This window comes from Glycine soja, chromosome 14, assembly GCF_004193775.1.
Source record: "Glycine soja cultivar W05 chromosome 14, ASM419377v2, whole genome shotgun sequence".
Taxonomy (NCBI): Eukaryota; Viridiplantae; Streptophyta; class Magnoliopsida; order Fabales; family Fabaceae; genus Glycine; species Glycine soja.
The window spans coordinates 50,277,662-50,349,750 of NC_041015.1; the positions used below are offsets into that span (position 1 = coordinate 50,277,662).

Sequence of the window (72,089 nt, forward strand, 5' to 3'; positions counted from 1 at the left end):
TTAAATGGTGCAACTACAGCACATGCACATCATAAGCACATTATTTGATCTTAATTACTCGTCTGTATTTGACAGGATATGACACTTTTTGTGCGGTTAATAAGATCAAATAACATGCTAATTTCTAGAAAGCACAACACGTTACAAGGCACTTTACTATATGGTTGTGAAGAGCCATAATATGGAGGCCTAATGTGTTTCATGGACTAAATACAGCTTCTGACCATCCTTGATCATGTCCACATCAGTAACTTTACCAGCATCTTCTGATAAAATACAAGCATCGCCAGAAAATTCTATTTGTTCTGCCGCTGATTTGATTAGCTCTTGTATGGAGTGTGGAATCCATAATACAATTCCATGTCTTCTATTATCTTTCGGATCCCACGGGTGGTAAGGGAACACTGTGCACTTCTTTGGATGCATTTTGTCTGAAAATGGTAAACGAAATTAAGGTTTACAGCACTTGTTGAACTAGAGTCTAGAAAAAATAGAGATGAGCAGGCATAAAATGCATATCAAATTGGAACAAAATTATGTTTTTTTTTGTCTGCTAGCTTTTCATGGAAGGGGTAGAACTATTTGCTACTATTCATTTAATTGCTTAAACATTAAGTTTGAGAGACAATGTCTGCTTAACCTAAAACATAGGGAACTACAATAATGTTGACCCCAAAAATAAAATTTAACATGAAAATGAAGTAGTGATCTATGAGGGAAAAATAAAATAAAACATTGCTAAGATGTAAGGCTACGTAATAATACATTCTGGTGCATGCTATGAAACTCTTAGGAGTTTTGCTCTAGTATGGAGGAGTTAATCTCTCTAAATTGCTGAGTAGCCCATTCTATTACACTTCCTAGTCCCACCACCTATTACAAAAACTAGAAAGGTATCCCAATATGCCAGTACCTGTATATTCTTGGGATGGGAATTCTGACAGTTGAGCAGATTTTGCATCTTCCAGAAGCTTGATCAGGTTCTTATTTCCACACATCCGAGCTTCATCAAGCGGCGTATTTCCCCATCTGTTTGTAATGAAATGAAAATGAACGAGAAGTTTTAGTTATGCTATTTTTGGTGTAATTATGAAAAGGAAAGAAACAATAAACAGAAGTTATATTCTTAATGAATTCAGTAAGACTTTTGAAATTGGGGAAAATATACAAAAGGAAAGAGAGAAACAATATATTTGAGTGATGAATGATACCTGTCTTTGGTAAAAACACTAGCTCCTCCTTCTAATAGCAACTTTGCCATGAAATATAAACCTTCAGCTGCAGCAATGTGAAGAGGACTTCGGTAATCATAATCTTTTAAGTTAGGATCCATGCCATTGGATAAAAGTCTTTTAAGATAATCTGAATCTCCCCTTGCAACTGCAGTACACAAAAAACTACCAGCATTTTCGATCTTCATAGAGGCCCCTTCTCTAACAAGTAAAGAAGCAACCCGATCATGTCCATTCTTAACTGCTTCAAGTAAGGGTGTGTTCCCGAAGTTATCTATAAAATTACCCAAATAATGATGGTTGTGTCAGGCTGTGAGTCAAAATTTAAGTGTCTCGTAGCAATGAATATTTAGTAAGTTAGACAGTTACCTTTAATATTGACATCTACACGTTCTTGAATAAGGAAAAGTGTGATATCTTCATATCCTCTAGATGCTGCAAGATGCTATCGTTAAAAGCAAAAGGGGTTCATATCAGGCAAGTATTTTTCATAACAGAATCTATATGTTGCCAAGTTGTTTTTTTACCAGCAACATCATAGATGAAGAGAAAGCAACAGAATATTTACAAGACATCATAAGAAGATGCAAGCGCCTTACCAAAGGTGACCTTCCATCATAATCTGTCTTGTTGGGATCAGCTCCAGCGCGAATTAAACCTTTTAGCTGATACAGATCCCCATTGAAAGCTGCATTATTGACCTTCAAAGCAAGCTCAGCTTCTTGCTTTCCAATATGAAATGTGATGTCTGACTCCAACTGCTTATCTCGAAAAGATTCTTTTCCCTATATAATATGAAAAATTTATCTGTCTCGTGATCAGAAATTAATAAATTATAATCTTAAATGTGTAACTTGATACATCCATTGCTTGTTCAAGCAGAGAGTAGCATAGTGTATTTTTTATTCATGTCAGAGTCAGATACTCTACTAAAGGGAGGAGGACATGAGAAATAACATATATAACATTATTACCTCTAGAAGGTTGTTTAATACTTTCCTTCCATCATAAAAGTATATGTCTAGGATATTTGTAAATGATTGTTTATCAAGTCGCAGGAGTCTACTCAGTTCACAAACACGGACAGTATATGGTTGAGGAATGTTGCAAAGAATAGATATTTCTCCGAATGAACTGTTAGGCTGCAGAAGTGAAACAGTTTCTTCAGTCCCATCTTCAGCAGTGCCTACTTCCTCCTGAACAGAAACAGTTTTCAGTATTCAAAAAGCATAAACTGAAATCAGTCTTCTGTGGAATATTTTTGATGAATTAGTTCTAAAGTTCTACTAAAGAGGCTTCCTGTCTGATAACCTACTGTTCGTGTGCATACTTTCTCATGTGGGAAATTTATAAGATTCTCAGGCCCTTTATTCACGTAAATACTTTCTTAAGGTGATACAATACAAATAAGTAAGAAAATTCAGCATCGCTCAGCTTGTCCCATGCCTAAAAAGACATGCATAGAAAGCATGTCTATAATTCAAATAATTAAGAAGCTATAACTAAAAATATCAGAAACCTTAGCAGAAGAAAAAAATAGAAATTGAGCAATTGCAAAAGGGTTTGTGGAAATATAAAATCATACCAGTACTCCATGGCAGACAAAATATAGTTGATCCACAACATTTCCTTGTTCCATTATAACTTCCCCTGGAAGAAAGAACTCCTCATGGAGCCTAATAACCTGAAGGATCAAAAGAGCATAAATTATCATCACTTCAACATCACACATACAGAAGAGGATAATGGAAGATGAAGAAACTCTCATTAAAGGTACATTTAGACATATCCATTCAGCAGAAGAGGCCCGTGCTAGGATTTTTTTTATCAACATGAAGTTCAATCTTGAAAGTAAATGTGACTATTTCAGATTTTCAGTTTTTGTGCAGCTAGTATTCTTCATCCCATCAAGTTATTCAACGATGAAATTGTTGTTGATTACATAGATTCATAGCAAAAAGTAGCTGACATCTCCAAAAAACTTAAAACACTGATAACCATTTCCGGTTTACCAGCAGGACCAATGGCATGAAAATATTCATGTTTCAGTGTTAAAGTCTATACAGCAAAAAAATTACTTAGTTTTCGTTGTAATTTCTAGATTATAGATAAAGTACAAAAGAGAAAAGAGAGATTTGTATGACAAAAATACAGATAATCATAATGCCATTTCATATTGACATGCTTGGCAATGGAAAAATGATTACTTACAATCTGACGGATGAATTCAGAAGAGCATCCCTTAAAAAGAGAAACCTTTTCAATGTACGGCAAATATAATGTTTGGGATATCTGCAGAAATTAATTAGATCACTACATCATTCAAGACCAAAAACGATGGAAACAATAAAATATGTCCTTCTCTAAAGGCATGAATTCGAAGTATATACTGACAGCTTTATTATATTATGAGACCAAGAGTAATCTCTTTAATTCAAGTATAAGCACCTTGTTCCCCCAAAAATGAACAGAATAGAATAAAAAAGGAAATGTTCAAACTCATTCTTTAAATAAAACAGCAAAAATACCTACAAATGCAGAAAAATTCTAAACAACCCACCAACATGGAAAATATGACAAAAAAAGGTGGCCTATAAGCTAGGCTACAACTCCAGTAGAAAATTTGTGGGGGCAAGGCAGGTCAAAGGAAAAAAAACAGCAAATATGTTGCAAAAAAAAACTTAAAAGAAATGAGTAGGTGAAAAGATAGAGCAATCAGAAAAGTGAATCTGTCCAACACTATATTGGGATCCTTATTAATTTTCTGAATTTATATTAACTGAAAATGGAACTTAGAACGATCACACTTTAATCTATCATAAGTGAATAGCAGGCAATACACAATATAACATGCCAGTCCCTTGTAGCCTAAAATTGTATACTATCTATGCTGAGAAAGAGTTGTGCGTAGATGTTTCCAATATGCACCAGTATGAACTTAATGAAATAATAAATCATTTTTCACCCTAAACTGTCATTTTCAACACTAAACTGACATTTTAAATAGTATCTTTCTTTGCATATTTATTGTATACTTTTCTTACACATTACTCATACTTTTATATTAGTAAATTTATCACAATTTTGACAACAGTAATCTAAACAGACAAAAACATAAGGAGCTTCATGAATAAAACCAACAAAACTGGTTCCAGATTACAAATAGCTACAAAACAAGGCAAAAAGCATTAGAAGCAGATGGGAAACTATAATACTGTTGGGAAATTAGACAAATGGCAATAATTACAACAGAGACCATAAATGAGGTTCAAAGTCGTTTTTTCTCTTATTATTACCTTAGCTCGAATAGATATAGGGATATCCTGAATGACAGAAGCCTCAGTGTAGCTACTCTCATACTGTAACCGCACATGGCCCTTAATTTGTTCACGGATATCCCTTCCAAGCCTATTTCTGTTCATATATTTCATAAGGTCTGTCATCTTGTCCCTAAACTTTTCAGTCTTTGATCCCTTGACTATCAAAGCTGTCATGTTACCAATCAAATAGGCACCAAGAATCATATCAAATGAAACATACACCATTATGAATACCATCTCCCTCATATTTACTGCATGTATATCTCCATAGCCTGTGGAAGAAATGGTCGCAAATATGATTCATTCAGAGAAACTTTCAAGAGAGACAAGATAATATACATTTTGAAAAACCATCTAAATATATGGAGATCTAGAATGTATACATTGGCTTGGGACCGCTACGTTAATATGGGCCACATACCATGACATAGAGTTACGATAACTAATGACTAACAAAATGAAATTCATTTTTGCTTTATGAATTAAATAAAAATAAAAAAAAAACATACCAACTGTAGCCATTGTAACAATAGCGAAGTACAGAGATGTTGTATAGCGCTTCCAAAGATCAATTTCTCTGAAATGTGAATAACTAAAGTCACCTAGTTTTAAACTTCCTATCCATGTGTACCCTTCTTGGGATTCAGGTAGTGTGGTAGCCAAATAGTAGAAAATGCAGGCTGCTGTATGGGTGCAATAGAGTTCAACTACTATCAGTTTCACAATCCGGGTAATAATGTAATTGACACGTATGTCCTTCTCCAACTTGTGGAAAAAATCTGTGACTTTCCGAACCCTATATAGTCTGATCCACAAAAGGTATCTCACTTCCTCTTTTCTTCCACAAGCCTGTTCATAAAAAGTTATACTAGTTGTTAGAGTACAATCCTTGAACTGATAACAAAGAAATTGCAACAAAACCAGATGTAATAACAAAAAACTGTAAACATTGTAGCATAACATATGGCATTCATCATCTGCACAGGTAATGTCTCAAAACTACAGCCAAAATTAGTCAGATGTAATAACAAAAAGTTGTGAACATTGTAGCATAACATATGGCATTCTTCATCTGCACAGGTAATGTATCAAAACCACAGCCAAAATTAGCCTTATGTTATTGCACAGTGAGTCGCTCGAGAACAAAATTCTGACATTTAATAACAGGCTTCACTACTTCTTGTACAGTAAAGTGAGGTAAACATGACTAATTATACACTTAAGTCCCAAAACTTGTGAACTAAGGAGGCATTCTATTAATGTAATTGACTTGCATGATGGTTAGATATGAAATTGATAAACAACAACAAAAGGACAATGATACGTACACCATTGCCAAATTCCTTCTATTACGTCTCAAAAGGCATAAATGAAATGTCCTCATTCCACAAGTACCAAAGTTACATTTATCATAAAAGAAACAATAAATATGTGAGCTAAAAGAGAAAAAGGCCATTTATCTTTTCAATTCCAAGTACTGAGATGGAATGTTAGGATACTGTGGATTATGGATTTTTTTTTCCTTCTTTCTTAATAGATGGCAACTTATGTCTTTGCCCTGTTTAGCTAATAGTTGGAGTGTAAAATAAAAGTTACATGGAAAATTAAGGAAAAACTAAAATGAGGATAAGGGTTCCTTTTAACACTTGTCATTTTATTACAAACTGAAAATATGCTAGAGCACTAGAACTACCGGGAAATGTATACAGGCATTATAAAACACTAACATAAGCGATGTGATTACAGGTAACAATTTTTTGACAATTTTTAGAATTTTGGTTAGAGACTGTAAAAAATATTCAAGGTAAGCAATTAATACATATACTCAAAAAAATTGGGTTTATCTAGAAGTATAACCTTGTAGATGATGTCCCAGGGCATACATCCAAGAAGATCAAATATGAAGTTAGATTTCAGATACCTACATGAAAAGAAACATGTAAGCCATAAATCAATTTTAAAAATCACACCCTAGAAAAGGGCAATACAAATCAAATATTTGTAACCAATCAAAGACTTTCCCAAAGAGAAAAGCCAGTTATATAGGAGCATCTAAAGTTAAATAATAATAATAATAATAATAATAATAATAATAATAATAATAATAATAATAATAATAATAATAATAATAAGGGTTAAATGTATTTAAGATATTTAATAAATTATCGAGTTTTGTTCTCAATTCTTAATAAATTTTTTTGTTGTTGAGTCTATGATATATTAAAATCTTTGTTTTGAGTTCCGTTGTGATGGATTATGTTATCACTAAACTCACAACATGGATTCAATAAAAATTTTAAGATACAAAAAATTTAAAATAACAAAAAAAATATTAAAAATCCAACACAAAATTCGATCATGTAGTAGAAACTTTAATAATACTAATAATAATAATAATAATAATAATGTTAAACAAAAAATTACCGCAGAGCAATAGGGGTTCTCTTGTAGACCGTACGATAGGTCTGACTATCTCTATAAGCAACAAAAAATTGCAAGACAATATCTACAAGAAAAGCTATTTGTCCAATGATGTCCAGAATAAAGAGATTCTCAGGCAGGCCACGGAAAAACCCAAACTCCATTGGGGTGAAGAAGGATGAATACACTGCCCATAGCAATATGAATTTTGTCCATGCCCGATACCACCTACAGTTCCCATCAACATAAGAATCAAACAATTTAGTCTTCCACTATATAGTCCTTGTCTAAGTGAGAGAGAGTAAACCACAAATCCAACATAGAATAATGTTTTGAAAATATGAAGCAAGGCCATCAACTAGTTCAGCTTACTAGTATCAGCAAAACCAGTGAGGAATATTGAATACCTCATGCATTTTAATTACTTTTGTTCATTCGTGTGCTAAATTGAGCTTTCCCCATGTTCAACATAAATGATCAAAGTGACATTGTAACATCTGATTTTTTTTCACTTCAAAAGCTCCTTTTTCCCCCCTTATTATTAGCATAAAGAGAATTGATTCAGAAAGTAAATCAAATCTCATCAATGTACCTAAGTAATTATCAAATGTGATTCATTTCTGTTAAAAAGTTGTTTTTGATTAACTTTGTGGCTCAGTGCGATTATTAGATAAAAATTGGGCCTTCTTTAACTCTACTCATCGGACTCCCACCCAAAAACCCAACCACTTCGAAATTTCGAGATGAAAACGTGGAAACTTTCACAGGTATACATCATTATCAAATTTGCAGACTGAATGCGAAAGTTTTTCATTTTTTTCTTCTTCCAAATAACGTATAGTGAAGACAAAACTGAGATATCAAAATGACATAAATAATTAAATAGCATGAGTGTCAAGTCATAGTTAACATCAAGTGTATAATGTCAAAATGGCAGGTCGTTATCGTTTTCTAGAATTAGGGTTAAAAAAATTGTTGACAATCTACAATTTGATGTTCAGTATATTCTAATTAATTTCAATTAACAATATAAATATTAAAAAATGTAGTTTTTTTAAGAATAATAAGATTTATCATTCCTAAAAGCAAAAAGAAGTGAAAACAAATATTTTAATATGCATACATATACACGTGCTCAGCTAGCAGTGTGACTTTCTAAAGAATATAGTCCGTCCAATTGTAAACTATAAAGAGTCACTTGTTTTTTTATGATGTTATGGTATTAAATATTTATTATTAATTAATTTTTATTAAAAAAATAATTGATTATTTTTAATGAGATTCTCTTTTTTTAATTCTGATTTTTTATTAAAAAATGAAATTAACAATCGTTGGCATGAGTCACTTGATATACACTGCTTGATGTGGAATTTATCAAATTATAATATATATATATATATATATATATATATATATATATATATATATATATATTTAAGTTCCTTGTAAACTATGACAAATCAACTAGGATGATTATATGATAAGATGGATAACACAGCAAAATCACATGAATTACGGACCCAAGCAGCACATGCCGCGTGTGACGGGAAGGAAAGAACTTCATTTCAAACTTGCCGCCACGGCCATTTAATCCAACCCAAATACATCACCACATGTTCTTTTTTGGCACAACAACCATACCCTACACACCCAGCTAATTTGGAGCCGTATCTATTTCTAAACCTTGTGTGAAGGAGTGTCTTTAATTGAGCAACTAACAATATTTTAATTTTATATTTCAGTAATTATTTACTTCTTATTAATTAATTATATACATATATTTCATTGCTATGTGAATATGATTTTTTTTCAATTTTTAAATTCACATCAAATATCTAATAGAAATATTTAGGTAATAATATAATAAGAATTTAATGATAATGTATTGTTAGTATAAAATATTTTACACTATTAATTAATAAAAAATATTTTTGATATTGTAATTAGATAATGATATAAAATATATTTAATATAAATTATATTGAAATTAATTAAGATTGAATCGTTCAAGTATTATTTGAATTTTATTTCTTGATGAAAATAATTATTAATTAAATTTTTCTTTTTATCAAATTCTGAAATCTTTGGAATCTTTTTTTCCTAGTGAATCATAAGGTTAAAAATAAAAAGTGTAAAATTATTTTATATTATTAGTGCATATTATATTTTTAATGAAGTGTCATGTTAATATTAAGTTAATAAATAAACTAGAATCACATCATTAAAACAGTGGACATCAAAATTAAGAGAAAAAAAACTAAGTTCATGGAAAAAAATGATAAAATAGTATTAAAAGTGTAATTGTACTTAAGGTTAAACTAGTTCTTATAATCGTTTTCATTTTAAGTTTTAATCTAAAATGGTAAGTTTTAGTTCCTCCTTACGGCATATATAAAAACAAAAACAAAAAAAGTTTAAGTTCGGATTGTGATTATTAATACCCTCATAAAAATACTTGCTGGTTCAGGAGCTCGTCTTTATTCCGAAGAACACGTGGTTCCTCCGTCAGAAGCACTTAACAAGTTTTAATGTGATTTAGCCTCTGTTGCTTAATTCCTTTGGTTAAATTTTTTTTTTTTTTCATTTCTTCATTAAAAAAACATTATTAACCTAATCCTAATGAAAATGAAGAAAGAAAATGGAAGATAGATAGATAGAGAAAGAAGAGATTGGAATTGAAGTGAAAGAAAATTAAGGAAAACCTGTTATCAGGATGAATAACGAAGTCCACGGAGAAGCCTCGGATTCCATGGAGAAGCGCTTGGCGACTGAACTTGCTCCAAGTCGAGTTGAGTCCCAACTGGTTCTCTATGAGATCGAACCTGCTCCCTCGCGACGATTTCAACCGGTCACGCAGGTCCTGCACCTCGTACTCTCTCTCATCCGAAGACGACGACGACGAGGAGGAGCGCGAAGACGACGAGGGGGAAGACGACGTCGTCGTTTGCTTCCTCTGGTCTTCCTCTTCCGGCGTCGTGGTTGTCGCCGCCTTCACATTCTTCTTCCCCGTCATTTTCAGGAGAAGAAGAAAAATATTAATAATAGGGCTTAATTTGTTGGAGGAGCGGTTACCATTTTCCTGAATGGATCTACGACGTCGTCTTTATGTAATCGAAGAAGGGATTGAAGGTGATGGGAGTTGTGGGTTGAGGAGGGCCACAAATGTTGGAAATGGAAGTTAATAGGTCACGGGAGATAATAATAATGATAATAATAATAAAGATGGATCGATATGATGATGTGCATGTATGATATATTCACGGGGAGATTTAAAAGAAAGAAAGAAAGGGTTTATGTTATGTTATGGTGTGCAAATAGTAGAAATGACGGTTATGAAAAGGAAACGAGGAAAATTAAGAGCGTGAGGGAGAGGTGACAACGCTCTTCAATCTCCTTCTTCCCCTGTCAGGTCTCCATTATCCCGGTGGGGATGGACTCCCTTTTATACCAGCACAGGCGCCACACACATGGAGAGATTAATCATTTTTTAAAATGCCAACTATATACTTTTTATAATATTATTGCTCCTTTTTTAACATACAATTTTTTTTTTAGCCAAATTCACGTAGGGCATGGGCATGTAAGGCACACTCTCCATTGGATTGGACAAGTATCATTTAAATGTGATGTAATATAATTGATAAATAATTTTATTATTTAAATATATAATCATGTATTTGATCCTTATCTTATGCATATAAAAAAATAAATATTAGAAAAGATCAACTTAAATGAATCTTGATATATCAAAAGAATAGTCATTTAACTTTTGACTCATCAATATCCTCCTTAATTTCTCCTTTATCCAAAACAAATTTATTTAAATGTTAACCAATAAAAAAATGTTAAAAAGAGAGTTTTAAAAACATGTTAATAATTATTTAAATATGTGATTAGGATTTGATTCTTAAACTTTTTGTACAGTTCTAATGTCTATTAGGAGGTGTAATTACTAATAATAATATTAGGAGATGTCATGTTTTTGAATAAGTTTTAGTATATTGAGAAGTTGATCTCTAACTCACGGGTAGGATATATTACCGATTAAAAATATATATTTGAGTTGATTTATAGGTAATAACATTAATGTTAATCTGATCTAGATCGTTCGGACAGAAATTGTGTTGCATCTTTTACTTTATTTGCGCGATTATTCTATGATTTTCCATGTTAAAGTTGAGTTGGACTAAGGTTGTAAATGCAGTGACCAATAATCGAAGATAGCGGCTGATAAACATGGGTGCATTGACGGTTGCCCACGACTCCACGTGGGATTTTGCAGATGTAAAATATTTTACGAGATAAATTAGAAGACCCGGCAATTGATTAATGTCCATGGTTTTGGATTATTGACATTTTCATCCTAAATCAAGCTTATGTCGTATTGATTTATAGTGTTTTTGTTGATCAACCAAATGTCTTTGTCGTATAAATTGTGTGCTGTAATGTAATTCAAAGTTGACCTATTATTTTGTTTCTTCTACGTTTTGGAGGACAACTAATCATCCTAGAGATGCGTTTAGCACATTGTATAAGATAATAAAAAAAAACGTACATAGCAAAAAAAAATAAAATTGGGTTTTAATTCTTCGCGGACACTACAGCTTAGAAAAACTAAACATTGGTCTACAATCACCCATTTTCTTTAGTTGGGTGGTTCCCCCAAAAATCACCCATTTTCTTTGTGTTAAACTCTAAAAGGATACATTACTGTATGTTTTTTATCATCTGTAACTATATATATAAAGGGAATAGAATGTTTTGGTGTACATATTTATTTTATTCTTGTAATTATACTCAAATTATTATTTTATCCTTATGGTTATCTTTGTAAACCATCCATTAAATTTTATTATTTTTTTATTAAAAAAACATGAAAAAAACAATTAGAGACAAAGAATATCTATTTTTCCTATTATTAGATATAAAAAAATTATGAAGTGCCTTTACCGTACGAATATTACAAAATTTATGTGGACAACTAGTGGCTAGCACACATCATCTAGTGCCAAGAGGACACACCTAATTAAAGGCATGTCTCCACTTGCATTGCAACGTTATCATGTGTATATTAGTATTCTAGATCAAACTAATTAGCTAGACACATGCACACTCATTTATCTCTATATTTTTCTTCTGAACAAATTATATTACCTATAACATTATATATCACTCTTTCTTCTTCTACTGTTTTTCTCTGGCAAGATGTATATTAACATTGAGTGTCCACGAAATATTATTTAACCTCATAATAATAAAACAAGAATAAATAATATATGGACTGACAATAAAAAATTATATTTATTTAATTATAAATTAACTTATGTATAATAAATTTGTTGAATTTAATTGTTAAAGATTATAATCCATCATTATTTTTCAACTTTTTATACTAATAACACAGAGAAAGTATAGTCATAAAATAATAGGAATGCTTGTGTTTCATGTTGATTGGTTTTTAAGTCAAATGTTTCCCTAATTCAAATATTTAAAAAAAAATTGTGATTCAGTTTAGATGGTATTCCAAACCTGGGCTTAAGGTTGAAGGTCATGATAAACCCAATCATTTAAGCTAACCATGCATCATGTCCCATTTCCTCCGCTTTTTTAAGATCACGTTCCCATGATAGAATGCCTCGTGCCATGATCTTGAATGCACTGTAATTGCACCAATATTCACCATCATTATCCATTTTTCCATCACCAACTTGCACCCAAGTCTCCTAGCCTTTTACACATTGTAATATGCCTTAGGCTAAAGATACATTCATGTTGAGCACTAGGTTAACATAAGTATCGGAGGAGAGTACGGATCATCACAATTTGGAGTTGCTAGGGTAAGAGGGAGACATCCAACCACATATTATTTCGATGCCAAATATTGAACAAAAGGATTTGAATATAATTAATATCAAAACCAATTTAATTTGGATTATTTGGTTTCTTGATTTATTTATTTATAAATTTTTATGTTAATTTGTCAATACTTTTCAAACAATACCATTTTACTTATGTTTTTTTTTTTTTTGCCTCTACTTGTGTACTTTAAAAAAATCGTCTAACTATTTTGCATATTTTCTCTCTCAAAGAACTAGTTTTATTTATTTATTGGCAAAAACTAGCTACTTTAGTTATTAGTTTTCTATAGAACTTTATCATTACTTTCGAAACTAACTACTTAATTTATTTTAGGTAATTGTAAGATTTTGATCTTTTTCTTTCTTTTGACAGAATTTTGATCTTATACTACTTAAACAATTTAAAGGCCTTAAATATAACGGTAAGTAATGACGATATTAGTTATGATGCCTTTTTTATTAACTATAAAAAAGTTACTTGGTTTTACTTGGAATATAAGAAAAGTATATAATAATATTATAAGTAATCGATAAAATGGAATAAATTAAATCATATGAATATGAACAAATTAAATTATATATGCATATATATATATATATATATATATATATATATATATATATATATATGGATCAAACTGATCTTCAAATTTTATCTTATATTTAAGAATTGTCATTAAATTTAATTTGAATAATTTTATCTTATATGAAACTTCATTTGGTGTGTTAAATACTTTCCTTTGAAAATGATATAAAGTCAGGTAAATGTTAACAAATGTATTAAAGATATTGATTAAAAAATTTAAATTAGAAATATATTTATTGAAAGATGGAAAATTATGATATTGATAAGCTTTTTCATGTTCTTTTTTATTATTATTTACATGATAAATATTTTTTTAATTTCTTAAGTAATATCTTAAGAATATTAATTAATCAGACTCATAAAAATTAAAATAACTAAAATAAACACCCAGAGACCAGGTGAACTTTTTGTTACACGACTTGGATAATTTGATTATATTACGACATATATGTGTATAACTACGCTTTATGGCTTATGCGAAAGGTGACCAATCCACTTTTGCTAGTATAATAGCATTAATAGAGAGAGAGAGATATATGATAAAACTTTTTAACATGTTAAATTCTGGAGAATTTAGAACCACAAAGTCCTCAATACAACAAATAAAATAAGCTTACTTATAATTGTTTAATAAGGAAATTTAGGTACGTTGGGATTGGGCTATCCACTATCCACAAACAGATGACTGCACCCACTGCTTCGAGTTGTTTATAGAGAGCTACACGATAATAGTGCCTTCCCCCACTTAGGTATGTGCACGTAATTTTTCTTATAGTTTATTTTGCTGCAATTAAAAATTTGGCTTCTTGTAACCCCCAAGACATTCTGCTTATTGATGCAGTTTGTGATTCAGTTTGTTTAAATTTATTTGATAAAATAAATGTATATTTTAATAAAATAAATGATTTTTTTTATTTTTTTAATATGTTTGACTAAACTACTTCCATTTTAATAAATATTTTTCTTTTTTTTTAAGAAGCAAATTTTATTTGTTTCTTAAAAAAATACTTATATAAAAAAAATTATTTTAAAGTTGTTGTTTTTTTAGTTTAAACCAACTCACCTTATATGTATACAAATAAATGTAGTTGTGGTGTATGGAGTATTTGATCAAGGGAAAAATAAATTAAGAATGCAAAAGGTCTATTGCATTGTGATTTTTCTTTTATTATGACTTTCGTAAGAAGCACACAAATTAATTATATGATATTTTTTAAAATTATTTTCAAGCATTTCTTTCATTTATTTTACTCTTGAATCTCTTCAATAGTAGAATAATAATTCATTATTATTAAAGATTTACTAGGTGACATAAGAATATGAATGGAAAAAATTCACAAAATAGGAATATTTTATTTCTGTTGACTGGACATATATTAAAAAAATGAAGGTGTGGTATTTACACTAAAGAGATGCCATTTGTCCTTTTTTAAACCATAAAAGGGAAAACATTAATTAGGTATTTTTTGGGATGCACAAACATCGATCTTTAATCTGAATTTTTCTTACTATGGCAAAGTAATCAGATTAATAAATTAGCATGGTGGGGAACACCAAGCATAAATCTACCAAAATAAAGAAACTAAGGCTACACAACATGATTAAGCAGTAATGGTGTTTCAAAATATGATTAACCAATAATGGAAATCTACTGTCATAGTCCACGTTCCATTGAACTTTTTAAACTCATTCATTTACACATCTTATTTTGACCATACTGAAAAGTTTGAAGTTTGACAGATTAAAAAATAAAAAAAGGTGTTCGTGTATGAAAGAACAAATAGGGAATACAACTTTTGTAGATCCCACATTTTCTGGTCATCTTTCTTTTGATAGGAAATGAAGCAAAGAGAAATAGCCTTGTGAGTCTTATAGGTTATCATACGCATATATAATGACTAAAAAAGGAAGAATATTATTACCTCCATCCATCTTTATTTATAAGAGATAGTCAGTAATATTTTTTTTATTATAAGATTTCATTTTATCTCTTCTATGTATTAATCATTTTTTTTATAAAAATCTCTAATAAAATTAAATATAAATTTTAAAAAATATTATAACTATAAATAAATTTAATATTAATAACTAAATTAATTAACTTTTTAATAAGTATAAATCAATCAATTATTTCTTATGCACAGAGGGAGGGAGTATTTCTTTTTCAACTAATGATATTAATTAACAAGAGGTGTGATCATTTTTATCCTTTTTAAAGAACTGGTATTCTTTTTTATCCAATCTTATGGCATTGCAACCAAGAACCTTAATTCAAGTTTTTCTGTCTTGGAGAACGTATTCACGTTGAAGATGAAGGGATCTCGAGTGGGATAGGAGTTAGGACTACTGGGTTTTAGAGGTTTGAACTATAAATCTATAATGCTAAATTGATAAAATGATAGAGGAGTAAGTAAATTGTATATTTTTTGTCTGTAAATATTAATTTACTAGCTCTCTTAGCAATTATTGATTTAGGAGCAAGTGTATTGTATATTTGTAATGGAAGGTTGATTAGTGTTCTTATTAGATTTGTCAGAATCCTCTCATAAAGGTGTTTCTTCCTTCACAAACGGTGGTTGAATATACTTACGAAGACACTTTGACGTTCAAGTTAGCAGTGTAGAGGTAAAGTAAGTGTCAGAGTATGGGTAGGATTAGAGTTAGTTTACTTGAATCTTGATGATCCCTTTTTATAGAGATAAAATTGGATTATAAGATCTCAATTTTCTTTCTAAGATAATATAAATATGGAAGGGTATGGTTTTATCTTATATTTCCTTTAATAATGGATAATTTTAGGGTTATCTTCATCGCTCTAGTAGAAAATAAAGTTGTCATCTTATCTTATTTAAATCTATTAGATTCTCTAGGTCTGAGTAGCTTACCATGATGAATTCAAGTAGTATAATTAGGATTGGAGGAGTTAAGGAATTTGAATGTGAATGCACTGTTATACATGCATGTGACCTTTAACAATATTTTTTAGCTTAATATTTAGTAAAAATATTGCTAAAAACTTATGCCAACCTTTAACGATATGAGGTATAAAACAATATTTGATAAAATATCGTAAACACATATAAGTAACATTTATTCATATTTGATGACATTTTTTAAATGTTGTTAAAAGTTTTTAGTAACACTTTTACTAAGTATTTGACTGAAAAATATTATTAAAAATCACATGTGTTGTAGTGACAAAGATTTCATGTCTACTGTCATTAGAACATGAACGTCATGAAGATGAATTGCACGTGAAAATAGACTTTGGTTAGGGCTAGGGCCATTACCCTTAGGGCTCATACGAGAAACATAACTTGTTATTTACATCCCCATATTTTCGAAGTACACTCCATTCCTTCTCCTTAGTTTTTATTTACCCACCCCTTGGAACTCCCTTATTCTTTTTTGGAAATGCTTCTCTTCTTTGCGCACACACTTTTATTTTACTCCCATCAATTGATATATTAACCTCTTTAGATATCTTACTAACACGATATTTCTTGTTTACATAAAAAAAATTAGAAAATAAATAAAATTGTGAAGAGATAGAAAAAATAAAATAATACCTAAAATATCATTCCAAAAAAATGTATATCTATTCTAGAAATCTATATCCAGGATTATGATACAGTTTCAAAAATACATTTTTCATAGTTGAAATACATTATTCCATAAAGACATTTTTAATAGTAATAAAATATATTTAACGAGTCGATGTAATTGTTGATGTGTGCACACTAATTTGATTGTTGTAGACCTTAAATACACTCTTTTTATCAATAATCCAAAATTTCATATGTGCTCATAAAAAATGTGACAACATTATAGCATATATATGAGGTTTATTTCGTGAGATTTTACTTTCAGGCATATAAATTTGGACATTTAATTATGATTAAAAAATCAATAAATTTTATTTCATATTCTTTAACATGTGTTTATGTTCATTTTTACAGGTAAATAAAAAATTAAAATATAAATCAAAACACTTCAGTTCTTTGTTTACTTTTTTTTTAATATAAGTGTGTTAAATACACCAATGATATAGATTACTGTTACACTTATATTAAGAAACAAATATATATATATATATATATATATATATATATATATATATATAATATAGAGAATCGATGAAGTGCAGGGAGTGAAAGCATGGTACAATAAAAGAGAAAATACAATTTTATTAAAAATTATTTGTTTCCTTGATAGGAGTGAACAAACCTCAAGGGCTAGTATATATATAAATAGTTAACAAACCTCAAGGGTTAGTATTATAAATAGAGGGAGTAAAAGACATTCAATAACTTTTAATTTAAGAACAAAATAATTTAATGCTTATTAAATTGCAATACTCCAAAGTTAAAAGGAAGTTTATGTTCATTTAATTGAGATATTTAATGACTCTTTGTCAATAAAATTTGTATTTTAACACATATAATGGATGAGTAACTTTTATGTATTACTAATACTTTTTAAAAACTAAAATCAAATATAAAAGATAATGTACTCTAAAATTTAAATAAATAGCAGATTATGTATATTTTTGAGTTTAGACAATGTACTATAATATTATTTTGAAAAAATAATACAGTACTTTTGATATATTATTAATATATGTTAACCAAATAATAATAAAATGTGCTAAAAAGTGTGTTACTAGCATTTTTCTTTTATTATTCAATTAAGATATTTAATGACTCTTAATTTTTTTTATGCGTAAAAATTAAATTCAGTGACTAAAAAGTTTATAATAATTAAAGTACATTACTCTATGACTCTTAATATGACAATAAAGTTAGTATTTTAACACATAATGTTAAATATCTTTGATATGTTATCAATATTTTTAACAAAACTAAAAAAATAAGTATTAAAAGCAATATATTCTAAAATTTAAATAAAAGCATTGGAAGAAACAAAAGACATTTTAATTTATTAATTATTTGATTACTATAATTTAAAATAAAAAAAACTCATGTGAATAGAACTAGATAAGAAGAATTTCAATTCTTTGTGGTATTAAGAAACTTCCCCCCTATTATTTTAGTATAGTTTGAGAAAATAAAAAAAATAATATGGATAACATTAGATAAAAGACAAAATTTAATTTTTATATTGATAAAATTTTTTATAGTTTATTAATTTTTTTTATCATTTTTTACAATTTATATTTTAGTATATGTTTTGTACAAATAAATGTGAGAACTTAAATGCATGAAACAAACACAAATTCTTAGGCCATCATAATTTAAAATCATTAAAGCAAGATGAGAAAATGAACAAAATATAATTAATAACTTACCTTCTTTTGTGGTTCTCAGGAACATGCTCCAAGTAAAATTAATAATAAGTCAATATTTCATAAACATACCTTAGGTTATCAAGGTGGCCAATGTCCCACATTTGTAATTATATAGTTGATACCCCTTTCAACCTTTCATTCATCCCCAACAAAATACAAGTGAATCCTAGAATGTTTATTGAGATAGAAACTAGCTTTACAATGAAGAAAGTATTTGTAGCATTTTTTACTCTGCTACTTGTATTTGTTCTTACCATTACAACTTCACAGAGCCATCAGTTACAGTTTCAAGACCACCAAAGGCATCAATTACAACCTTAGGATCACCAAAGATAGGGTTGCCAAAGACACCAATTACAACTTAAGGGTCACCAAATGCAAGGCTGCCAAGGGCACCAATTATCACTTTTGGGTGAAAATTTTCTTAAGCTCAAGGCAAAGGAGAAAGTATAATAAAAAAGATGGATGCTTGGAGGTTGCTTTCTTCCTGGAAAAAAAACTAGTTAAATATATGTGAAGCAAACATTTGATGTTGCAAATAATGATTAATGAATATTTTTTAGGTGTTCTTATGCATGCATTTTAATCACATAGATTAATTATCTTCAATTAGGTTAAATCATTTGTGTTTAATGCTTGAGAACCTAAACAACTTATATCAAAATAAAACTAAGCCAAACAAGTTATCATCTCATTAGGGATGATAATGGGTATTCAAACACGATACGTACCCGCAAAATACCTACAATTTAAACCAAAATTAAAATAAAAAAACTAAAATTATAAATAAAAATTAAAATTAAATCAAAATTACAATTTAACTTATACATAAAATTATTTTGTTTTTTTGTGTAAAAAATATTATATTCTTAAATTAAGTATCAATAAATATTTTTAATTGAATGGATATAAATTATATCCTTACTCCAATATTTCATTGCCTAATCACAATAATTATGTTGAACTTTGCTAAGCTCTTATATGAAAACTTCTTAAACTATGAGTTTACTTTTCATATAAATCAATAACCTTATTACACATAATAATTTATAATTAAACAATAGTATAAAAACTCTTTACACTATCGTGTATTCAAATTAAATTCCTAAATCATTTTTCTTTCGTCAACTCACCTCTTTTGGTTCTCTTAATTATTTGCTCCAATTCTTTCAAATTCTTGAACCATGTCACCAACGTTTAATCCCCGCATAGGCACGAAGGGTTATAAGTAACAAAGTCCTGAACCGAAGATTAATTCTATAAATTCTATAATCGATCTAAAGAATTGAAGCTTGTAGAACATCCTAGGGTCCCGTCAAAAAATAAAAAAAACTTAATTCTAGTGGTTAAAAAAAAACTCACACCTTACAGGAGCATTTACCTCTACTATATTTTGAATTTATTTCAAACATTAATGTTAAAGTTTTTTTTACTGCATGTTAAGTTTTTTTTTCTTACAGCATTGGATGTTAACGTTATTTACCTATGGAATCTCCTAGTTTTTTAATGGCAACTTATGAAATCTCCTAAAATTTAGAACTTTTTATTTATTTTAATTACTTCATCCTTTTAATGTATGTTAGTGACATGGATTGAACCAGATTTAGTATAATTTAGAATCCAATCCAATGAAAAATAGTTGGATTGGTTCCTTATTTGTTGTTAAAAATGAAATCATCCTAACCTTAATTGAATTGATTTTGATTGACCAGTCGATTTGATATATTAAAATAATCATATATTTTGATTTTTTTTATAAAAAAAATACACCTAATTGATTCAATGCATTAAAAATAAAAAACATTCAAATAGCTTAACCTAGCTAAAGAATAATCATGCACAATCAAAATGATAATATACACTATGTAAGAAGTTTAGAATGAGTAACAAATAAATCACTTTAAGAGTATTTTGTAAGTTACTTAAAATTAATTAATATTCCTTAACAAGTTTTTATTATTGAAATAGATGGCTTGATTGTTTGTTGATTAAGCCAGTTATTTATATAAATATTATAACTTAATTCGTTCTTACTAATTAAATAATCATTTTTCAATTATGAAATTTAATGCGATTCAAGTTAAATATTTACTTTGACAATTTCATTGAAATAAATTTTTTATAAAATTTTTAAATTTATGTGATAAATTTAAAATAAATAACTCAATTAACCAATCATTAATTATAAATGCTCTTTAACTAAAATACAATATGAAATTAATCATGTTATCAAATATTCCAATATATATATATATATATATATATATATATATATATATATATATATATATATCTAAATTTAAATACAAGCCCAATTATCCAAATCCAACACTATTACACACAATAAATGTCCCACATTATTATATACTAATTTAGAATAATGATTATTTTATTTTTAATATTATATATATCAAGTTGAGTCAGGTTAAAGGAGTTTGAAATTTATTCACCAAAAAAAGAAGAGTTTGAAATTTATTCAATAGAAACATCAATTATAACTATGTCAATTAAAATGAACTCCATCCTAGCTAACTTGCTCAAATGCAGTTGAGTTTGCGGGTCGATCACGACCCAACAACAATCAGATTTTGCTTTCTCTAATTTTAAAACTAGTTGTCATGCCACTCTGACTCTGTGAGTGAGGTATTGTTTAGTTGTTTCAGCACAGAAAAGAGTATCATCTGGGTTGAGGCAAACGAAGATGTGAGAGAGAAATGGCGATGGCCATCATTATGAAGCTAAAACCCAAACTCTGGAAAACAAAAACAAGCCCTCTTCTTTCCTGCACTCACCTTCTTCAATGTTCCTCATGGTCTCACTTTCCCTACAAAGACCACAACCTTCTGTGCGAAATCTCCGAAGCCATCAACGATTCCGAGAACGAGAAGGACTATTACTCTAAGAACCCGAGACTCAAACAAATCCTCCCTTACCTCAAGCCGCGCCACGTCAGCACCCTCATCACCCTCAACCCTCTCTCCCTCTCCCCGTCCTCGCTCCTCTCCTTCTTCAACCACCACGCTTCTCGCCCTCCCTTTCGCCACACTCTCCATTCCTACTGCACCATGCTTCACTTCCTCTGTCTCCACCGAATAAGTTCCCGGTCCCGGTTCAAGGTTGCGAGAATCTGCTTCGTCGCGTGGTGAGGTTGAGACCCGTTGAACTTGAACGCTCCTGGGCCTTTTATTTGGAGGTTTTGGATTCTGGGTACCCGCCAAAATTTTTTTTTTCCAACGTTTTGATGCATGGGTTTTGTAAGGTTGGTGGTGTTGGGAGTGCGCGGTTGGTGTTCGATGAAATTCCCAAGAGGGGTTTGAGGCCAACGGTTGTTAGTTTCAATACTTTGATCAGTGGGTGCTGTAAAGCGGGGGCTGTGGAGGAGGGTTTTAGGTTGAAGGGTGTTATGGAGAGTGAGAGGGTGTGCCCTGATGTTTTCACTTTTAGTGCTTTGATCAATGGGTTGTGTAAGGAGGGTAGGTTGGACGAGGGGAGCCTTTTGTTTGATGAGATGTGCGGGAAGGGATTGGTTCCGAATGGCGTTACGTTCACTGTTTTGATTGATGGGCAGTGCAAAGGTGGGAAGGTTGATTTGGCGTTGAAGAATTTTCAGATGATGCTGGCTCAGGGTGTTAGGCCTGACTTGGTTACTTATAATGCATTGATCAATGGTCTTTGCAAAGTTGGAGATTTGAAGGAGGCTAGGCGGCTCGTGAACGAGATGAGTGCGAGTGGTTTAAGGCCTGACAGGATCACTTTCACTACACTGATAGACGGGTGTTGCAAGTATGGGGATATGGAATCGGCCTTGGAGATCAAAAGGAGGATGGTTGAGGAGGGGATCGAACTTGATGATGTAGCTTTCACCGTGCTTATCTCTGGGCTTTTGTAGAGATGGGAGAGTTCATGATGCTGAGAGAATGTTGAGAGATATGTTGAGTGCTGGTTTCAAACCGGATGATCCCACGTACACCATGGTTGTTGATTGTTTTTGTAAGAAGGGTAATGTTTAGATGGGGTTCAAGTTACTCAAGGAGATGCAAAGCGATGGACATGTACCGGGAGTTGTTACGTATAATGCGTTAATGAATGGACTGTGCAAGCAAGGTCAGGTGAAAAATGCTAAAATGCTGTTAGATGCAAATGTGGGGGTGGCTCCAAATGATATTACATATAACATTTTATTAGAAGGTCATAGCAAGCATGGAAGCTCTGTTGATGTCGACATATTTAATTCTGAGAAAGGACTTGTTAAAGATTATGCTTCATATACAGCACTTGTTAATGAATCAAGTAAAACTTCAAAAGATCACCAAAAGAGATAATTGCTACTGAAGTCTTTTTAGCTGAACTGCCATAATTGTTGGACCTGGCTTACAGATAAAAAAATCATCAGAATAAATCAAAAGTAACATGACTATTATCACTGAATCAGTCAGTATACGGCACAGGGAAGATAAAATATGTTTTCCATTTCATTGTTGTATAATTCTTGATTTCATTGTTGGATTGCTGAAAGTACTCTGCAAGAAGGCAGAAGCAGCAGGAGCTTCCATCTGGAATGTATTTTATTTGAGCTGGAAGGCTTCATTTATAGCAGCAATAACATCAGAGTTATTAGAGATTGTAATTGCGCCTGTCTTCCTTCAGTTTTGTATGGTGCATGTTGATGCCAATTTAGGTTCTTTTGTCTGCTTCAGTGATTCCTTGTAAATAAAGCAACTTGGCTGCTATTGTCAATGTAAGAAACGGAAATTGCTTCTAAAGGTTAAGGTGACTAGCTAACTGTGAGCTACCCGAGATTATATGATTCAAAAGACTTGGTTACGGTTCTGGTATTTAGGTTATGTTAGGCTTAGTTTTTTGTCCCTTTAAATGCAATTTTAAAATTAATACTCAAAATAAGAAATTTAAGTATAAGTTATTTTTGAAAATTTTCATTTTTTTTTTAACTTAAAGTTCCTTTGAAGTTAAAAAGTTACCATATAAAAAAACTATTTTTTTTACTTTATTTAAAACTAGTCATCTCATCATCTAACGAAAAAATCTATTTATAGATATAAAAATATTATGTAAATTATATATTTTAAAGATAATTTGAAAATAATTTATTATATAATACTATTAATAAAATAAATTAAAATTAAATTAAATTATTAATTACAAAGAATAAAATGGTTAGAAAATTTTATATTTAAAAAAATATTTAGACAATATCAAATGTTAAAAAAGCGTTTAAAACATGTTGTCTCACACTCTCACACTTAATGTCTGTTATATATGTGTATGCTTGCCTGTGCATGCTTTAAGACAAATAGACAGCTATATATTTAAATGCTAATAATAATGCTTATGCTTACTAATATTTCCTACACTTGCATATATCAGATGGCAGTATCTAATTCAATAATTTGACGGGACCCAAAAGTAAGATTGAAGAAAAATGGAAGAAAGGCAAATTATATATCATTTCATTCAAAAAGAAGAAGGAGCCTGACATAGCTCCTGTACAAGATGTACAGTAATACCGTGTCTACAAAAGAAAACCTTTTGGTAGAAGGTATAACTTTAGTGACAAATCAAATCAATTTGTATGTAAATTTTAAAAATTCATCACTAAAATTTTACTGATACTTATATTATTGACGAATATTGCATATTTATCATTAAATTTAGTCACTCAAATGATTTTCTTGTATATCACCCTTGCAAACGCCCTATGGGGTTCATGCACCCGGAAGAAAAGAAAACACCAGGTTTGGACCCTTTCTTATACAGAACCCATCGCCATGACATTTCCTTAATGTGTGATATGATACCCGAAAACTCAGCTATAGTGTTCAATAGCAATAAGGCAAGAGATGCATGCAAGTTCAATTCTGCATACACATACTCAAAATCTAGTTATGGTGTCCAATTCATTACACTCTGGAACATATATAATTTAAGCAAACAATATAGCCTGTTCCCTTCATATGTTCATCACAAAGACACCTTATTAATTAGAAGGAATTTTTTAAAATAATATCCTTTCTAGAGATTGTATATAATTGAAGACACCACCTTTATATATTGGAAGGAATTCCTCAATAATATCTTAAAGAGGATAATTGAAGACAATAACATATATGTAGGAACATAACCTTTGAAGAAAATAAAGATGGATCACTACAATCAGTGTCTTAGAAAGGTGGATTAACTCTGCACTCGAAAGACGGCGAGGATGGAGTTGGAGGGAGTGTGTGTCTTCTAATTCCTTCAGACATGCCACCGAGGTGGCTGCTGTTATGAAGAGGATGATGATAGACATGCTATTTGTGAGTGGCTTTGTCTACATAGTACGTGTTGAATAATAATACCGTAAGAGTGGAAAATAATGCATGCTCTCTCGATTTATATATTTGAGCCACCAAGGGAGAATCGAAGCAACGTGCAAATGCATATTTGATCACTTTATGTAAATAATTAAGATTCTGCATCATAACCATAATTGTAAAAAATTAACGAGGAAAAATTATATCCCCATTTACTTGATGCATGGCCATTGTAAATGAGGAAAGATTCAGCGGTGCATGTGGATGTGTGTGGTCATTGCACTCCTTATCCTCTCCATGTTTCAGTATGGAAAGGAGATCAATTCAAGCCTTTTGACGTTGATATAGTATATTAATAACATTGAATATTTATTTCTAATTCTTTAATTAGAATAAGATTCGACCCCCAAACCCTAAATTCATTTTCTCTCTCCAAAATGTCACTAAATTATTTTATTTATTACCTTAATATAAATTTTGATTTAAATTTAGAATCTCGTGAGACTTATTTTAAACAAATATATATCAGAATTTTTTTTTACATGAAATACATTTTTTTATTTCATAAAAATACATAATTATGTTTTAAAATTTATGGTCGAGTTTTATATAAGGATTGTTATGTTACCTTATAAATAATAATAATAATAATAATAATAATAATAATAATAATAATAATAATAATAATAGTACTTTTAATTTGATTAGATTTAATTGATCTACTTTTTAATAACAACACTAATCATTTTTAAATTGATTCATCGATATTTTAATTTGATATATTAATTAAATTACTTCATATATTTTTTATGATCAGTAATTACTTCTTTAATTTGATATTTGATAATTGATCATTTATATGGGAATATTATTATATAACGAAACTATTTTTTAAAATTTAAATAAAATCAAATATTATTTTTATATCAATTTAATTCATTAAAAAAATATAAGAAAGTGAACATTTGTTTCATGGAATGATATTGTATCCTCTAGAATCACATGACTAACATGTTATTTATGGGTATATTTAAAAACATGTTGCATAATATTTTAATATTTCTAGAATTGTTTTTAAAATTTAAAATAATTTAAATAAAAAAATAAAAATAGAAGTTACATGTTTATTTGAGAATAACTTCTCATGAGTACAAAGAACTATTGCACATATATACTCTCTTATTGTGAGCTTTTGAACCTTAACCTTTTCTGAGTGTTTTTTTTTTCTTTCCTTTTCACCACTTTTATCACTACGCCTGAACCAAACATAGAAAACCTCAATGGTCTATAGGCTATTTTGTTCTTTACTAATTCCATTTGATGGTTTTTTTTCAAACTCTTCCTATGAAGTTAATGCTGTTAACTCTGTCATTTTTTTCTACTTAAAATTGGACATCTTTTGTCCTTAATCTCAACTTTTGATCTCATTTTTATTGATTTTTTTAATCCACTTATTTATGTATTCTTCTTGATTAAATAAGAATTAAATTTGTCCCACCTCTTTACTTTTATTGGCCAGGCTGGATAATAAATATTTACATCATACAAATTAAGCATACAAGCAATATCGGGACATAATCAAGGTTTTGACTTGACTTACCACAAAGGAAATAAATTTGTACTTATATATACAAAAGTATTTTTTCTTTAAAATATTGATATTTTTTAACTTCTTTAAAAAAATGTCAATTGTTAATCAAAGTCATAGAACCATTTCATCAAGTTAAACCAAAATATACCAAACACAATCACCTCTAATCCTTCGACCATTTCTATAAAGATATGGTGACCAATCCCACCTTGCTACTGTCTCTTACAACAACACAATTTAAAAAAAAAATGCTTCTTTTACATTCTATTCAGACATACTTATTAACCTAAAACTGTTCTCACTTGGTGACCTTTATTCAATTTAGAACTTGGATCAATGAAGACAACACCTTTAGATGTTGGAAACTTTCTCCTTCTCCAGAATGGACTTGAGCCTGAAATTGACTTCTGCTCCACGCTTTGTAGCCACTTGTCTGCCTATGTAATGTCATTGTGATTGTGTGATGTAACCTTCCCACCTTCCTTTTTATTTTTCGTTTGAGTTGTTCCTTGTCCTCGCGGGTGTAAAACAATTTAGTGAAACGATTTTTTTGTTAACGTTATTGTGTATATTAATAATTAAAAATGAAAATTAGGAAAATAAAATTTCAAGTATCCAAAACTAAAAACTTATAATGATTTAATATTTATTTCTATGATGAAATTTTTATTTATTTATTTTTGAAAAAAAAGTATTCTCTTGCGTTATAAAACATATATATTCTAGTTTTATATATATTTATGTCAATTGTAAAAAAGAATCGAAACAAATAAATTTTTAAAATAGTACAACTAAAATTGAGTCCCACCCAAATACAAAATATCTTTGATATACTCCTTAATTAATTTATGGCCACTCAATATGCATATATGTTTAATTTGGATCGGCTATTTAATGGAGAAGGATGTCCAAGTGGCGTTCTTCCTGCCTTTGGTTCACAGATATGTCCCAAGTCAATTCGGACTTATTTTTGTTACGTACAGACCAATTTTCTTAATTTTATATATTTGACTTCTTTCGTGATAATAATTATTGATTTTATTTTTTAAATATATTGTTCCCCTGACTTTAGGGTCTTAAATTAGTCATTGCTTATCTTCAAGCATTGATAGTTTCACTTCGAATATTTCAATGCACTAATAATATCTAAGACTAACAAGTGGAAGGGTATGTCAATTAATTATTTTCAAAAATTAAAAATAATTTTAATACAGATAATATGTTAATTATATTTTTTATTTAAGTATTCTTACTTTAAATGATACTTAAGATTAAGAATGTTTCTCTTTAAGATAACTCAACCATGTTTCTAATTATATATGTCTTGTAATTATTATGATAATTAAAAGATAAAAAAAAATGTTCCAATTTAATGTATAAAAGGTCTCCAAATTCAAAGAATATATACTTATAGGAAAACTAGTTATAGAGAGTTGCAAGAATTTTGAAAGAAATTAGTTTTTATTTGTACGTAGTAACACTAAAAATAAACCATGTTATTGATATTTTTTGTATGAAAACTTTAACCAAAGCATTACAGATAAGGGACACGAGTCAGTTGCAAAGGTCAACTGTGGTTGTGTTTGTTAGTTACAGGATAATGTCACTATCACACAATGAATAAGAAGTAATTATCATATCTGCATGGCAACAAAGCTAAATAACTTCACGAGGACTGATCGCCCCTTTTAACTACTATTAATTGTCCATTCTTATGCATTCCCACTTTAACTTGCTTTTACAATATCCTTTACATGCCACGATGGGTCTTTTGGTTTATATGTAGCTTTATCAACACTGCTTGTCTGCTTTTTATATTAGAGTCGTGAGATCTATATTATAGAGAATAGAGATAAAGTTAAAATTAATGTATTAAAAAAATTTGGATGAGATTCAATTTCAAAACCAAATAACTTTCAAAAAATTGAGCAATAGTAGTAGATGTTCCTTGTCATGTCAATCAATTTGTTGAAAGTGTAAGTTATAAGAGGGAGTGAGTTTAAAATCGAACCAAATTATCTATAATCGTTAACCTAATAAAAAAAATTTAAAAATCACTTAAATCGAAAAATATAAAAGTATTTTTTTTAAAAAAAATGTATATTTTTTTGTGATTTGGTTTATTTTGTATGTTGTTATAAAAAATCAAATCAAATAAATCATATATTATAATTATATTAATTTTTATAATAATAATTAATAATAAATATTAAATAATTTATTACTTATCTTTTACTTTATATTCCAGATGTATATTTTACTTTTATATATTAAAAAGATATAATATATTTTTAAAACAATAGTGCAAAATATTAAGTGATAGACAAACTACTACTATTATGTTACAAAAAGTGTTTATAATATTATTTTATATTAATACTAAATAAAAGTGAAAATAAATTTTTTTAACTAAAATATGTTAAAAAAATTAATAAAAAATATTTTAAAAATAATATAAGTTTAGTTGATAGATTTTAAATTATGATAATATATTACAAAAATAAAAATAAAATTACTAAATCAAATCAAATCAAACTTTTGATTTAGTTTAGACTTTGTATTATATTTAAATCAAATCAAATTGAATCTTATCTTTATTTTATGTTTAATTCAAATGACTTTTTAGTCTAAAAATTAAATCAAATCTAACCACATATAACCCTAATAAGACCCTAATAAGATAAGCTATATAAAAAATACAAAATTATTTAACATATATTTGAGTAAATCAAACTTAAATATATTGCAAACAAACAAAAGAGTTAACTGAACTAAATTATTTTTTCCGCGAAATAACGTTTTAAAATAATTTTACTTTATGAAAACGCTTTGAATTGTGTGTGTGTGTGTGTTTTTTTTTTTTTTTGATAAGCAACACTTTGAATTGTGTAACATACAATGAGACTAAAAGGGAAAACTTTATCCCTTGGCTGGTAAAACTTCTGACATAAAGAAATATACTTTGATTGAAGCGAAAGTAATTCACAACCCAAAGTAATTGTGAGACAATGAACTGAATGGAAGCGTACAGAAAAGCCACGTACACGTTGGTTAAAAAGAAAAAGAGTAAAAAGCTACTACTACTAGATTTTATCCTTAACTAAACGACACACGTTTTTCATAATCATGTGAGTGTCGGGAATTATGTGGAAGCAGTTCGTGTCTTGGGCGGTCTATGTGAGGCTGAGCTGTCCCTGTTTGTGGACCCCACATTTATTTCCTCGTAAAATCTATTGTCATTTGCTGCTGACTTTGTCCCCTTTTGCACTACTCAAGCCATTGAAGCCTTGTTCCGTTTATGGCAAATTTTATGCTTCTTTTTAACAATGTTTTAGTCTTTTTCATGACGAGGTCCTTGTGGTGAAGCTTTGTTAATACGTCTATTCAGTTAAAGTTAAGTAAGTGGCCTCTCATTAATCACTTGAGTCTTGTTCAATCATCAACACTATTACTCTATGCAACGTCTAGGCCCGGTAATTCTATTGATAAGGATCTCCCTTCACCAACTCTCATTTGGGTTCATTGTTTCTTGCACCAATAAAAGTAGTAACACTATAACCTCACAAAGTAATGCATATGAAATACATGAACTTTTTTTTTATCATTTATGTGGGGGCAACTCTCGCCAAAATTCAAACCCATGAAAGTTAATCTAAATATAACCCCCAACAACTCGCTTTAATATTAATTATTTCTTCCGTTTGTTTTGAGCTAAAATTTCTAAAACAATTAGCATAAATAAATACAAATTTCCCGATATTGATTCAGCTGAGAAATAAATAACCACTGAACTATCTAAAACAAAATGATTGGAATCTAAGAAATAATCAATTAGGCTGCAATTGTTTTTTAGGTACATGATATTGGTCCATTGATTTAATAGAGGGATCTTGAAACAAGAGGACGCCACCTTATTTTGTATCTCATTGAAGCTTATCTTAGTTACAAACAGAAAATATGCACACAACAATTATTGATATAGTTTGATACCCCTCTATTAATAATCGTTATTATCTATATGTACACGAGTCCCCTTAGAGATTAATAATAAACGTGCATGATTTTGGTTGCCCCCACACTCCGGATGGGTCCAAAACGTTGACGTTTACCCTTACCGCACGAAAGACCTCTTTTTTCTTTCCTTGGTAGACCGCGTCATGGACTAATTTATGAAGTAATGGTGCAACACTTCTGAGCCTTAATGCTACTACACATGATAGCCACATGCACCACAGCCACACCCTATCATTTTTTCTTTTCTTTTCTTATTTACTTAATCTGCTACAATCGGCCACACCGAATCCGATTCTTCGATTCGCGAGATCAAACTCCACCCATAGATTCTGTTGGTGGAAGTTGCCTATGATGTTGCTGGCCGCACCCAATCTCTCGGACCTCCCGATTCCCACGCAGTGGACCCCACCGCCCACGTCAGCGAGCACCCTCTCCTTCGGAACCACGATCTCCACGCCTTTCTCGAACTCGAAGGCCACGTCCCCTAACAGCCGTCCGATCTCCATCGCATTCCCATCGAAACACATGTCCGCCACTCCACCGTACACGTACCCCTTCTTAACCCTGGGTCCCAGCACTCTAATTATTTCTTCCCGCACCCTATCATAAGCCGCGTCGACAAGGAAAGTAAATTCGGAGCCGGAGTCGACCATGGTTTGACCCGACCCGCCAGCGTTGGGTCGAAAAACGGAAGGCGGAATGTTGAGTTTTCTGCCACCGATTCTTATTCCTTGCATGGGGACGGTGTAGGCTAAGGGGTCTAGATTCGGCATACGTTGACTTTGAGGGAAGGTCAACATGCTGACGTAGCGGAAGCGCGCGGAGTTTGGGTTGTTTCCGAGGTAGAACGACCCGGTTGGGAAGTTGTTGTTGTTCGCGGGTTGTCGGGTGGGGACACAGTACGAGAATTTGGTGACTTTGGCTTGGAAGGGGAAGGACAAGCGGCCGAGGTTCATTCCGAGAATGCCCCTGGCGTCTCTGGACTCGGAGGAGCAGCCGAGTATGAGGGGAGGGGTAGTTTGGGAAGGGGAGAAGGCGAGTTTTTCGCGGACGAGGTTGCCCTCGGCGTAGGTGCCGTCGGCGTAGAAGTAGGAGTAGTGGCATAGGCGGTTCTGGTCGCAGGTTGTCGGGAGGGTAAAATCGGGAACGCGGGGTTTGCAGAGAGGGTGGGTGCACGGAAGAACATAGAAGGAAGAAGAGAGTGATGGATCAAACGACGCCGTTGGGGGGGTTTTGTTGTGGCACTGAATCCACGAGAGTTGGCTTCCGGTGTCCAACACCATTTGTTGGGGCTGTGGAGGGGTTCCTATTGGGAGAGTAACCACCAGAGCCATGGAGTATTTGAACGAGGATTTTATGTTATATGAAGAAGAAGATGAAAGGGTTCTGAGTTTCGGGTTAGTATTTAGAGGTTTTGCTGTGGAGAGAGGGAGCGAGGTGAGAGGGAAAGAGAGTGAGAGTGAGTCGGTGGTAGGGTTGAGTTTGGCCGAGGAGGAAGTGGAGAAGGAGAAGAAAAAGAAGAATGAAAACAGAAGCATGCAAAGTTGAAAGAGAGAAACAGGGGAAGACAGAGCCATTGAGGAAGCCATGATTTTTTTGTTTTGGTTTTTGAATGGAGAGTGGCAATATGGGGGAGTGAGAGTGATGACATGGGGTTTATTTATATAGCCAAGAGGCCAAATAATGAAATGAACGGTTAGATTTATTTATATACATATTCCATTAATTAAATATTAAAAAATTTAACATGCATAATATTTTGTAATTAAATGATATTATAATTTATTTATATATATACTAGGAAAAAAACAGTCACTTGGTGTCTAAATGATTTTTCATGTTTTTCTTAACAATAAAAGATGGTGGGTAGTTTTGTGAAGATAGTTATAAAAATAAAATAATAATTTATGAATATAGTTATAAGAATATAATGAGTATAAAAATATATAAAAAAATATTATATATATATATATTATTGATGTATTGTAAATATAAAATCGATTAGAAAACAGTTTAAGTAAAGTTTTTAAAATAATCAATAAACATATGATACTATCATCTATAATTAGATGATAATATAAAAAAATTAAGTGTATTTTAATTTTTATAATACGATTCTTTTATTTCTTTGCTACATCGATTATTTTGTCATGTATTTTTTTTATTGTACAATTTTTGTAATATATATATAATCTGCTGTCGGAAAGAAACAATTGGACGGCAAAAGTAGCAAGAGCAACCCCAAAGTGAGGACGCGTTTTCTTTGGTCGAGTGGGTGCATCTTATGATTCTTTAACAAAAACAGAGTGAGTCTTTGCTTCATATCCTATGCATGATGATGATACCCAATTAAATTTTGGTCTAAATCCATATTCCAATTCTCTTTCTCTAGCCACCCCTTTTGAATATGGAAGGAGTGGTTGAGTTAATTGCAAAGTGTAATGGTTTCTTTTTTCATTTGTGATTAGTATTTGTCCTACATCGATCTATGCCTACGATAGTTCTTTATTACACTTGTTTATCAATGAAATTTTGACATGTGTATGCATGTAATCCACGATTCCTAACAAAATCATCAATTACTTGTCTAATAATTATATTGTGTAGAAAGTCCTCCTAAAATTCAAAAACCACGAGAAAAATAATGGAAGAGATAGCGATATACTATATTATTTAACTGATACATTACGAGTTACTTTATTTCATTCTCTGGAAGATGCTAGCTAATCATGACACTTATTGTTTTATTCATTTATTGAGATATATTAAAAACAATCGTGGGGTTACAGGATAGTTTAGCATTCTTATTATAATCTTCTCTTATCTTGTCTTCCATATTATGTAACTCTTTGAAAATCCAACTTCTAAATTTGACTTATCCAGTCAACTTTGCATTATTTAGCTAGTCTTTTTAATGGGTCCAAATAAAAGTAACGGGTTTTGTCTCACAAAATTTCACTTGAATGTAAATGGCTCATCGTGTATCGTGCATTAGTGATTTCATGTGGCTAAACATCAAAACAAAAGAAAAGAAAAATCTCTTTTTACCTTTTCCAATTTGATGTAAAAAAATTATGCTTCTCAGAATTTGAATATTGAAAAAATTATTACTAGAAATATCTCATGTGTAATAGGTCAAAAAGGGTTTCACTTACTTTCCTCAAAATTCAAACTCATCCTTTGCCATTTGTCTATCACAATACGTGTAAAACAATAAATATGCTAATCAGTGGCATATAGAATTATCTTTTTTGCTCTGTCTATCATATAAGGATAAATTAGTAATTAACATGTTATTCATTTTTGTTTTTGAGATCAGGCTGCAAATACAAGTTTCCTTCCTTTTGCTTATATGTGCATGGGACTCGTGCGTGCGTGCCTTGATGCTTTAAAGAAGTGTTTGATAGGGACATTTTTTTAATTTTCCTAAAAATTTAAACTAGAGATATTAAATTACCATTATTCGATATGGAGTTTTTAATTAAAAAACATTTTTAGGAAATTAACATTCTAAATTATTTTTTTTAATAAATCATAAGTTTTAAAAATAACATTTTCATCAGAGGAAGTAATATAAGATGAGTATATGACTCTACACTATTAGTATAAAAGTTTATACACGGTCAATTAATAAAAAAATCACTTTTAATATGATTTTTTAATGTAATTATTATAAATATTAGTAAATTATTTATCATGATAATTTATAATTAGATAATAATAGAAAATTACTTTATATTATTAATGTATAACCTATTTTCTCGTATAAGATTCCTAAGAAGCCAACGTAAAAAAATTTAGACATACTCAAAAAATATTGTTTAACTAAAATTTTTAATATTCAAGATATATATAGTACACCAAATGCATTTATAACATTATAGGAGAATACAATTAATTCCTAGGGAATATAATGTTCAGGAAAAGATTTGGCAATTGGCATGCCAAACATTCCCTAAAGAAAGCATTTTCAAGACTAGAAAATTGTAGAGGACAACTTTGGTCCAAATAAGTGCCTTTTGGATTTAACTTTGGTTTACTTTAATAAATTAAAATAAATAAATATTGATAAGCGTGTAATATAGTTATAATTGCGTTAAATTAAAAAGAGTATTAATATATCATTTAATAATAAATAACTATTTCTTCGGATGAATAAAAAAATACGGAGAACTGTAAATAACTAGCATCCATACCCCTGATATCGATTTAAGAGTATATCCAATTAATTAATCAAAGTAACTTAATTCATTAATAATTTAATAATTGTTAAATGAGCCCCATCATATATATGACATATTAATTCTTCAATTTTTTTATAATTTATACAACTATTCATCGTCTTAAAGGAATGATTCTTTTGATTTTTCTTTTTTAAATTATCTCACAGGTTCATATTGGTATTTACTTTTGTTTTAATTTTCTGTAATCCGTAGGTTATTGAAGCAACTTAAGCTCAAGACCCCAACAACGTTATGTTCCAATAATTGCTTGAGTAGAAAAGAAAAAAAAAAGTAAGAAACTTTCACCCATTAACACAAAATTAAGACGTTTTTTATATCACCAATTTATTTATATATATATATATATATATATATATATATTTATGTCAAAAAAATAATCCCATACAAACTTATGGTGAATAATTACTCTTATGTCTGTGTCCTAAAAGAAGACTCTAAGTTTCACTTAGTCCGTTCAATCAACATCCTACTATGAAATTTGGGATTAGAAATAATAGATTAAACAAGAAAAAAAAATTGGCCAAGCAATTTTGAAGAAGAAATATAACCATTTGATTTGATGTTGTTCTGTTGACCATGATTGACAGAAGAGTGGACCAAACGTATAATGTGGGCCATGGGACGGACGTGGAAAATTATCCTAAGTCCTAACTCCAATAAATGCGTAGAAAAAAATGCATTGAAAAAAAGATAAAGAATATTTTATCACTGTCCCATGAAAGTCACGTAATTAATTTGGTTTTTGTGTTTATTTTTTTCAGCCATTTTCTTGTAAAGTCTTTATGTAGCTATGCATGCGAGTCCCACATGTTCTATTCCATTCTTTCTATAACAGCACAGTAAGATGATGCAAATGTGCACCATCAACAGAAAACATTTCTTGCCGGGGGGGTGAGAATAGAGTGAGTTTTTTAAAATTTATTTTGTAAAATAAAAAGTACTTATTTTAATATAAAAAGTACTTATGATAAGTTTTTAGATGTTGGGTAAAAAATTACTTATTTTGAGAGCTGTTTCTCAAAATAAGCAGTTGCAGAAGCGGATCCAAAGAAACATGAAGAAGGGTTTTAATGAATTTTTTGGACAAAAGAGCCCTGGGCAAAAATTCAAAGTTACAAGCTTTACCCCTCCTTTTAATCTCACGGTTCCTGATTTCTTCCCTTTCATGACCTAAGGAAGAGCTCCCTCTGGGGCCTGTGTATAGTTCCGTTCACGATTGTCGTCTACAATTTCTTTCAATTCTTGTTCAGGTGAGTTTTATCCCTTTTATTTTTGTATTCTTTACCTATAATTTTAAGTTTTTCTTTTTCTTCCTCTTGTTAAATCTTAAGTTTTGTGGCGTACAAGAAGTATCACAGTGAACCAAGTAGCAAAATGGGTGCTTCCGTTTATAGCACCATTGGTCATTTTATTTATGTTCCAGCTAGAGTGAATAAATATGTGGTAGAAATTGTTACTTTGATTGAATATATATATATATATATATATATATATATATATATATATATAATGGTTTTTGTGGGGCGCATCAGTTTGATGACCATAGTGATAGGGTTGAATTGTAAAACCTTATAGAAATGACTAAAAGCAATGATCACATTAGATAATAGGTGAACATAGATAATTGAGATACTAAAATGAAAATCACAATTTATAAAAAAAATAAAATAGAACATAAGTTGAAAGCTGTGAGAATTCATTTAATTAGTCCAGGTGAGGAAAATTATTAAAAAGAAAATAGAAACCTCTCTTGTGTAGGATAGAAACTGACCCGCATTCACTCCTTACATGTGTAAACAAGTAGGATTTTTCTCAAAATTGTACCTTGAGTACAAAGACCACAAATACAACAATATTTTTCATTCTCATCTTATAGAGTTCATGGTAAATTCTCTAAAATGAGAAGTGGAATGCTTCCAACTTCCAAAGTTCAATAAACATGTCTAAATTTAGGTAAAAATACAATCCAACCACAATCACAACCATAGAATTACAGTATTCATGATTTATAATAATTGTCCAAAGAAGAATGAAAACATAACAGATTATAAACAAGATTCACTAGAAATCACATAGAACTCGAAATGTCATGCCATCAATTGCATCATTGTTAACTTATTAACAAGTGCGTTAATTCGCCAAAATAGTAAAGTAAAATGGAAGTTCGAGTGTCGAATACAAAGAGATTTTGATTGTACCCAGACTTGTATATATTCAATTTTCAAGTAATTAATGAATTGAGTTAAATATTTGTAACATGTAACATTAAAAGTAAATTCACATAAAATTAAACTAATTAACTGGCATGTGAAATACGAGAAAAACAAACACTCGGAGCTGTGATGCAATGGTTGATGTAGAATTATGGATATGTTGGGGCTTAGTCTACCAAAACTATCCTTGATGTAATGTTAATGATTTTTCTCTATTCAATATTATTTTAATAATTACCTACATCTACTCGTATACCCTAGTCATGATTCCTCACATGAAAGAACCTAATTTATCTAATTTCTCTCTTAATCCCTTAAGAGATAAACTAACTAAATTGCATTATAAACAAATATGTATGAAATAGGCTAAATAACATTATTCTATCCCTAGAAATGAATTATTTAGATGCTCTTTTCTAATTCTTAAGAGATAAACATTTTCCAATGCATAAACCCTAAAACATAGCATGAATATGGATGATCAAGCCACAAGCATGAAAATAAGCACATAAAAGAGACAATGAAACTGAAATAACATTAAATAAATAGTAAGAATCATTACATCAATAATGTTTTGTTTCTAAAGTTCCAACAATGGGTGCTTTAGCCTCTCATTGTCAATAGAGACTTGTAATTACAAAAAAGGATGGAGTTGGTGAAGAGAGTGAAGAAGAATGGAGATGAAAGGAAGGAATGACTCCTAATGGGTGATTCTTCTCTCCTTGGACATGCCCTAGCTTCTCTTCAATGTGGGGAAGACTGAATGAATTGCTTCCCTCCTTTTTCCTCACTTAAAAAGCTTAGTTTTGCTTTTTTCGCGACCTCACGCTAAGCGAGGAGTAAGTGGCTACGAGCTAAGAGCACCTTCACGCAACATTTGGCTTCCCCAAGTGGCTTCTTCACGCTAAGCGAGGGCTGCCCACGTCGCGTTGAGCGAGTGTGGCGCGCTGAGTGAGAGCCTCCAGGCCTTCAACTCTCTTTCATGCCTTCTGTGTTTCTACAAAAAATATACCACAAAAACAATATAAATTTATCAGTTTAAGCACCTACTAGACAAAAAAAACTCAGAGGATGCCAAAATCCTAATGATTTGCACAAAAAGAAACAATAAAAGAAAAAAATCTGATAATTTCTATATGACTTAATTACAAAATATATTTATACATAACAGTTATCAATCATAAACTAAACACGTAAAAGCATAACATACTAAAATGTCTCAACCAACCACTCAAAGTAAGGCATTCAACATGACACATATAAACATGCCAATTACAAGAATCCAATTTCAGTATTCTGTCTCAATTTCCAAGTAGAATTCTAAAACATGCATACAAGACTAAGGATTGGACTTTGTTTTAAAGTAGGTTAAGAACTTCTAGTTACTGTATAAGGTAGGTCATAAATCACTAATTCAATAAATATGAATTGCATGCCTTATAGAGTCATATTTTTACCTGTTATGTGCATCAAACATAAAGAAATAGAAACATTCAAGGAAAACAATAATCCAATGAATAATTTATTAAGTATGGATAACTAATTTATCAAGAACATACCACTCGATCATCTATTCTTAAACAATCTCACAATTGATTGCGGCAGAGTTAATAAATTACTAGGTATTAGGTATTAAATTATTAAATTGTAGAATATATATCATATAATTATATATATAATTTTTTAATGTTCTCAATGTATAATTACTATAATACCTATCTCATACTCATTTCCAACAAACAAGTAATTATAATTTTTATTTGCAGATATTTGTGAATATTCATAAGATTTAGGTATACTTTTTCATCCCTAGCTGAAAATTTAAGTCATCACCTTATCTCATAAGAAACAAATCAAAGAAGCAAGGTTATGTGTTAAGGAAGTGTATAGGTGAAATTTATGTTGAAAGTTTAATTTAGCACAACTTGTTAATTTTTATCTTATTTTCTTATTAAATACAAAATTATTAATTAAAATTAGTTAATAAAGTATTTCTAACATTTTGTTCTTAATATACAAAATGGAAAATTTATTCAATTTATATTTCAATATAATTAACTTTTTTTTTTACATAATTATCTTTTATATTGGATAATCTAGTATTCTCAAATATGATTTGAGTAATTTTAATTTTGAAAACTACTTTTTATCAATAATAACAGTTACAAATATTGTAAATATTATTTTGAAAAAGAATATAATCTATTGATGCAATTTAATACATGTAATAGAGTATGAATTCTTTTTGTTTGTACTTCTTGCAAGATATGTAATTTTAAAATAAATAAAGACCTTCAATAATACTCACATGAGCTTAAAAATATTTTCAAAATTAATACAATATTTTTAATTCATTCTAATATGAAGTTTTTGAAATTTTAAGATTCAAATAAGAAATAAACGTGATTTTATATTGTAAAATTGCTTAAATTGTCTTTTAAAAGAAGTAAATTGATCGTACGCAAAATAGTCAGTAAAAAAAGGTTTATAGTTAAATGTGACCTCATAATAAAATTCATCATCTAATAATGTAAGTTAATAATAAATAAACTTTAATATAGATTAATATCTTAAATACTTTAGAGTAAACACTTGTTTCGCCTTGTAGTTGTCTTGGACTCCCATAATAATTGCATAGTAGACTAGGCCCAGCCAGGATTCCAGCACCTCTTATCTTTTTAATTGTTTCTTTGGTGAAGCAAAATAAGGCAAATTGACCCATCGGGGGTCTTTTTACAAATTATTTCCCGGAATGGGGTTGTTTGTAAACATTTTTTAATGGGGAGCTGTTTTGTACGTGGAAAATGGCACCATACATGCATATCGCCATCATGAATGGCGAGATGCAGGTGGGAGGGGACTCGCCATTCCTTCTGGCGATTTAGGAGGGGACTCGCCATTCCTTCTTACGATTTGGCATGTCTATGTCGCCATTAGGTCTGGCGATTTGGCTTTGACGTAAAGAAGATGTAGACTTCTGTGCAGAAGAGATATATAATGCGATTTTTTTTTAAGAAAGAAATACGCTTAAAAAAATGTCATTTTATTTAATTGTTATAAAAAAGAAAACATTAAAAATATGCTTTTTTTAAGAAGGAAATACGCTAAAAAAACGTTATTTGATTTAATTACTATAAAAAAGGAAACATTAGAAATATGTTTTTTTTAAGGAGGAAATACGCTTAAAAAAAGCATCATTTTATTTAATTGCTATAAAAAAAGGAAACATTGGAAATATATTTTTTTTAAGAAGGAAATACGCTTAAAAAATGTCATTTTATTTAATTGCTATAAAAAAGGAAATATTGGAAATACTTTTTTTTAAGAAGGAAATATGCTTAAAAAAAGCATCATTTTATTTAATTACTATAAAAAAGGAAACATTAGAAATTTTCCTTCTTAAAAAAATCGTATTTCCTTTTTAAAAAAACATCATTTTATTTAAGCGTATTTCCTTCTTAAAAAAAATCGTATTTCTAATGTTTCTTTTTTATAGTAATTAAATAAAATGATGCTTTTTTTAAGCATATTTCCTTCTTAAAAAAAATATTTCTAATGTTTCCTTTTTTATAGAAATTAAATAAAATGACATTTTTTAAGCATATTTCCTTCTTAAAAAAATATATTTCCAATGTTTCCTTTTTTATAGCAATTAAATAAAATGACGCTTTTTTTAATCGTATTTTCTCCTTAAAAAAAGCGTATTTCCAATGTTTCCTTTTTTATAGCAATTAAATCAAATAACATTTTTTTAGCGTATTTCCTTCTTAAAAAAACATATTTTTAATGTTTCTTTTTTTATAACAATTAAATAAAATGACATCTTTTTAAGCGTATTTCTTTCTTAAAAAAAAAATCGCATTACATATCTCTTCTGCACACAAGTCTGCGTCTTCTTCACGTCAAAGTCAAATCGTCAGACCTAATGACGACATAGACATGCCAAATCGCCAGAAGGAATGGCGAGTCCCCTCCTAAATCGCCAGAAGGAATGGCGAGTCTCATCCCACCTGCATCTCGCCATTCATGCTGGCGATATGCATGCATGGTGGCATTTTTCACGTACAAAACAGCCCCCTATTGAAAAATGTTTACAAACAACCCCATTCCGGGAAATAGTTTGTAAAAAGACCCCCAATGGGTCAATTTGCCGCAAAATAAATAAATCATCTTCAAATTCAATTTTGCTATGAAAACCTGGCGTAGTTGAGGATAATAGTTTTATAATCTAACGACTCGAACCTACTTAATTTTATATATTGTAAAATATTTAAAGATGGGAAAGTTATGTCATTTCAATTTCAAGCATGTCACAAGTCTTATCAAGAGATTAATTATTATGCCTAAAATATAAGTGCTGTAAATGAAGTGCTTTCATTTAGCCCCACAGTATGAATGTGGCCGAATCATTCAAACTTGATCTGCCGGCTATTCATGTTCCTCAAACCTCTGATGACACAAGATGAATTTCAATAAAGGATGCATTATGGCATAGAAAAAAAATATTTTATATTTGAGTGAAAAGATTAAATTTAAATCATATAATTAAATATGAACAATTAAAATTTAATATCATGTAATTATTTAAAAAATTATAAAAGTTTTTAAAAATATGATTTTTTGACATTAAATCTTAATCTTTTATGTATAATTACACCACTTAGGTTTAATTCAATCAAAATTTAATTCTTTGACTCTCATAAGATATATCATGTCTTCAAAGGATTATGTGGGTTGGCAAACTGCTGTGTCTAGTTTGATCTTTATTCGTACCATAAAAGCATAATGTTAAAAAATTATAAACATGGTATGTTAAAATACAGATATATTAATCCTGATTAAAAGCTACTCCTACAATTAAATACTACTTAAATTATATATATTAATAGTATTTTATATTCCATCTTGTTCAATTAAGACCTTTTTCTTCTTCCTCCACAGTGACTTTTTTGATCTTATCTTGTTTCAATCTATGCTTGCTCACCAAACAAATAAACCATATTAATTTTACAAGAGTATTTTGTTACATGCACTTTAATACAAATAAGAAAAATATAATAAGATCCAGAAAGGAAGAGAGACTCAAGAATCCAATTTTTTTTAAACAACAGTTACTGTGAGGAATATATTCTCTAAACTTAATCATTTGTTGGTCCTGAAACGTATTGTAGATCATGATTTTGTCTCCCTAAAATTCAATCTAAAAAGAAGAGTAGACTGTTATACAACTCTGAACCAAGGAATAAGTCACAAACCAAAGTCAAGTTCAGCTCGTTTTAACACAGCAATCACTCTACTGTAAAATTCTGGTTCATTTTTCTTTATATCATCCAACGTTCGGGATTCATGCTCATCCACCTGAGTACACAAAGAATTACATTAGCTTATAACTTAAAGTTATTTACTTAAATAGTTTGTGGCAGTTAATTACAAAAAAGTTAAACATAATCTATAAAGAATTATATTCACCGTGATGCTAGTGAATGAGAGGAAAGAATGACAATCATTCAATGACCATATCATAGTTAAATGTGCATGTGATAGAAAACACATGATTCAAGAAAATGACAAACCCTTCCGCTACCATTTTGTTTTTGGTATAGTAACCTTTGACAAGTTGACACTAATTGCAATGTTATAACAGTGACAATGTTATGCCACATATTGCTGAATTTGATTACTTATTAATAAAATTCCTAAAGAGTAGGAAGTTTAACATGACTACAAGAGAAACCCTTCAATCTGGTGCAATTGAAATAATTGGAAACATATAGTTGTAAAAGTGAACTCTCATCTGTCATATTGCAGGCAAAAGGAACAAGCAAAAATCTGATGCTGATAAGAAAAGGAAAGTAATATTATTCGGATGTTTCGTTTTTATGCATCTCGTGCCATGATACTCTAGTGGGTTTTCTATTCAATAATGTACACAGATGCCCATAGACAGTACCATACCATGAATGGGATTCTTAAAATAAAATAAAGCTTTTGCTCAATATGATGGAGTCACTAATTACCTCTTTGAATTTCAGAAGAATCAAATTTGAAATAGATGCTGGTTTTGTGCGGTCCCACCTGAATAAAAAGTAAATGTGCAGAACAATTAAGTGAAAAATTCAAATGGAAAGAGAAATAGATTGTTGTGTTGGCACATGCTAATATAGGCAAGTATAATTTTAGAAAAAATAGTACATGAAAGTAGTCAAATTACCAAATGAAGTAGCTTGAAAGTGACAAATAGCTAATCTGAAAATAAAGTCAAATGCCACCCCATACCTTACAAGCATTAATTCATTAACTGATCGCCACATTCCTCGCCCAACATCTTTTACATGCTGCTCTCTAGCACTTCTTCCATGCCATAATTCTTTAACAATATACATCACTTCTTCAACATCTACCTATAAAACAGAAAAACAAAATGATACATAGAAGAAGATTCAATCTCATTATTTTTAATTTGTCAAATGATAACTATATATATGTGAACACTACGAAAAGGATTCATATAAAATTCAATCTGCACTTTATATACAGCGCTACCTTGGAGCTTCCTTGGCTATATCAGCATAAGACCTCTTACATTGAAGAGTAAAGTTTTTTTGTTTTTTTTTTTCTCATTGCAAATACAATAAAAGTAAAATTGATCAAGTATTGGACAGTACGATATTGATATTGATATTGATATAATATACATATCTGTGCTTCTTAAAATAAGTGTTCTTCATAATTCTCCCAATTAGGATAAGCAAGTATGCAGTAATTTTGTGTCTCCTATAATGACTTTTTGAAGATTGAAAGGGTGAAATTGATCTATACTACTTTTCTGCCAAAATATTACTACTAATTTTTTAGTTAATCATTAAATCAGAAAAGTGGATTAACATAGCAAAAAGTGACATTAAATTAGAAGGAATTCACTTGATTGTATAAATTATGGGGTAATGTGCAATTTAATGAATAGAGATGGCATAATGCAACTGATCCTAATTTTTTAAAAAGAGGTAAAGATATCACATTTACTGAACAATTTGTAAGGAAACAAAAATCATATGGGTAAAACTTGATACCTGCACTTCCATGTATGTTCCATACAATGACTCCTCATGCTCGATAAGGCGTTGATGCAGAATATGGTAATGGTCCATGTTAAAATTGACTACAGGTTCAGTTTGAACATGCACTCCTGCTAACTCCGTCACAACATAGGAGGCCATGAATTGTCCAAATATTGCAGGGATGGTGCCTAGCACAGGGATGATACGGACCCTAAAACCTGGTACTATCTGGCAAGAGGACCAAGAAGTCAGAATGTGTAGCCAGCACCACTAAATGTCAAGATAATGAATGATCAATGGTTTGACAAGAAAGAAAGAAATTGTAGGCCTAATGTTTATGATAATCAAACTAATATATATTTTATATTTTATAGATAAATGATAAGAAAATATAGAAAAGATTTCTATTAGCTATACCGCTTATTACTGAATGATAACAAAATAGGTAGTGGTATAATTGGTGGGTGATTAAACTAATGAAACCAATGAGCTCACCTGGTAATCTGAAGGGTTTTCCTCTTCTCCACTTGGACCCTTAAATGGAAGCAGCTTAGCTTTGGGTTTTTCTAAAGAAAACACAACTGGGATACCACCTTCAATACCATAATCTTTCCTCAAACGGTGTCTTACCTGCATTGCTATGATTGCAGTATGAGTTATGTAGCTAATATTAATAATAAGAAATTGAGAACAAAGAAAATCATAGTTGAAAGATGATTCGCCAATAAGCAGAAGAAAATCAAAGACTGGAGCAATTTACTTAACTTTAAAAATAATGCAATTTAATCGGCTTGAAAACAAAGTAGTGGACAAAAATCAGAGTCAAAATTAAAGTGATCAAAAGTGTAATTGAGCCTTTTTTTTCACTGGCAATAATTCTTTAAACAATGATCAATGCCAAAGATTGAACCTATACAAAAGTTTCTAAAAGGAAGAAAAAAAAAATCCAGCAACATAATATAAGTTGAACATGCATAAAGCTGATCAACAATCGTAAACTTGAAATAACAGATGAAAGTGATGGCTATCCAGATAATGCATGCTGGCTATTAAAGTAGAAGATCGTCAGGACAGATGAAGCTTTAACAACATTTTGGAAACAGTTGCTCTATAGTCAGATAGTAAAAGGAAACAGGTCCTTACCTAGAAACTGGTCATTAAAAAGTATAATAGTCAATTTTGGTGCACACAAGTGCACCTTTCTATAAGCGTTTGCACTTAAGTCTGTAAATTGTAATTATCACATGCTGTGGAAAAGCAATATATTAGTGTGCTATTGAGATAATTAGGATATTAGGATGTACATCTACAGGAGGGACTGAGAATTAGTATTAAACTGACATAATAATTAATGTGGTTTAAGCTCTACAGAGTACAATAAATAAAGGCATGCAAAGGAAAATTACAGCTCGAGATAATGGATCATTAGTTGATTCTCTTAGATCGGCAATGCGTATTCTAGTTGGATCAGCTCTGGCACCAGCCCCTGTTGCAGATAGAACCTTCAAACCCCTACGTACACATGCAGCAAGAAGCGCCACCTATTACATATGGCAAACCATACATTGAAAGCTTAAGCTTATGACAACCAGATATTTGAATATGAATGGAATGATTATTAATGGTAAGGAGCAGAGAACAGTTTTTATCAAGTTTTCCCAAGGCCAGCTATGGCATATATACCAAAATAAAACTATCCAGCAAACCACATTCATATAAGAATCCAAAAGTTTTGCATTTTTGCAACTTAGAAGCTAAATAATTGAAAGAAAGAAAAGTAAACGACTATGAATATAAAAGAACCATTAGTGCCTGATCAGAAAATATCACAACAGGGGAGTGAGGTATGTCTATGTGATATGATAGAACTGCAGAATGAACTTATAACAATATAGTCAACTGAGGAGTAATTTTTAGAGGATACCTTTGTATCAATGTTATCAATACAATCCAAAACAAAGTCAGGGTGGCCTGAGAGAATTTCTTCTTCAGTGGATGAATCATACAACATCACTTTGGCATCTATTTGGCACTCTGGAAAGATAGATAAGAAATGCTCCTTAAGGCACTGAGCTTTTGAGATGCCAACATCTGCTCTTGTCGCAACAGCATGTCGATTTAGTGATGAAACAGAAACCTTCTCATTTAACAAATAAATAAGTACAGATATTGTATGGAAGGCGAAGGCCCATATAAATTCTAGAGCTGGGCAAATATGACACTGAAAGATATAACTACTTTATCTTTTATTACTTTGTTTTACCAAATGCAGCTTAATAATATCGTTAACAAGATTTTAGCTTGAGGTTCTTGAGCCATGCACTACAGTAATTAACAATAAAGGCTTGTATAAATTGACATTTAATGTGATTAGAATAATTACTAAAATTATATTCATGATAACTAAAAAGAAAAAGAACCAAGTAACATAAAGCTTTTACCTATCAAAACACCAGTTTCTTACTTAAACTATAATAGTTGATAAATTTGCATTTTTAGTAATGTGTTCCAGCACACATCTATTATGATCCCATACTATTTAAGCAATATAAAATACAGAGTTTCGTGCCAAAATGAAGAAAAGAAGCTCCAAATTACATTAAGAGACAACATTTGCATTTCACAATGTAGTGTTCATTGGTGGCAACAAAATCTTCTGCCATGGCAATTAAACATTATCAACGAGAGAATCAGTCTGAGAAAAGACCTGGTCAAAGTCTACAAGAAGAAGCTTGCCAATCCCTGATCTCAAGAGCATAGAAGCAGCATGACTACCAACACCTCCAAGACCAATGACCACTACATATGATGCAGTCACTTTCTGCTGAGACTCAAAGCCAAAAAATTGAACGTTCCTAGTCACAGCATTAGCGTTCCACCCAAAAACAGTTTGATTAATAGAAGTCCAACAAAAGATAGATATATCAAGAAGGTTCCATCCATGTACACCCAATGTAGATAATGTCTTCAGTGAAAAAAATGTAACAAGAGCAAATCTAAAAAAGGTATTTAAGCATTGTGGGAGATTGGTAGTGCCAAATATAAAAGGGTCCTCAAGGCAAACAAGTCATTATCTACACTGGGTGTACATGGATGGCAGGAGTTGTGGAAAAACATGCAAAGTGTGGACATGTAATGCTACACAAGGAAAAATCTTACATGCCATGTCCAACCTAAATTAAACATCAAGACACAAACTGTAAAAATTAGCGCCAAGCATAAAGGACAAATATTTTGATAATTGATGCATGAACACTAAAACTGTCCAAGACAGTTGAAAGAGCTTATAGTCTAATTGAAATAATAGAGCATTTTTACCCATTAACTCACCCATGTAAAACAGAGTTATGTTCAGATTCAGAAATCACTTCAGATAAAATGCTAAATCTATTGGCAACAACTTGCAGTACCTAGTCAGCTGTTCTGAAACAATCTCATCTTTCAGAAGATCTTCATTAATCACCCTATCATTTTTCTTTCCAGCAATAGTGCATCCCTCAACACCTGATGAGACACAAAGTTCAACACTAATAAGGACACAGAGAGCAGCAGTCTTATTGATTTCATGATGTGAAAGTAGGATTTAGGAAGACAGGAGCATTAGTCTCATATCAAAACTTGTTTATAATTGATGACACATTAATAGTCATCTTTAACATATGTGCATGATTCTGCGCTAAAAGGGTAGGATGTGAGCTATAAGCTTGTAACAGGTAGTTTACACTCTGCATTCAACCTCTGGGCTAGTTTGTTTAAACATAAAAAGGTAATTTTAAAAAAAGTTCTTTATTTACGAAACATGGGACTAGAAATTAAGCATTGACAGGTGGTGACTAGTTGCAACTTCAACACACCAATATTGATGACTGATGAGTACGTGAGTGAATGTACAATTGTTATAAACAAAGACTTTCATTAGCCATCAGAAGCAGGAACACATAGATATGGAAACAAATTGGTTACATCTATTAACTTCCCAGTTAAATTCCATATATTTCCAGACCACTTACCATTGAAGTCAGCAGTAACATTCTTACTGCACTGCGATACACCTCTTCTGCAAACATCACAACAAGCATTCAGTACCATCCAAAGTACAAAAAAAAAAAACAAAAAGAAAAATTCACCGAACACCGCCTCAATGAAAATATCCCATTGCTCGGTGACCCAAAAGTTGAACAACTTGATCCAACCAACCCATCACGCTCTATGAGACTGAATTAACGCAAAGATTCAATTTTTAATCAATAAACATTATTTTAGCACCATCCCTTCTTTTGGGGGGTTCCAACATGCAAAGTACTAGTTCAGAGTCATTGTATATTGTATATATTATATATATACATAAGACAAAAAAAACAAAAAAAGTAGTTCAGTTCAAGAAGGTAACACAAGAGGAGAATAAAAGGGTAAAGAAGAAGAAGTTACATACTTTTGAGATTGAAGAAGCCTAAGAAGAAAGAAGGTAGAGACAGAGCCCAAAAGAGCCCCTCCTCCCACCAATGCCAAATATTTACCTCTCTCCATTTTTCTCTTTCTTTGCCAAAAACACACAACACAATGACACAGCTGTTTTAAAAGGTTTTTTCTTTTCTGGGTCACATTAACCGGGTCGGGTCGGTTTTAAAACGACCCGGATTCAGTTCGGACCCTGATCTCTTTTTTCGAGGTAAACCAGAGTAGTAGACACAATTTGAACAACAATAGTAAAAAATCAAGGGTTTAACAATTTTCTGGGTGTGTCGAACGAGGGCTCAGCTTAAAGTTTGTTCCTTTTTTCTCAATCGTTTTCCCTCACGGCACATTCTTCTTCTTCTTCTTCTTCCAAAAAACAGGAACATGGATCCTCCGATTAAGAAAAAGACATTGTCTCGTGCTAGCTTGAGTCCTCAGAGGAAAGACAAGTGCATAGTTTTTCCCCTTGTGAGGTTGGTACTTTGGTGCACTTCTTTCATGCATCTATCTCTTGACTTCAATTCTCTCTTGTTTTTTTCGCTGTTCACAATTTTGTTTATGGAAGTGTTTATTTGTTTCCTTTTACTGCTCTAGTTGCAAACACGCCCGTCATGATTTTATTTTATTTTTACCTTTTTTGTTCTTCGTATGAGAATTATTACGCTATAGTCCTTAAACACCTTCTGCTTATGCATTGAGTTGTGCCCTTTTATGGATTTGGTTGATTTTTCTGGTAATGTGTGTGTTGGCAACTATGTTTGAGTCTGCAACAGTGTGTACATTTGATTATAGCTACTCTTGTGCTTGTTAAGACATGCCTCAATTTAAAACCGTCTTTTCTCAAGATGTGTTTCATTTTGTCTACTATGTGGTTTGCATAAACTTCTTCGTAAGCACTCCTAGGAGTAGAAAATAAGAAGGTAAAATGTAGTGAGCTTTTTTCATAAGCTAAAATCATGTTATTCATTTTAGCTTTTGGAGAAGTTAAATGATAAGAGCTTCTATAAAAGTTAAGTGCATAAGTTGATTTTAACTTATGCAAGAAGCTCAATTTATTTCACCTTATTATTCTCTTCTATTAGTGCTTATGAGGAAGTCTACTGTTTTGTCTGAGGCCCATCTTATTTGCATAATATTATACCTGATATGATTTTGACTGTTCCTTTCTGCATGTACTTACAGGTATAATGAATTCCGGGAGCCTGTTTGCCAGGCTTGTAATGTGGTTATGTTGGAGTCTATACGTGCACACCTAGCTTCTCCGGAGCATAACGAGGTAATGATATTTATGATCTTGTTTGGGTTATGCTTGCGTATTTAAACTCAAAACTCTTGGCTTATATTTAGATGGTCTTGTCATGGTTTTTTTGGGGAGTGCCTTGTTTTATGGTTTTTTCCCTTTGTGTTTGTTTCACAACCTCCCTTAACTCCACCCTGCCCAAAATGAGCTTATCTTATGGAATGATTATTTTGGGCAGGTAATGGAAAAACTGAAAGCTAATGCTGCTGGATCAACTGAAGATAAGAATGCAAAGCCAGTTACTGGTACCAACAACTCTCCCAAGGCTAATCCAGAACAACCTCAAGACACAGCATGCCAACTGCCTGAATTTTCACAAGATGTGCCTAGACATGAATCACCATCTGCGCTTCCACGAGATTTTTGTGATGACAGTGGTAAAATAAGGACAAGATCTGGTAAAAATTTGGTTTAGAAAATGAAGATGTGTTTGTACTCTTGTACATTAAATCATACTGAGTTGCAGTTGCATACCACAGGCACTGATAGTGATGTTTGTTCATATATACATATTTTGTGTGTAGATATATAATATCTAGCTTTTTCATTTACACAATTACAGGTATAATTTTTTTTTCTTGGAACTTCCACTTCTTTTGTAACTTAAATGATAGGGAATACCCTTCTGTGGTGTTTTTCTGCAAAACCTTATTCGTGACCTTGGTTTCAAAGCCATGGCTTAAATACAAGAAGTTCGAAAAACCTTTTCCTAAGTTTCTTGCACTACCTAATACTCCCTTCATCAAAACTGGTATGTCTCCTGACCCACCAAGTGGAGCTTTGGGTGTTTACAGGAACCAAAGAAGAATTGAATAACTTTTCCCAATCACTAGCTAAATAATTTTATGGCATTCTTCATAAAATATCCAAATGCTGAAACTTTCTCCCTTTGGCACGTCCAATATAATTCATGCATCTCATTTCAACATTTTTATCATATATTTTACTTAAGTGATTTTCTTTCTAGTTTCAAAAGTAACTGAAACGATGGATCCTCCTAAAGAACAAGAACACCAGGAATCCATAGTTTCACCTTCCACAGATGAAGTTTTGACATCTTCGAAACGTGGAAGGCCACGAAAAACAAAGGTAACTCCCATCCAAATACACTGCATTGTCTTTGACATCTTTGAATTACATAAAACTCACTACATTACCTTTGACATCTTTGAATTACATTAAACCCACTGCATTGTCTTTTGTTGAATTTCTTCTTCCTCACAGCCTACCAAGTTCGTAATCAACGAGAAATCCAATCCCACATCAACACCCCGAAGATCTAAAAGAATAAAGCATGTAGCAGATAAAACTGCCAACAATGTTCCCGAAGTATCTTCATCCGAGGAATTATTGAAGGTAAAATTAATTACATTACTGAAGGTAAAATTACTTACATCACTACTTGTCAAGTACCTCTACTTGTTAATCACTTTAACGTTCCTTTTGATCATAACAGGGACGTACTGCAGAAAATTCACAAGCAGATGGCAAAGAAGTCTCTTCAGATATTGACGCCTTAGTAATCTACAAAAGAAAAAGACTACCTCGAAAGAGGTCTTCTGGTCAAATAAGCAAGTCTCCAAAGAAAACTGCTCCTTCAGAGCCTCCATCTGCTGCAATTTCAAGCTCTACTACTGCATCACCCCCTCATCAAGATCCTCCTGCAGCTACTTCACCCAGCGCTGATGCTCCTCATATTGAAAATACAAATACTGCTGAGCCAGTATTGAGTAAAAGCCTTGTCGAAGAGGTCGAGAAGGTGAACCCTGCTCCAGCCAATGCTCAAGAACAGGTTGCTTCTAGTAAGGGTCAAGAATCTCCAGATCAAGTTGACCCAAAGGTTGATGAAGTCTCTACTGGGAACACCCCACTCGATCTAGAAGCCATTAACAAAATGATCGAAGATGACCCTTTGAGTGCTATTGAAAATATCCTGACAGGGAAGGTTTCCATTTGTTCTAAGACTCCACAATCTATCACTCAGTCAGAACAACCAAAAGTTCAAGGCTCCCCTGCAGATGTTCTGTCAAAAGAGCTAAAAGACTTAATGCAGATCTTTAGCTTAGGTGATTTTGTTACTGACTATGAACAAATGTCAAAGGTCCTACTTATTCTTGAAGAGTTGCAGAAGAATGAGAAGTTTCTTTCTCTTGAACAGCAAGCATTCATAAAGGCCTTCAGACTCTTCTTCAACAATGCTGTTACTCACCGCAAACAGTGTGATACGGCTGGAATAAAGAAAGTCGAGTTGAACCGAGCTAAAGAAGATATCCTTCTGAAACTGCAAGAAGTTAAACATACACAGGAGCAAATCACATCGACCATTTCAAATGCCAACAACAGGGTCAATGAAATATCTTCTTATATTGAACAACTTGAAGAACGGTTATCCAAACTGAAGGAAGAGAGGGAGACCTTTCAGTTGGCTATTAAGGAAGGCGAGAAACAAAGGGAGACATTGAAGAATGATAGCATCTTATGGGCTCATCAGACTAAGGACCTGGTTTTTGATCTTGCAGAGATTGAGGCCAAAGAAAAAATCCTTGGACAGCAACTTGAAACAGACAATGATGCATATGACCAATTTAAAGCATCCTTTCCTTTTTAATTTCTGTTTGAAAATTGGTAGTTGTAATTACTCTGTTATGTTCAATTCATGTATGGTTTAGTTCATGCATGTTTAGTTTATGTTCCTTTAAGCAATTTAAGGATTTAGACCCAGTTAAGTGTAGAATTATAACCTTTGATTACAAAATTAATGGATGAAATTTTAACAATTTCATAATGGTTTTGCAAGTATACTATCTGCTTGTAATAATTTATCAAGTGGAAAATAGTGCAATGTTACGTTAATAGTGTTTTACTCACCACTATATTAGTTTTGAAAATGTTATATGACAGCAGCCTATCATCTATGGTTAGACAGAAATAAACTGGTATTTACTAGGCAATCTACTCTTTCCCTTGGATTGCTACAGCAGAGGCTAGATTTATTCACAGGGATTTTGCCATGCTTTCATTCGAATATTGGTATGTGTAATTCCATTTGGGCAGAACTGTGGGGTCTAAAGCATGGAATTAAACTGGCAAGAAGTATGAATATTCGTAATGTCATTTTTGAAATGGATTCGTTGGCTGTGGTTCAGATTAACTCAGTTGCTAAAGCCTATGATCAGAGAGAGCTATCTAATATGCTGTGTGTGGAACACATAATGGAGAGCAACCATTACTCATGTTCACAGGGAAGCAAATAGTATTGTCGATTATTTGATAAATTTCGGTCATGAATTTGATTCTTTTATGACGATTGTTAATTCGATTCCCCCTCATCTAGCCATGCTTGTCTCGGCAGATGCTAGGGGTTGTACCTTTTCCCGTTTGATGGGAGTCTAATAATATTATTCCCGGTTATTAAAAATAGTTATATCATTAAATATTTATTATTTTTTCTATAAATGACATTATTAAACATTAATATGTAAACTATTAATTAAATACAATTTCTAATTATCAGTTGATTATAACATATGGTAACAATATATCACATTTACTAGAGTTTCAAATTATTAGTTACTCAATACAAATTTTTAACATAATTATTACATTTTATTATGAGACAAATTTTTTTTTAGTAAAATAACTCAGAAAAATGTGTTTAGATAAAGTAGTCATACTTATATTTTTGTTGTTAGGTCGTCATTATAGACATTTCTAATTATTTTGATAAGAAGATATAAGAATTGTCTCTTATTATAAGGAAAATTATCCTTGGATAGAACGTAAAACAACAAGAGGTTATAGTACCAAGACAAGATTATAGGTAATAGGTTATTCACACATCACACCATATTGATAAACTTCTGTTATTTGATTATTCAATGCCTATCAAATTTGAAAAAAAAATTGTTGACAAAAGTATTTCGACACTTGTATCTCTTATTCAAGGTTTGAGATTTGATCTTTACTTGGATATGAAGTTGCAATTTGGAGATACCATTTTATTCTAAAATGGGACAACCCGGTGGAAGGAGGATTATTTCTTGATTGTACCAATAGGACTATTTCTTCACACATATCATTGGTTTTAGATTCAATTGCAGTCTAACATTTAATTTCAAGTACACGCCATATATTGTTTCAAGTATATAAAAAATAATAATAAAGCGCCTTAATCATGATCAGGTTGAGCTGAATACTATGTTTTGGCAGATACAATAGTTATTTTGGTATAGTAGGTGCATTTTGACTATATGCACAGTTGAGTCAACCTTCAAGTGTTTGCAGTTTCTTATAGACAAGCTCATAACGTGTATCTTGTGTGTATTTATCGATTACTATCTTTTTTTAAACTTCACTATAGTTACCAACTGGTACTAGTAACAGTTTAGACAAATCTACGTTGAAACATATTTCGGTTGAAACAGTGGAAAAAGAAGCAGCTTGGGAATTTTCAAACCTTTGAAAACTATTAGCAAGTATCCTTGTCATAATGCCCCAACATCAAATATTTATGTAAATATGCAGAAAGGGTGAGAATCATGATGTATGATTAAGCGTCAATATATTTTCTTATTAAAAAAAAGTACAAGGCATTGGGAGAAGATATAATGAAATTTAGAATATAAGTGTAAATGAGTGCTATTATATACATTAGCCATTGATACTCCATGGACTGTAATACATTCAATCATGTTCCAATAAAAAAAAGAATGGTTCCAGAGTAAGATTGCTGAAAGATTACAGAACAACACATAACTAAACCGCCTGTTTATCATCTACAAAATTGGGAAGTTCCTTGTTTTGAATCTTCAACAAAACATTCTCTCTGAGTCCTCTGATGACATCGGCAAACCACCAGTAGGGTATTTCATCTTAATGCTAGATTCATGCTCAGCTGCAAATGCTAGAGTTGATAAGAGTGCCTTTTGGCCCTTTGAACTTTGAGAATTATCAGATGACTTCTTCCCCTCTTGAACTGATTTACTATGGCTGTGATCCCTCATAAAAAAATCTACGGAGGTTTTCTCTGGAAGTTTTAATTTCATTTCTTCTGCCACAGATTGATTTTTTCCTAAAATCTCAGTTAAGAATATATCAGTCTGTGGTGCATTTTGTTTTGTGGTGTCACTAGCTTTGTTGTAATCATCTTTGTTTAGAGAGGATTTTTCCTGCTCAGGCAAACCAAAATTGAATAACTGAGGCAACTTGATACCATTTTCCCTATTCACACTTTTAAAACTGCAGACAGAGCCTTTGCCAAAAGAAAGAAAGTTTATTCCCTTAGGTGTCACAGCTGGCAATTTCTTAGGAATGTCCACCTTGTTTTGAGTTTTGTGAAATGAACTTTGATCTTCATGGGTCCCAATTTGTACAGGACTTCCCTTGGTTGTTACTGTGCTTTGTTTCAGAGAACTAAGGCTGGGTGATAATTTAGCAAGATTGATGAAACTAATTCCTTTAGGTGGTGTAGGCTGTTTCTGTACAGTGTTTATCACTTTATGTTCAACACTGGTGCAAGAATGAATTCCTGCAGAATTAGTTAAGTGGTTTTGCTGGACAGGAGTAGAGCCATGATTGTTGTTAAGTGGTGTGCTGGAATTTGCATTTCCAGACAGAAGTGGAGACAACTCTGGTCTGCACATATTTGAAGCTGTAGGGATGTCTTCTTTCGTTGATACCTGAATCAGAAAGTTCCCATTTTAATCTATGTAACAATATAGTTATACAGTTCAGATGCATGCAAATAAAAATTAAGATTGATATCAAGTTTATATTAAGTTCATTAGCACAGTCATTTACGAGTGAAATCAAGTCACATAGGATGTTTTACCTGGTGAGAAAACAAGCAAGCATCACCTCTATAACAAGAGCCTTTGGACACAAAATTGGTACAAGGATATTTTGAGAGCTGGTGATCAAATGGGCAATCATCCCCTTTCATGCAAGAATGACGAGCAAAGTGAGTACACGGCTGCAATTTCAAAATCAATAAGGTCTTGTAATTTCTCCCGGTTCTTGTTATAACTTGTGGTAAAAATATAATAGGGAGTAATTTTTTAGAAAGACCAATACCTTGGATTTTGTTAGAGGCACTACATCATGTGAAAACTGACACTTGTCACCCTGCCAAGTTTGTTTAGGAATAAGCAAGTGAAAAGGAAGTAAGAATGATTTGATAATTTTCCCATATGGATATCAAATATACTATAATGCAGAAATTGCAAAAACACACCACTCTTACAATAATAACCTGGATGGGCTACTTTAACATAACCATACCTAACAGATTATCAAGGGCTCATGCAAATTGAAATGTCACAATATAAATATTTAAAATGAAGAACCAGCAAAAGTTTTTTAATCTAACTTTTAAATACGGAAATCTTCTTGCATAACAGACACATTGCATTTTACCTATTAGATTTGCAGATAATTTTAGAAAAGTGAAATTGAATGGATTTGATGAAAATGTACATGACTCTGACTTACAACCCTATATATAATGTCAGCAATCATCTAAGATAATGGTTAGTTATAAATTATAACTATCTGATATTGACAGCTATAACTGACAAAGGACAGCTCTAGCAGAAAGAAATACAGTGAGTGATATAAACTATAAAGGAAAACAAAGAAAAATAAATCAGAGTGATCATCCAGAAGAGTAATCTATTACATTACCCCATATATATTATAAATTAACTTCATGCAAATCTAAGTTAGAATAAGTGAATATATCAATTACCTCTTAAATCAGTTAAATGAATTATCAACACCAGAATAACAAATTGTCATATTATCATGCAATAGCTCAATGTAAAATAATCACAACAATTAAAATCAACAAGAATAAAGATGATGTGTTAGATATATGTATAAAGAGAAAAATATTTCATAGTTTAATATAATTGGGTAAAAGCTACCTCATGGCACCTTCCATTGAGATAATGGCGACAATGTGAGACAACTTTTGGTTTCTGCACATGCTGTAACTGCAATCTTTTAACACCTAGTTGTTTGTTCTTTTCTGCTCTCTTCTTTCTATCTGCTTTCTACATAACAAAGTTTTATCAAATAAAGAAATCAGTCACACGCTGAAAACATACAGATTTATAAATTATTCTTCACAAATAACAGAATATCATTTAATTGATGTTGAAATGATTTCAAAAGAGGTTGACTTAACAAGCTTCAAAATCCATATCAAAAGTTAACAGAACATCAAGAAAGAAAATCAAAGCACTATCAGAAGAATACCTTCTTTTTTCCTTTGTTCCCACCACGCTTATTCTTTTTACTGGCATTATCCAACTGCAGCAGATGATCAAAACTTAGCAAAAGGAGAATCAATGTAACTAGTCTTAAAATCATTACACAGTCGGTCCACAATATGGAACTCCACATAAGGTGTCCAAAGCTATGGTTGAACATGTAATTCTTATCATATTTCTGATTTTTAGTTAATTTTGCCCAAAAAAAGCTCAAATAGGAAAAATAATTGGGAACTGAAATATAAATACTTTGGATATAGACACACAAGTACAATAATGTGATCACACTTTCTTTTTATTGGTTAGGGGAAAGGGAGGGGGGGAACTGTGGAAAACATTGCAATGCTAGCCAAAAATATTTTGAACTTACTGAGCTAAATATAACAAAAGGATCATCATTGGATCAATATCTTTAATTCATCATTGGTGGTACATACTAAGAAAATTGAAAGTAACAAAAACAAAATGAAGCTTAACGTGATCACAAGTTAACGGAAAAAAAAAATTAACAATAACTTTAGAAGAATACCTTTGTTTTATCTTCCTTCTGACATTCAATAGTTTCTTTAGAAATTGCTACTTCAACTCCACATACAATCCCTTTCTTGCCACTAGTTCTAGGCTCCACTTGTCCATTATTATTGTAATCTTGAAATGCATTTACCAAAGAGGATTTAGAGTCATAGCCTTTTTCCTTTTCTTGATTCTCAATCTTAGAAGGATATATCATGTTTCCAGTTACATTTTCAGGCTTCTGAACCTCATCTACTTCCATCTGTCGTAATATTAAAGCATCTGCAGAAGCCACATCAAATAAATTGCCATCTATTCCCAAGTCTCCAGAAATTTCTCCTTCCTCCACTTCTGATTGGTAATCCATCAACTCAACTTCACCACCATCACTACGTGTCTTATCCAATCCCAAGTTCAAGGGGATTAATTCACTATCACAAATAAGATCCTCAGTTCCTTTCATAACCTGCTCAAACTCATTCATTAGCTTTTGCTCCTTATCAAAACCATTTGCTTGGGTAGACAAGTCCTCTATTCCCATCATATGTTCTATATCATCTAGGACCATCTTGTTAGAAGTAAAATCCATATCCTTGTCTTCAACCCCCTCAATGGTTTCCTGGACCTCCGGTATATCCTTCTGGCATATAGGATCCTTGGGATCCAAAAAATCAGAATCAACAACTTCGGAGCACTTAGGCTCCTTTTCCTGGTTTTCTTGATCCATTCTACCACTGCCATTATCTTGAAACAGGGAAAAAATAGCATTTTTTAAGAGAATGGTAAATAAATATGAGAAGAACACATTAAATAGAAACTAACAGCAAATTGAACCATAACCAAAAACCTGATCTTAAACTCTTATTCCTAACCCCAAGTGGAAACTTTAAAGAAGAAAAAAAGGTGCCCTTTTGATTTCAATTTACCAAAAATTCATTCAACACTGAATTGAAACAACATTAAAAAAAAATATCACAAGAGCACAATTGAATTGAAACTACCAATAGATTGATCCATAATCACAACTTAATCTTAAAAACCTTCAAACTTGAATTACTAATCCAAATGTGAACTTAAAAAATTAAAAAAAAAAAAAGTACCCTTTTGAAATTATTTAACAACACTACAAGTTCATAGAAGCGCATAGTAATGATAAAAAAAAAGAGTAGAAACAAAAAAGGTAGGGTTTTGAAGTTGAAACACATACCCGGAATGTTGACGGGTTGAGTTGAAGCTTCAAGAATTGAAGCGTTGTAAGCAGAAATGTGAGAGAGGAGGTGAACGAGGGCACGGTAAGTGTTGCTACGCAATTGGGATCGACAGTATGGAGGGAAATCCATTGTGAATTTGGAGAAGAATGATTCACCTGTGAAACGCAATACATGTGGGTGTCATTTTGGAGAGAATCACAATCCTTGGTTTCCTTGTCGTTTGGGTAATGTAAGAAATTTGGGCGCTATGGAAGGGGAAGGGAACACAACTCAAAAACATTATGGAATTCGACAAGGCATTCTTTTACCTTTCTTCACCAATGCGTTTTGGGAACGACTTGAGAAAACCCACGCAGAACAAGAGAGTGAAGAAGGGTTTTTGCGGTGCCCATGCGTTTTGGGAAATTTTTAATTTCACCCAAGAGCTGAACGTCGCCGTTTTTAACTTCTTTTTTTTAATAAATAAAACCCGACCCAACCGGGTCAATGTGACCCGCTGGATCACCCGTTCAAAGCCAAACCGTGCTGAGTGGGGCTAAGTTACATGATTGGGTGCCCAATTCCCAAACCAATGTGTGAATCCGGCCGGTACAAACCAAATCTGATAACAATCATAACAACATTTAGAAAATAACATAACATGTAATTTAATAAATTAAAGTATAACAATATGAAAATATAATAAAATATTTAAATAATAACATATAATACAATAAATTAAATAATAATATGCTATAAAATGATATATCATATAATAAATTCAAGACTAATAGTAATAAAATATGAGAAAATGGATTATACATTAACGGTATTAAATTTTTAATGTAATTTTTTCATCACAATTTATTATATATAATAAGTTTATTAATTTTTAAAGTAATTATCTTAAAATAAATCAAACGATGAATTGTAATTGAACGAAAATGTATACTATCAATGCATAAAGATGAAGTTTATAAAAGATATGTATTATATCTAAGTATTTTTTAACCAACAATTTGTAAGAATGGGAGTGAGGAAGCAACCGCCGCGCGGAGGGATATTTTGAGACCAACAAGGCTGTGGTGTTTCCTTCCATTTATCTAATTTTACTTTTTGATTAATTAAGATACTAATTTAGAAGGAATGTTAATAATAGATTTTTATTTTCTTATAAGTATGAAATAGTTTTGTTAATTAATTAAGATTTTAAAAAGTTCTTATCCTCGTCCTTATTCTAACTTTTCAACATATTTCATTCTATAAGTGATCATCTTTATCCCGATTTTCCATCACATTCCATCCTATAAGTGACGGGTATGTCATTTCCATCTTGATAGAGTCATTAAACATAATTTTAAATACATATTTTTATGAATAAAGCATGGTTTAAAATAATATATAAAAAATGAATGATAATTTAGTTAAATAAGAAGATATTAAATAAATAATATATGATGAGTAAAAAAAAATGATTCTATACATTAGGATTTCACAGAGAAGATAGTTATATTGATTTTGTTTCTTTTTTCTTAATATAAGAAAATAATAATGATTTATCTATAAATTTTTAAGATTTTAAATATTATGTAAAAAATTTGAAACAAATTCTTGAATTAAGTTTTTGTTTATGTCCTTTAATTATTTAATTAAACAAAAGCAAGAGAAAATTAAATTTGATTAGATAAAAGAAAATGTTCATTAAATTAGTTAAGTCAAGAGATAGTAAGAGAAAAATAAATCTATGTTAAAATGATTATAACATTAATTAAAAAATTCTAAAACTATAATAGAATATAATTTCTTCCAATTCAAATATTAAGGAGATTTAAAATAAACTGAAAGTGGGAGCAGGAAAGTGATCTCTGATTCTCCAACTGTGGAGACTTAAGATCCCTTGGTCGTTCAAACAGCATGCATGTCCATTAATAGAATATAATTTTTTTCCCGTCTCCATTAATTCGTTGCAACACAATGTGGACAAAGCCATTCACAAACAGCATGCATGTCCATCATCATCGATCTTCTTCATAGCAGCAGCATTGTCATCAGCCACCAGTGCAAGTCAAAGGGAGATCATCACAATGATACTTTCCACATAAATGAGGTGCTAATTGTCTTCTTTAATTAATTTGTTGCCATGGGGCTATCCTTGTGGTGTTTATTGTGAGAATGTAGTGTTATATTTTAAGATATGATTTGTTTAGTGAATTTTTTATAGATTTAATAATTATATTTAATTTAAATTTAAATTTTTAAATATTTTAATTATAATTTTTATTATTTTTAATCATGATTTATCGATTATTATTAATTATTCTTATACTCTCATCTGAAAAAATATTCTCACAATAATCATATTCTATATATATATGAACAAAAAATATTCTCACTATTGTGTGTTAAAATTTATTAAAAACTATAATTTTTTATTAATTTTTATTCTTATTTAATAACTATCTCATGATTCTTGTTATATATTATTGGGTTTCTAGGTTGATAATCATTGATACACAGTTATTGAGACAGGAAGAAAATAATCAGTGCCTGTCCCTGTGATGTACATGCTGGAGACAAAATTTTGCTAGAAAAACAGTAACAGTTAATTAGGCTGCAATACATTTATGTCCCGCTTAATAATTCATATATAAATTATTATCTACTACGTGAGTAGTCTTTTAGTAACACAATTAGCTGTAATTAATTAACACACATCATTATTAATGAAATACTATTTTCACATAATTTATACATGTTGCTATTTTATAATTCTCGCTTAAATTCTTCTCTATATTGGTCTTTTCCTGCACCCAAGTCTTTATTAATTCCTTCAAGGTTATCTTCGATCACTTCAATTGATTGATCGAGCCCAAGCTTGCATGCTCTCTTTGTTTCCCACTAACTATAAAATGCGGGAAAATGCTGACAGAATTACATGTCACCAAAATAGAGACTAAGAAAGTATCAGAAGAGAGAAACATCAAAGTGGAAATTTCTGAAATTTATTATATGGAAATCCGTGTAAGTTTTTTGGACTCTCTTATAGAAATTACAGAATATTAATGTTGTGAGAAATATACATGTTGTCCAAGATCTCTACAATGTAATTTCTTGTATGTTCACCCTGGAAAATTACAGTAGAATTATGTTTACAATTTTCCTATTTATTGAGTTTGAAGCTAATTAGATTCGATGATCTGTTTGTATGTTTATATTTTAATTTTTGTGAATTGTTTTGCCTACTTAAGAGGTTAGGTTAAATTTCACGCATGTATTGTTGACTGGAATTGGATTTGTGATTAAAACACAATCATGCAGGTCGATTTGGATAAATTTTAAAATAATGGAATCCTAAATTTGAAAAGATTGTTATTTTTTTTTTATGCTAATTTTCACGGATATTAATTAAAAGGCCAGGCGAGCCACATTTAATTTGCTTCAATGACAATGTTTCTGTTGAGGCTGGGAATCTGAATTCTCACCGGAAGCATATAAACCTTCTTTTTTGGTTCTAGCCGGAGAAAGATAGTGAGACAATAAATAATGGGATCTCTAAATCTAAACCACAAAGGCCTGACATTTTAATTCATGCATATGGTATCAAGAGGATATCCTTAGTAATTTAAGAATCAAATTGTAGCAAACATGTGGTGCTACGCGTAATACAGTGAAATATACATATAGGAGCCAACCATGATATCCTATGGACCATCATAATAAATTTGAGTTGTTACTTTTTTATATTCATACATATATAACAGTCTAGTATATATATAAAAAAAATCATCAAACAAACAAAAAATACATATAAAACAAATATTTGAATTCATTGTCAAGTTATTATCTCCCCCGTACTTACACTCTCTTTCATTTATTTCAATGAAAAAATAAGTTTTTTTTAACGAAACTCGATCTACCAATAATTTCATATCAACAATACAATGACAACAACAAACAAGTATAAAAACATACCAAACCCTTAACGTTGTTAACCGCAGGTACTTACTTTGCCGGTAACCTACGACCAACCCTCAAAGCACCGGGATCAACCACATCTTCTTCTCTACCACAAACAGCACCATGCCCTAGCCAAAACCCTTTTCTAACCTTCTTCTTTTTCGTAGTCCTTCTATTTGTAGAATTGTCGGCACCCTTGAAAAGTTTGTTGTGCTTATTATCATTATTAGATTTAGAATCCTCCGCAACAAGACCACTAAGTTGCCTTGAAATGCTTTGTACTTCATATTCATCAAGAAGTGACAATTTCTTGGCGCGAATCGTGGGTGACCCTTCACTTGGAGCTTCTTGAGCCATTATTCTCATTGCTTCTAACTTGTAACGTGAAGGCCTTGGCACACGGCGAGTTATTGTAGCATCAAACTCGCTAATAGTTTTCCCCTTAGAGCCTGAGTTGTGTTGGTACCATGCCCATGCAGCTGCCTTCACAAATGCTAAGTCATTATTGTTGTTGTTGTTATCTTTAGAAGGTTTTCTTCTCTCCATAAGAAGGGTTAGAAAAGAGAACTTGGAGGCCATGAGAATGTGTGGGAAAATGAAGTTCCACGCAATGCAATAGAGCAAAGTAGCTAGTGGTAGGTTTATTTAATTCGTTATTCTATGTTGTTGTGGTTGAATTGAGCACTTCGTCATGTGTTAAGAAAGGTATATGTGACTTTCTTGCACTGTGGTGTGTGTGTGGGTTGGGCCTTAAACGACCTCGTGGTGATGTCAGAAATTAATAGGATCATTTAATTTGGACGCGTGGATTGGGCCCTACTACGAGAATCTGTTCGTTCGTTTGTTTGTTCTAGTTAGAAAAATTGTATTTGTTATGACTTGTCTATTAGAGGGTGCTTTTTATTCTTGTGTTCTTATAGTTTTATAAAACCAGTCATTTTCATATAAAAACGTGGCTACACTTCTAGTTATATACTTAAGAGACTCTTCAACCACTGAAACTGAGATGCTTGTAATCAACCGGTGTTACTAGTATGTATGAAGAAGTAATTTGAAAAAGTAACTATGATTTATGTAGAAGTTTGCGTATGAGAACTTCTGCTGAGATCGAATTTCTATCGTGTACCCATTAATTAATTTGGGAGTATTAATACGGTTGATTTCGGAGAAAATAAAAGATTGTTTATATGAATTTTAGCCGAGCACAAAAAAAATCAAATATCCAAAAATCTTTATACATTTTTTATATTATTTTTTTGGTGATGAACAGATGAATTCGTCCAACAAATTGATTCAAGGCAAAAAGAAACGTAAAATGATCTTCTACATGATTGGAGAGAAGACACGTAGGATAAAAAGGGGGAAAAATTTTATTAACTATTATACCAATATTTGTACCACCTTAAGGAAAAAGAATTATGTGTAAAAAGTAAAGTCTCAATAGAAAAAATTTCAATATAAAAAACTTTTTTTTAGGTTATAAAAAGTCTCAATTAAAATTCTCTTAAAAAAAAATCATGATATTAGATAACATATGATTTTTTATATCATCTAAATTTTTTACTAAATACAAATTTTTATTATAAAATAATCTTTTAAAATCTTAATATAATGCACCTCTCTAAGTTACTGCTTGGAATATATTTTCTCAACACAAAAGAAACATAATTCACCCTTTTGCCTATGTTAAAGTAAAAACATCAATGCTCTACGATAGGCATGTGTGATTGTTTTTGAGGCTGCTCATGATTTCCAAAGAATGGTTGTCTCAGCAATCATGGAAGTAACCACATAAGGGTCCATGTGAGACGCAGGCCTCCTATCCTCCTCAAATACCCCTTACCTGCTTTCTCAGCATCCCTCCCTACCCTAATAGAAGCACCACGGTTTGCAACACCCTGCACGCACACCAATATCAATAATGTAAACTAACCAACTAATCCCAACCATATCAATCAATGTTTTCATTTTATGGCTCCTTTTAATTTAACACTCGTTAATAAATTAGGTACTATGGAATAAAATGTATTCATTAGCCTATGCTAAAATATGTTAGTAATGTCTCATATATATTCGATTTTGTTTTTCATCTCTAATATTTCATTTTATTTTTGTTTTTACTCTTTGATATTTCAAAAATTTTGGTTTATGTCCTTACCGTTGGTCACATCCGTTAACAGTTAATGTATCAATTAGTTCGATACGTTAGTTGTCTATATGATATGTTTGGTCAAATGAGATAGTCATCAATGTGATAAGTAAATAATGACATGACTATCAATAATTAATAAATTAAAAAAAAATCTTTTGCTCTGCCATTGATCTCTTCTTTCTCATTCTCTCACTTCATCGACATCTATTTGTCCTCCATGAACACTTAACAAACATATCACGAATGCGCACCTCCATAAACTTATACAACCCCAAAACCAAACACTTCTTTTAGCGTGCAAACCGAGGACCCTTGCACCATCAACAAGATTAGTGCAACCCCTAGGCATGCCACCTACACCACCTCAATGCCACCATGTGCAACCCACCTTCAACTCATAATCTTCACTCATATCTAGGGATGGAAATAGATTGACCGACTCGTTAGGGGCTTGCGGCCTAGTCTGACCTGTTTATTATAAAGGTTAGGTTTAGACTTTTTTTAAAAAAAAATTAACTAAAAAGTTAGACCTGATAGACTGACCTATTTATATAATAAATTAATAATATATAAAATTATATATAGGTCCATTTAGGCTTATTGGCCTCTTTAGGATTATTGGCCTAGTTAGGCCTATAGATTTGTTTATAGGTCTTTATATAGAACTGGCTGATAAACAAGTTTTCAGGTCAGGCCTGACTTTTAAATGGACTAGAATAAGATTTAAAAAAAGACTTATAATAGATTAACAGGTAAATATGTCTTAGTAATTATAATGTAGATCAGGTTTTAACCTCGCCTAACCTATTTCTACCTCTACTCATATTTGAACCAAACACTACAACCCTCATCAAATTTGAACCAAACAATATCCTACGCCTATTTTCTTGCTTACCCTTATGAAGGTGTTAATATCAGCTGTCTCATGTTGACCTGTCAAACGACGTTCATTGCCTTCTCCATAAGCAGCAATGTGCTCCTTGTGCCTTTTTTCCAACTTGGCAGTTGCTTTTCTAATGACTTCATAGCCACCATCATTTCTCATCGACTTGGTACTGCAACATTATGTCAAGCATCAAAGAAAAGTGACATTATGTTATGTTAATTACTAACTAACTCATTCTTTAAGCGACCACAATTATCTGTAATTCGTGTGAGCACCAGCACAATTCCAATCACCCTGATTTGTAAGAACTCACCAAAATGACACGAGTCATTATCATTACACCAAATTCATAATTGTTCAAGATTAATTTAATTTCAACCATATGTTTTGATTGTGTATATGTAGAATCAAATGCACCCTCGATTTTTGCTTGCCAATCAGGAACAAAAGTGTGGAGAAAAAAAAAATGAAACTGAATGAGTATGGAATTATCCACCTTAATCGGTTGAGGATAAAAGGAAAGCACCACCACAGAGATATTAGCACAAACAGAGATATTAGCTGCAATATTTACAAAAGAAAGAATTTGATGATGAGAGTAGTCGTGTGCTAACAACCTCCAAAATGTAGCGAGCAACCCACAAGTCGTCACACGCAGAGATGCCAGCGATGGACCAACACGGAATTCCCACTACACATCATCAAGAATGGATTGAAATAAAAGGAGTAAGAACTCAGAATTAAACTGAAACCATATTGAGTAATGGCAGAACACGATAATAGATCAGCATCAAGTTTTAGGACTGGGCTAGTCTAAAACTTAACATTGGCTTGATACCATAAGGCTAAAGAATGGTGAATATGGAAATTATTTTTCAACTTACCTGACCAGGCATCACTTCTGCATTAATTCCAGTAATGTTGATGTCTGCATAAAGACAGGCTTTGAAATGAGAGTCAACAATGTCACGTCCGAAAGCCTTGTTAGCACCAATACCACAATAGTATGGACCCTGTTGAGCAAGGGAAAAAAAATGCAAATATGCAATACATGTAACAACAAGTCAATAACTAAACATAACAAAGTGAATTAGCGTAGTAAGTCACAAGACTGACGAGTCAGCCACAAAAAAGACTAATTAACAAGTTCAAATTGGTTCAAAAAGTTAGTAACCTTTCGTAAAAGAAATTATGTCGTCAATAAAATGTATACATGATTGATTGATAATACAATAATTTGTAAGTGAACTGAATTAATTAATGAATAAAAACTTCGTACCCCATTGCCCAGATGCTCTTCGCTATGCGAAGGTATGGGGGAGGGATGTTGTACGCAGCGTTACCCTTGCATATACAAAGAGGCTGTTTCCGGATTCGAACTCATGACCAACAAGTCACCAAGGCACAACTTTACCGCTGCACCAGGGCTCGCCCTCTAAATTAATTAATGAATGTCATACCAAAAATGTTAAACACTAGGGTGATTTACATTAGACACCAAATGTTCCATTTAAAGGATTGAAGATAACCAATTTTCACCTGGGGCCCAGGAAAACCACCAATAGACCATCCAAGAGGCCATTGCACATCTTTCTGCAACAAGGTGTATTCCGGCTCAATCCCATACCTATTTGGAGATCATACAGTGACATTTTTACTTGAGGAAAACGAAGAAAATCATAGCAAAAGGTCATAAGAAACTACAAGGAAGCAACAATAGATGCCAGGGTTCTTCAGCGAACACTGCAAAAACCATGATTTTGCTGTCAAAATCACAGTCACGGACGATTTTTTAAAACCTTGACTGTAAGTGAAAAGCAAACCACGTCACACAAGCTAAAAACATAAAACTATTCTGGACTAAAGTTGTGTCTAACAGCAACATGTGAGATCAGAATGCAAACAAACATGCAAAGAATGCCTCTTATTACAAATAATGGCCAACCATTTAATCCATGTAAAAACTAATATTTTTCAAAAACATTATAGGAACAAATTAAAAATCGCATTCATAATTGCATTTACTCATAAAGGCCTTTTTCACATATATGAACATAGAACTGACTTGCATTCTAGTAGAGAAAAGTAGGAAACATTGTTAAATTTATGGTAAAAAAACATACAAATAAAACCACAACAATATTATTCAAGTACATTCACTGAGAAAACAAACATAATAGAATGTAATAAGGAGGCAAACACTTTCACTTTCATGTAAAATAAAAGGAAAAGAAAACAATAAAAAGAAAAAAAAAACATAGGAACAGATAGAGGCATGCCATATTGCAATGCATGTTTATACGTGCATGGGAAATAGAGGATGTGAGTGTGTGGTGAAAAAATGAAAGGGAGACACTAACCATATGTACTCCACGATCACCTTCTTGGTGGTGTCGGAGAGGTTAATGTTGATTAGATCGGAGAGTAACGACATCTTCAAGAAATCAAAACTTTTAGCGGAGACACTTCAGACTGAGATTTTCTCTTTCTCTTCCTTTCTTCCTTCCACTAATAATTCGATACAAGGTTGTTGTGTGGGTTTTATAGCGGGATCCCTGGATTACTAAAACAAAATTTACAAATATTTCAGCTATACCAGGAATCATGCATGGCTTTTGAGAAATGTTTACACATGTTTATTCTCCGGGAATGAGAAAATTTTATGTTTGATTTCAATAGAACTTATTCATAAATATAAAGTATTTTTCTAAAAAAAATAACATGTTTACACATATTTTTATTTAAATTTTATTATTTCACATGCAAGAATCTTTATTGTTTAAAATCAGATTTATTATTTTTTAAACAAAGGTCGAAGTTTTATGAAAATATTTTTTTTTACCTTGACAAGATTGTTTCCTTTTAATAAGCAAATTATTTTCTTAATGAAGATGCGAATAAATAATGTAGGGACAAAAATAGAAAATGAAATTATTAGCATCACGCTCTAATAAACTGAGTTACTAGGCTAATTATGTCATAAAATAATTAATGTCGCTATATATAACACTAAAATTTTTAATGTATATTTAATGTACATGTAAATTTATATAATATATTTTGGAATAATTAATTTGTAATAAATTTACATGTGTATTAAATATACATTAGAAATTTTAGTGTTATATATAACGATATTAATTATTTTATAATATAATTGATTTATTAGCTCAGTTGGTTAAAGCATCATATTAATAACTTGAAAGTCACAGGTTTAAATTCGTAAGTCTGATAGATTATGAATCCGTTTATTAGTAGGGATAATTTTGGAAAAAACAAAAAAGTGTTTGATATACAAGAAAAACGCTGGGTGCAGAAAGAAATTTCCTTGAGTGCAACACACTGGCCCAATTGTTGTTTCCCTCTTTCAAAAAAAAAACTGTCGCACAGCTCTTCACAGTTCACACAGCAAAAGTAATCAATTGATCCAAGAATTATTAATCATTAATTTAACCCAGACAAGCTGCTAATCTCTGCATGCATGAGTGTAATAATTTGTTGCACTTATGACAAATTAAACAACCATAAACAGGGAGCAAGGCTAGAAAACAACATTTATCCAAACTATAGTTATCACTTATCACCACAAATATAGTTATCACAAATGAAACTCAACTAATAAAAATTAGCAATTTGTTATTAAGAAAAAAATACACTCAACTTACAAAATCTGGAAATGAAAACTTTTCTTGCTTTTGCAGCAGTATACGAACTGCTACGTATACCCGCGGTCTCAATAACAGTGTAATTAATGACTTGATGTTGAAGGTAGAGTTTTGGAGAAAGATTTCATTTGAGAGGAAAGAAGGGTATGAGTTTGGTTGAGAGTTACAGGATTATGTGTCTTCCCTTTGTTATTCGGTGCTCAAGAGGAAGACAGCTACGAAACATAGCTTGTCTTTCTAATTCTTATATGAAATAAAAGTTCATTTTGAATAATGTAAATATGGAAATGTTTTGTTCTTTTTTTTTCTTTTTAATTATAAAATTGGTATTTTATTTTAATATATTGTTGTTTTAAAAAAATTGCATATTAAATAGAGGGAAAAATCTGTATTTTCTGTAAAAAAAAAAATAGAATATGACATAAATTGAAAATGAGATAGCATCTTTGCAATCAAAAAATAAAAACAGAAAATAAAAATAATAAATTAAAAACAAATAAATGCCCACTATTATTCTCATGTTTATTACGAGTTTTGAAAAATTATTTTTCATATTGTTCTTTTGGAAAAGTTGTAATATTATTATAACTAGATTCAGAAAAAAAAAAAACTTGGACGAAGAGCAACGAACGGTGATCCAATGGAGGGCCGTCTATGGTGGCGGAGACCTTTAGACGGAAGTTCAGTGGAGGACAATCTTGGAATTATAAAAGACCGAAAGAGCAATTGGACCAGTGTGTTGGATTCACACGTATGGACCTATGTTTACCGTCTTTTACTTCCTGCATCACCCTTTTTACTTCTTGAACCTCCGAAAACACCCAAACAGATAAAACTACCTCTGTAGCCACCCACCAAACGCCATTGTGCCCAACCTCCACCCAACACCACCTCTACCCACAAGCACCACCACCCAACACCACCATTGGCAACTCTAACGCAAGGAAGAAGGGGCAAACGAAGTCAAACACAAAAGAAAGGTGTAGAACGCGACCGATTCTAGAAATGCTTGTTCTGAAGTCACTATTTTTTTTTTTTCTATTCTTCTAGAAAAACCTTTCCAGAATTATTTTTCAGAAGCATGTTTTTACACTTTCAGAAATGTTTTCTTTTTTTTTTTGAAGTGTAGAAAAAATTAGTGTCTTCTAAAAATACCTTTTTCGAAAATATATTTTCATAATTTTGGAAAGACTTTATCGGAATACACTAATTTTTTTTGCCTTTTTAGAAGTGTAAAAAAAATTAGTGTATTCTAAAAGGGTGTTTTCATAATATGATCAGGTTTTATAAATAAAAAAAAATCATTTTGACCGTAGGACTCAAACAATTATATATATATATATATATATATATATATATGGGCACATCAAGAGAAGTGTTTTATTATGAGAGGTGAAAGGATTAAATAGTAATTTTTAAATTAAAATAAAAAATTCAGATTTAATTACTAATATTAAATGTAGGTATAATTTTAATTACTATTTAATCCTCTTATCTCTTATAATAAAATATTTCTCTCACCTTGAGATGTCATATATATATATATATATATATATATATATATATATATCCATGATTCCAACACAACACACTGGCTAAAATATTCACCACGGTTGGTCCTGTAGCATCTCTTAGGACCCCAACTATCCCTCCCCATACTATTCACCGTAAGGCTACTAAAATTCAAGTTAGATTTACTAGCAAAAAGAGATATAAATTTCATCCACTTTTTTTCTTTTAATTTCTATTCATTCAAATAACACATTTTTTTTACTTCTGTCCTTATTTCACTTCTAATATAAATAAATCATAAAAGTTCATAGGCATGAAGACGAATGTTGAAAACTAATTGTCAATTTATACATAGAATTTGACCATATTAAAATAGTGTAAAGCGTATGTTAATTTCTAAGGAAAATGAATGTGTAATTTCAAAATTTTAAAAAATTCAAAGGAGAGAAGTATAAGCTATCGTAACTAAAAACGATTATTATATATTCTCATTTTCTCTTTTATTTTATTTTCACCTTTTTTTTATTTAGTTGTATCACTTTACTTTTCTCTTTCCTCTTATCTCATCATTCCCTCTACCCAAAATTGGGTCGTTAGGACATTTTTTTTATTAGGTCGTTTAGATATTTTTTTTGTATGCTGGTTTAGATATTTTCAATTATAAAACAATGCCAAGTATTGAAGTGTGAGAACTAGTTATTAGCTGTGAGGACAAAACAAACAATACCTAACAACAGGCGAGGTAATCACAACAAGAGTGCACACAAACAATTCCTTTGAAAACGTACATTAATGGAATGACACGACAATTCTTCACTTCAGTACTACCAACAAACAATGCCTAAGAAAAGGCGAGGTAGTCACAACAAGAGTGCACACAAAACATGAAAAAACAAGGCATGTGTGATTATTTTTGAGGCTGCTTATGGTTTCCAAAGAATGGTTGTCTCAGCAATCATGGAAGTGACCACATAAGGGTCCATATTAGAGGCAGGCCTCCTATCCTCAAAATACCCCTTCCCTGCCTTCTCA

The 72,089-nt window shown here is 31.2% G+C and overlaps 7 protein-coding genes and 2 pseudogenes across 9 annotated transcripts in view; 2 read left to right on the plus strand and 7 right to left on the minus strand.

Annotated features, from left to right (window-relative positions):
- The window catches only part of LOC114385456 (potassium channel SKOR-like), a 10,442-nt gene extending 45 nt beyond the window's left edge, over positions 1–10,397 (minus strand). The window contains exons 1-13 of the mRNA XM_028345541.1: positions 9,676–10,397; positions 6,977–7,201; positions 6,410–6,473; positions 5,062–5,401; positions 4,529–4,824; positions 3,444–3,524; positions 2,818–2,916; positions 2,207–2,428; positions 1,832–2,017; positions 1,602–1,677; positions 1,212–1,506; positions 914–1,029; positions 1–431 (exon numbers count right to left, since the gene is read on the minus strand). The exon at positions 1–431 is cut by the window's left edge and continues 45 nt beyond it. Of these exons, the coding sequence (XP_028201342.1) occupies positions 190–431; positions 914–1,029; positions 1,212–1,506; positions 1,602–1,677; positions 1,832–2,017; positions 2,207–2,428; positions 2,818–2,916; positions 3,444–3,524; positions 4,529–4,824; positions 5,062–5,401; positions 6,410–6,473; positions 6,977–7,201; positions 9,676–9,986 (2,553 nt within the window). The 5' untranslated portion in view covers positions 9,987–10,397 and the 3' untranslated portion in view covers positions 1–189. The remainder of the gene's footprint in view (positions 432–913; positions 1,030–1,211; positions 1,507–1,601; positions 1,678–1,831; positions 2,018–2,206; positions 2,429–2,817; positions 2,917–3,443; positions 3,525–4,528; positions 4,825–5,061; positions 5,402–6,409; positions 6,474–6,976; positions 7,202–9,675) is intronic.
- Positions 10,398–21,627: 11,230 nt separating this feature from the next.
- On the plus strand, positions 21,628–23,488 carry LOC114384466 (annotated as a pseudogene).
- A 6,948-nt stretch (positions 23,489–30,436) lies between these two features.
- LOC114385441 (aspartic proteinase PCS1-like) lies at positions 30,437–32,298 on the minus strand. Its single transcript, XM_028345518.1, has one exon. It carries the CDS (start codon positions 32,228–32,230, stop codon positions 30,893–30,895), a length of 1,338 nt encoding a protein of 445 aa, XP_028201319.1. The 5' UTR covers positions 32,231–32,298; the 3' UTR covers positions 30,437–30,892.
- Positions 32,299–42,074: 9,776 nt separating this feature from the next.
- On the minus strand, positions 42,075–48,722 carry LOC114384674 (tRNA threonylcarbamoyladenosine dehydratase-like). Its single transcript, XM_028344390.1, has 11 exons — positions 48,589–48,722; positions 48,167–48,213; positions 47,567–47,660; positions 46,864–47,011; positions 46,081–46,293; positions 45,563–45,697; positions 44,652–44,786; positions 44,169–44,384; positions 43,375–43,499; positions 43,116–43,173; positions 42,075–42,456 (listed from the first exon to the last, which is right to left on the minus strand). The coding sequence occupies exons 1-11, from the start codon at positions 48,681–48,683 to the stop codon at positions 42,346–42,348; spliced, it is 1,377 nt and encodes a 458-aa protein (XP_028200191.1). The 5' UTR covers positions 48,684–48,722; the 3' UTR covers positions 42,075–42,345.
- A 123-nt stretch (positions 48,723–48,845) lies between these two features.
- LOC114384673 (fibrous sheath CABYR-binding protein-like) lies at positions 48,846–52,696 on the plus strand. Of its 3 annotated transcripts, none has more exons than XM_028344388.1 (6): positions 48,846–49,084; positions 49,794–49,887; positions 50,090–50,288; positions 50,879–51,000; positions 51,136–51,291; positions 51,368–52,696. In XM_028344388.1, exons 1-6 carry the CDS (start codon positions 48,996–48,998, stop codon positions 52,517–52,519), a joined length of 1,812 nt encoding a protein of 603 aa, XP_028200189.1. In that variant the 5' UTR covers positions 48,846–48,995; the 3' UTR covers positions 52,520–52,696. The 3 variants fall into 3 exon arrangements, with proteins under 3 accessions (XP_028200189.1, XP_028200188.1, XP_028200190.1); XM_028344387.1 differs by having other exon boundaries at positions 48,847–49,084; positions 50,090–50,309; XM_028344389.1 differs by having other exon boundaries at positions 48,847–49,084; positions 50,090–50,309; positions 51,136–51,267.
- Positions 52,697–54,503: 1,807 nt separating this feature from the next.
- Positions 54,504–59,314, minus strand: LOC114385414 (zinc finger CCCH domain-containing protein 65-like). The gene is made up of 8 exons (XM_028345484.1): positions 59,215–59,314; positions 58,903–59,061; positions 57,712–58,439; positions 57,169–57,222; positions 56,835–56,963; positions 55,984–56,034; positions 55,742–55,882; positions 54,504–55,589 (listed from the first exon to the last, which is right to left on the minus strand). The coding sequence occupies exons 2-8, from the start codon at positions 59,033–59,035 to the stop codon at positions 54,720–54,722; spliced, it is 2,106 nt and encodes a 701-aa protein (XP_028201285.1). The 5' UTR covers positions 59,036–59,061; positions 59,215–59,314; the 3' UTR covers positions 54,504–54,719.
- A 3,573-nt stretch (positions 59,315–62,887) lies between these two features.
- LOC114384188 lies at positions 62,888–63,421 on the minus strand. The gene has a single exon (XM_028343844.1). The coding sequence runs from the start codon at positions 63,419–63,421 to the stop codon at positions 62,888–62,890; it is 534 nt and encodes a 177-aa protein (XP_028199645.1).
- Positions 63,422–64,585: 1,164 nt separating this feature from the next.
- LOC114384189 lies at positions 64,586–68,314 on the minus strand (annotated as a pseudogene).
- A 3,469-nt stretch (positions 68,315–71,783) lies between these two features.
- Positions 71,784–72,089, minus strand: part of LOC114383483 (glutamine synthetase cytosolic isozyme 2) — a 4,128-nt gene continuing 3,822 nt past the window's right edge. The window contains exon 12 of the mRNA XM_028343165.1: positions 71,784–72,089. This exon is cut by the window's right edge and continues 44 nt beyond it. Coding sequence (XP_028198966.1) covers positions 71,981–72,089 — 109 coding nt within the window. The 3' untranslated portion in view covers positions 71,784–71,980.

Bases quoted from the DNA above. Each gene is read 5' to 3' on its own strand.
- LOC114384188 (XM_028343844.1), bottom strand. From the start codon at position 63,421: ATGGCCTCCAAGTTCTCTTTTCTAACCCTTCTTATGGAGAGAAGAAAA.
- LOC114384674 (XM_028344390.1), bottom strand. From the start codon at position 48,683: ATGGAGAGAGGTAAATATTTGGCATTGGTGGGAGGAGGGGCTCTTTTG. The intron at 47,012-47,566 runs GTACTGCAAGTT...TGCTGTGACTAG, and splicing joins GTTTCAGAACAGCTGACTAG to GAACGTTCAATTTTTTGGCT. The intron at 43,174-43,374 runs GTATGGGGTGGC...CTTTTTATTCAG, and splicing joins AATGAATTAATGCTTGTAAG to GTGGGACCGCACAAAACCAG.
- LOC114385414 (XM_028345484.1), bottom strand. From the start codon at position 59,035: ATGGATTTCCCTCCATACTGTCGATCCCAATTGCGTAGCAACACTTAC. The intron at 57,223-57,711 runs GTATTCTTCTAA...CATCTGCTGCAG, and splicing joins AGAAGGAAGATAAAACAAAG to TTGGATAATGCCAGTAAAAA. The intron at 55,883-55,983 runs GTATTGGTCTTT...TTGAAATTGCAG, and splicing joins TGCCTCTAACAAAATCCAAG to CCGTGTACTCACTTTGCTCG.
- LOC114384673 (XM_028344387.1), top strand. From the start codon at position 48,996: ATGGATCCTCCGATTAAGAAAAAGACATTGTCTCGTGCTAGCTTGAGT. The intron at 51,001-51,135 runs GTAACTCCCATC...TCTTCCTCACAG, and splicing joins GAAGGCCACGAAAAACAAAG to CCTACCAAGTTCGTAATCAA. The intron at 51,292-51,367 runs GTAAAATTACTT...TGATCATAACAG, and splicing joins AATTAATTACATTACTGAAG to GGACGTACTGCAGAAAATTC.
- LOC114385441 (XM_028345518.1), bottom strand. From the start codon at position 32,230: ATGGCTTCCTCAATGGCTCTGTCTTCCCCTGTTTCTCTCTTTCAACTT.